The 72,089-nt window shown below is 43.1% G+C and overlaps 1 protein-coding gene across 1 annotated transcript; it reads right to left on the reverse strand.

Annotated features, from left to right (window-relative positions):
- Positions 1-31,701: 31,701 nt before the first annotated feature.
- Positions 31,702-57,717, reverse strand: CYP19A1 (cytochrome P450 family 19 subfamily A member 1). Its single transcript, XM_024568160.2, has 9 exons — positions 57,535-57,717; positions 54,973-55,123; positions 46,272-46,426; positions 41,599-41,775; positions 38,680-38,794; positions 35,646-35,760; positions 35,058-35,220; positions 33,250-33,491; positions 31,702-32,008 (listed from the first exon to the last, which is right to left on the reverse strand). Exons 1-9 carry the CDS (start codon positions 57,677-57,679, stop codon positions 31,754-31,756), a joined length of 1,518 nt encoding a protein of 505 aa, XP_024423928.2. The 5' UTR covers positions 57,680-57,717; the 3' UTR covers positions 31,702-31,753.
- Positions 57,718-72,089: the final 14,372 nt, after the last annotated feature.

Raw genomic sequence — 72,089 nt, forward strand, 5'->3', positions numbered from 1 at the left:
ACAAGGAAGGGCTTTACCTTTCCCCCTACTTATGTGTGTCTGTATGTATAACTGTGTGATAGCATGGATTCTTATTTTATGCAGTGGAATATAATGTATTATTATCATTGGTGCTCCAATTGTCCCAGGTTTGGCCAGGGAAAGTTCCTTCAAGCTGATCCTAGGTCTTTGGTATATTCTCAACTACAGATTGAGTATCTCCTCAGTTTCTGGTGCACCAAGATGTTCCAGGTTCATCTTGTGCATGTCATACCCCAGTCCTGGAATATAAGACTTTTCTCCAGGGAGCCCTTGTTTGGGTTAAAGGAAATTGGCATTTAGAAACCAAGCTCTAAGTGCTAGATGTGCTTATTGCTGTAGGGTGGTTGTTTCGGGGAGCCCCCGGTGGACAAGGATAAAAATGTATTTATTTATCTATTTATCTACATGCTAAAGGCTCACACTAATACCTCCAATTCTAATCTATAACCTCAGAGAACATCCTATTCTTCCCCCTTTTCCATATTTGTAACTCTTTTCTCTGACAGTAAGAAGCCTTCTTAATATGCTTACTCATTTGCTCAAGCCTCGGGTATATAGAAAATAGTTTCAGAATTGCTAACTCATGCCACTAAGAAAAGCAAGCCTACTAAATAGAGCCCAGCATTTGTTTGTAGTTATTTTTAAGGTAAAATTTCTACAGAATGAAATGCACAAATATAAGTGTGCAATTTGCTATATTTTGGCAAATGTACACGCATACACATGCCCTTATTGAAGCATAGAAAGTTCCGTCACCCCAGAAAGTTCTTTCATGTCCCTTCTTAGTCAATCCTCCCAGAACCAACTGCGTTTCCATTTTTCTTGACTATGCAGAGTGTGGGTGTTTTGTTTTTGCAGAAATTCATATGAATAAATTTATACAATGTCTACTTTTTTTTTGGCTGGCTTCTTTCACTCAGCATACTGTCTGTGATATTCATTCATCATGTATCAGCAGTTTGTTCCTATTTATTGCTGAAATAGTATTCCATCTTATAAGTATACCACAGTTCATTTATCCATTTCCCTGGGGTTGAAAATTTGGGTTGTGTTCTGTTTTTGACCATTATGGACAAAGCTGCTATGGACATTCTCGTACAAGTCTTTTTGTGGATATATACTTTCATTTCTAGGGTAAACATCTAGGCTCAGAAGTGCCATAGGTACAAGTTCAACTGTGTAAGAAACTAATCTTTCCAAAATTGTATGATTTTACATACCTGCCAGCAAATTATGAGAGTTCCAGTTGCTTCTCATTCTCATCAACGTTTGATGTTCTCAGTATTTTTAATTTTAGCCATCCTAGGAGTTTTAGCTTGTATTTCTTGGATTGCCAATAACTTTGAGCGCTCTTCCCCCACTTTTTAAGCACAGGCATGTCCAAGGCTTGAGTTTTGGCTCGTTCTCCATTCTCACTGGGGAGTTGGATGGAGTTCGTGAAGTGGGCGTAGTTGTATGGTTCTTAAGGTTTTTGCAATTAAGCTCGAAGAAATGGATCAAAAAGTTCAAGGATGCTCTTTACATTTCTAATTCAGATTTACATATGCTTTTGTTAATGAGACAAAAATTTTGTAATTAATCACGTGCGTATAATTTAGTTGTGTGTGTTCTGTTTTGTAAAGCTGATTTCAATTATGGATATTTATAAAGAAAATGAGTATCTGGCATTGTTTACATGCTAACACTTCTAGAGTTTTTATGGAAATTATACAAGTGGGAAGATGAATTCTCATAAAATTTTCTTAGCAGCTCTTTTATTTTTAGAAAGTAATACAAACTGTTCAAGGCTAACATCAACATATTGCTAGACTGATAATTGTGCTGGTGTTTTCATAATACTTTCCTTTGTAAGCCCACCACATCCCCATATGGTATTATCTGCATTTTACAGGTGGAGAAATGGGGGCCTCAGAGAGGTTAAGGGGCTTGCCTAAAGCCTTGCAGTTGGTCGCAGATCAGGAATTGAAACTAATGGGTCTGTGTTATGGCCCATGCTGATTCCATCAGGAGTTGCCAGGGCCTCCTGATGAGCCCAGTGTGTTCCTTGGCCCTAAAAACAATCTGTTTGTTTGCTTCATTTAAATAGCACCATGGAGCAGCCCAGGGGACAGATCCAGCCAGGATGGGGAATGTCTATGTTTAGTTGGGGGCAAGAGTGGTAGACCCCAGAACTATCAGGAAGGGGCCGATGTCTTTGCCAGCTTCCCATAGAGTGGGACATGTCTTCAGCTGAGCATCAGTGGGAGCAGCCATGTGAACTAAGCCTCGCTGGCCCTCCTGGCAGAAACAGTTGTGGGATAGGGGGCTGAAGGAGGTCCTTTGGCATCTCTGTAGGATGGCCAGAGTTTGCGATGGGAGGTCCAAGTGGGCTCAGCCCACCCTCTGCTCCTGGAGGCAGCATTGACAGTGTCCTTACCTTCTCCTTCCTGGTGCTCTGGTCAGGGAATTCCAGTTCCATTCAAGGCTGCCTCCATCTATATTACTATGCCCCTTACCTGGGTGTACATTCCAGTGCCAACACTCTTTTCCAACTTTTTTATTCCTCGTTCTTAATTAAGAGGGGTTAGGGGCATGGCAGCTCAGGAAAAACCCTATAGCCACAATCTGCAAGTTGTTTGCCCAAGGAAAGCCTCAACCTAAATAGTATCAATGTCCAAAATACACTGGTCCAGTGTAGGTGTTTCTCATACTAAGGAACAACTTTGACTGGAGTTACAGCATCAGGATACAAAATAATTTGTAGGGAAAAAAGGCTAGAAAGTATTTCAAAGAGATGTGGTTACATGCTGGATCTTATGTCATTTTTAAATTATAGACTTTCATAACGTAAAAACATTTATAGTTAAATCTGAAGATAGCAATTTGGGTGTCCATTAAAATACTGTGTCTTTTGATGATGCAAATTAGTCTAAACTTATAGGCATGAGGACTAAGAGTATTATGGTAAAATACATAAGAAATTGTTGTCAGCTCTGGCTGGTGTGGCTCAGTGGATTGAGCACTGGCCTGTGAACCACAGAGTCCCCAGTTTGATTCCCAGTCAGGGCACATGCCTGGGTTGCAGGCCAGGTCCCCAGTATGGGGTGTGCAAGAGGAAACCACACATTGATGTTTCTCTCCCTTCTCTTTCTCCCTTTCCCTCTCTCTAAAAATAAATAAATAAAATCTTTAAAAAAAAGAAAAAAGAAATTGTTGTCAAATGAGAATTTGGCTACAAATTAAATGAGAACACTTTAAAAACTAAATATGTTAGCAATGAAATCTTATTTTCCTGAATACAGCTATATCCCTGAAAAACATAGTAACTGAAAACATATTGCCAGACATATGAAATCTATGGAAAATTGGAAGACGGAAGTCTGATTTGATGACTTTTTTTTCATGTGTCTGAATAGTGTCAAGTCTGAATAGTGTAATAGAGCTGATAGATAATCTTTCTAATATCTCTGGTATATGGGGAAGGGAGTCCCAGGCAGCGGGAGTTAATGTCCTTAGAGATCAGATAGAAATAAGGGCCAGTGCATGGGATTTGAACCTGAGATGTCTAGAAGACAGGGTGGCACAGAGTCCTGGCATTTTGATGTGAACAGAGATGGAATAGAACTGTCATGGACAGCAGGGGAACCTGGGGCTTAGGGGGCAGAGAAGGAAGCCAGGAGTCAGAGGCGGGGACAGGAAGCAGAGAGGATGCCCAAGGCTCCTTTCTGTCCATTCCTTGTTTCCTTTCTCCTGTGGAGCCAGTTGTTTAAACAGGGAAGTTTGCACAACTTGATGGGTTCTCCCTGCAAGGGCTACATCTGACAGAAACTGCTCCATTATTTGGAGCCTATTTCTTGCCATAGACCATGACTTTGCACAACTGCAAACTCTGACTTAAAAGGGAAGAGCTTTAAAATTAGAGCCCTCTCAGAGAGTTTGTCCTCTCCTGGGCAGTGTCTGGGTCAGATTCATCTCTGTGACCACAGAGGGGCTGTTGAGGAATGTATCATCCAAAATGAATAGATCCAACCTACCTAGCAGGATTATAACAAACCCACTTGGGGTTGTTTGTTTTCTTCTTCTCTCCATGACAACCTGCTGACGACTCAGGAGGATGGATTTGTCAGAGGGTGAGGACCCTGGCAGGCAGAGCCAGTGGCTGTTAGAGTGGACAATTCTTGTCCCATTTAGAACACCCCTACCCTACCCACAGCCCTTACTCCAATCACGTGGCACTCACAGGGCAACAACAGAGGGCCTATCTCTGCCCTGTACCCCAGCCACAGGAGGTCTGGTCTAGAGTAGAGATAGAGTATCTGTCGTGGGATAAACACTTTAAAGGGCAAAGGCTTTGCTGAAGCCAGGGGAGACTTGCCCAGCAGCAGGTGTCTTCTCAAATGTGGCCCTAGCCATTGGGTTTGGGTAAGATCTAGCAGATCTCATTGGTAGTCAGAGATCTAATAGGGTTTACACATTTTAACCTTCCTTGTCTCTAGTTTCTTAACCAGGACTGATACTCAGGGAGGGGGGGGGTCAAATCCTGTTCAAATAAGAAAATTGGTGGTAGAGAGGGAATTTTTCACTGCCTTAGAGGAATGTATATTAGCTAAGTTTAGGGATTAAACAGCTGAGGCGAGACTGAGTCTGGAATAGGAGGTCTGTCCAGAAGGTATCCAGCCATGCAATATGCAAAATAGAGGATTTATTGAAGAAGGTACAAGAAGCCAAAGGGGGTAGGTTCGAAGGAGGGAGGTGGGGATGGGGGTCGGGTGGGCATGGTGGGGGAAAAATGGAGAAAACCGTACTTGAACAACAATAAAAAAATTATTTAAAAAAAGATACAAGATATAAGAAACATTATACATAGGACAATGACACCTCCGTCCCCTTCAAAGTAGACAAGTTGGGACCTCACACAGTTCTCCCAATCGCCATCAGCTGCCCTGTCATATTTTCCTGAACCTCTTCAATGGTCTGACATCTCTTCCCTTTCAAAGGTGATGTTAGTTTTGGGAAGAGCCAGAAGTCGCAGAGCACCAAATCTTGGCAGTAGGGGGACTGATTAACCTGGGTGATTTGATGTTTTGCCAAAAAACTCTGCACAAGACGTGATACAAGAGTAGGCACATTGTCATGATGAATCTGCCAGTCACCAGTTGCCCATAGCTGTGGCCTTCTAAATCATCTGAACAGTTTCTGCAGAGGAATGTTCAAGCTTAACACAAAATTGGTTGTAGATCGTTGCTCCACCCTCTCAGTCATTTTGAATGTGATGGTCACACAGTACACATGCTCACTCAGCAGTATCTACCGCCCCCACTGACTAGTACAGTGAAGTTGTCATTGTTCATGTATGTGCATTCCAGTCCACTCTCCTTGGCTGCCAGGTTACATCGATATCACACAAACCATTCTTGCTATATTAACAGTGGCTGGACTTTTTCCGGACAGAACTAGTCATATAATGAGAGTTGTTGTCCTTATCTGGCCTCTGAAGGCACAGGATTAGAGAGTGTTGGTAGAGGCAGTGACAAAGGCTAAGAGAGATCTAAGGAAAATATGTGGAATATGGTTAACCTCCCCTGGGGGAAAGGGATTGAAAGTTGGCAGCAGAGGTGTATACGCTTATGAACGACGTGAATACTATTCACACGTGCTGGTTTTCTGTAAATAAAAGAATAGTGCTGCAGCAGTTAAGTTTCAGTGTGAAAGCGCTGGGCCAGGATAGCTTTTCTTCAGTAGTGGCCAACAATGCAGGGAAGTAATTTGGCAACATGTTTCAAGAGCCTGCAGACATGCAAGCCCCTTACTCTGGCTCGGCTTTTAGGAATCTATCATATGGAAAAGATCACTGCAGAGGGTTTGTTTCTCATAAGGAAAATTGAAAACATCTTCCTAAATATCAAACAACAGGGAAATTTAAAAAATCAGGTTAGACACCAAATGTTAACATTGGTAATCACTGGGTATAGTGCGGGACCACAACTCCTAATTTAAAAACTTTGGGGTCTAAAAAAACCCCAAAAAACCCCTTTGAGGTCTGATGCTGTTATGGACTGAAAGTCTGTGTTCCTCAAAAGTGTATGTCAAAGCCCATGTGGGGCTGGGGCCTTTGGGAGGTAACAGGTTTCTACGAGGCCAGGAGGGCAGGGTCACCACGATGGGATTAGTGCCTTTCTAAGGGGAGGAAGAGACAGGAGAGCTCGCTCTCTCCACCATATCGAGACACAATGAGAAGTCTGCCACCTGCAAGCCAGGGAAAGGGCCCTCACCAAGAACCGAATCTGCCAGCACCCTGACCTGGGACTTTCCAGGCTCCAGAACTGTGAGAAAATATTGTCTAAGGCACTCAGCTCTGTTCCAATCAATTCAGGTCAAGTTTTGTCACCGCATTTTTGGTTTTCAGAGCTCTTGCATTTCCCAGTTCTGTGTGGAGAGTGCACGCTGGCAAGGCTCCCTTCCCAAGTTGGGGCCTCTGAGCTCTGCTGGCTCCTGCCCCGTGAGCCCGCAGCCTGTGCCACAGGCCTTGCCTTTTAGGGTTGGGGGAACAGTGTTGGTGAAGGAGCAGAAAGCTTCATATTATCGCACACTTAGAGTTTTCTCTTATGGAGGCAGTTCTCCTAGCTGAGCATCCCTGAGGGAAGGCCTGGGGGAGCATCCTAACCTCCCAACAAATTCCTCATTTAACACTTTAGTTAACAGTTAGCACCACTTGGGAATTTTTCCAATATCATTTGTCTTTTTATCAGATCACTTCCTGAAATCGCGAGGTCTTTGGTTTCTGCCCCTTTTCGCATGCTCGTCGGCACTGGCACACTGCTGCAATCTCTCTCTATTGTCCTCCATTCTCCAGGTCCCGTGTGCTGAACTGCTCCCCCGTGGAGAGTGCTCATCGCGCTTACGCCCAGTTTAGTCTCATTTTCGCAATTGTTTTGAACGTACCACCCCCGAGCTTCGCCCTACTGCTCTCTCATTTTAATCTCTTTATTGGTAGAATTATTTCCAAAAGAGAGTTCACTTGCTTTCTCTATGGGAAGTTAACTTAGTTGAGTATACTCTTTAAGGTCATTAAGGCCCAGGCTCCTATAAGTTAGATGTCAGCTTGCTGAAAACTGAAAGGAGATGAATGATTTTTGCCCAGTTGAGACATAAACGTTTCTGTTTGGTAGACAAGGTAACCCCAAGGGTGACAGTTTATTGCAGGGTAGGGCATTTACCAATTTTTGTATCTAATTTTGCAATCTCATTCCCATTTCCTTTGATCACTGACTCTGTATAGTATCATTTTTTGTGTCATTCTTTAACCAGATTTTTCATCCTGCCTTTCCTCATTCATGAGTTATGTAAATCTTTCAAAACAGACTTCTTATATATTTATGTGAAAATTACATTTTTGGCATCTTGAAAATTATACTTTGACACCCCCAAATGTGACTGAGATTGAATTTCTCACCACTCTGGAGAGTTGTCAAAACTGGATTTATTTGAGTTAGAAAAGTTTAATGAAATGGAATTCTTGCTCCTGAGTGCAATGGTTTAAAGGTCAGCTTTAAGAGTAGGAAGTCACAGGGTTAGGGAGCAGTCCCCAATATCACTTGAGGATAATGTTTACAGCTTAAGAAACATGGGTCTAAAAATGGGCATGATAGTGTTCCACTGTGCAGTGAATATTACCTATTCATTCATTTATTCAATCATTTTTTCACCCAGCACACATTTATTGAGCATTTACTATTTGCTAGGCACTGTTCTAGAATTTAAACAGGGCTGGTAATACAGAAGTGATTTAGGCAAAGCTCTGTGAGAGTAATGGGCGAGAGAGACACACATGGAGTCAGCGATGAGAGACAGAGTGTTATGGGAGCAATGCACAGTGGGTAAGAGCATAGGGTGTTGTGGAAGTGTCCAGAGTGGCTCCTGACACCCTTGAGAGTTGCCTAGAATGACTCTTAAAGTGTGACTAGGACTTAGCTAGATATGAAGATGAGAAACAGTCATTCTGGGCAGAGGAGCACAGAAAAAGGAAGAAAACAGCATGGTATGTGTGTAGAAGTCCTTGTCCCCAGGGCATCATATGTAAGGCAGGGAGTGGCACGTGCTCCATAAACCAGCTTTTATTTATGTGATGGTTAATTTTATGTGTCCACTTGACTGTGTCACAGGACGCCCAGATATCTGGTTAAACATTATATCTGGGCATGTCTATGAGGGTCTTTTTAGAAGAGATCAGCACTTGAATTGGTGGACCAGGTAAAGCAGATTGCCCTCCGCCTTGTCGGTGGGCATCATCCAACCTGTTGGGGCCCAAATAGGACAAAAAGGTCAAGGAAGGTTGGATTTTCTCTCTGTGTCTGGTTGCTTGAGCTAAGACACAGGCCTTCTCCTGCCATTGGACTGGGACTTACACCATCTGTGCCCCTGGTTCTTAGGCCTTTGGCCTTAGTGTGGAATTTCCATCCAGCTTGCAAATGGCAGATCATGGGACTTCTGGGCCTCCATAATTGTGTGAATGAATTCCTAATAATAAATTTCATCCTATTGGTTTTCTTTCTCTGGAGAACCCTTTCATACAATTTTATGTTAAAAATTTTAATTGATTTCCTTTACCCCATTCTGTGCTCATCATTTTTCCCCTGCTATCTGAAGAACCTTTTTTCCCTGCCCAAATGGAAAAGACAAAAGTTAGCTCTTTCTTTGAAGGGACAGAACCCATTACAGAGTCAGCAAAAGAGCATAAGCACATTCCTGTATCTCACTTTCAAAGATCTCAGTATAAGAAGAAGAATTTTCAAGCATCGTGTGGGCACATTTTCCAACCCCTCAGACTGGACACAACTTCCACAGCTTTGGGGAGGACAGCTGCAATAGAAACACCAGGGAGAGGACTTCTGTCTGTTCCAGCTCAACTTCTCTGTTCCAGGAGTCCTGAGGGAGCCAGTTTCAGTGAGCAAGTATCATCTGAGTGAGGCCAGTGAGGATAGCAGTTGGCTAAGGGACTTGTTGTCTCAGCTCCCAGCTAATTCACATGTGCATTTTCTATGGCCCAGAATACCTGTAGGCCCACTTTATAATAGATGGCAGGACTGTGAATTCCTAGGGGTGAGGTGGTGTAGAAATTAAAACTTTACTTGGGCAAGTTGGGAGAAGAAAGAGCTAGCAGAGATCAATCCTCAAAGTGGAATGAAGAAGATTTGCTTCTTTGATTATACCTAGCATCAGTGTCTAATCCATAGGAAGGGTGCCGACTGTTTCATGTAAATCCAAGAAGAGGTGGCAAGAGATGGAGGGAAGCTGTGCCTCCGAGGATGGGAGTTTGACAGTCTGGAGAGTACGGATCATCTGGGTGTCGAAGGTGGCCATGCCAAGTTAAACCCTCAAGTTCTGTATCAGGTAGAAATTGAGTAAGTATTAGTTATGTATTGGCGTATAACAAATTTAGTGTCTTAAAATAACATCATTTTTTTTCACAGTTTATGTAGGTCAGAAACTCAGGAGCATCTTATCTGATGGTTCTGACTTGAGGTTTCTGTTAACATTACAGTCAAGATGTTGTCTGGGGCTTCAGTCATCTGAAGGCTTGCTGAACTAGGAAATCTGCTTCCAAGAGTTGATTCACAGGGCAAGTTGATGCTGGCTTCTGGTGGGGGCTGTGCAGTTCTTTGACACATGGAGTTTTCATGGGGCTTTGTGAATGCCCTTGTAACATAGCAGTTGATTTCTCCCAGAGTAAGTGACCCAAGAGAAGCAGGACAGAATCCACCATGTCTTTTATGACCTAGCCTCAAATGTCTCATACCATCATTTCCTCAATAACCTGTTGGTTACATAGGCATGACTAATTAAATCATTGCCCATTGTTGAAGGAACTCCATCATCACCCCCTCTCTACTCCCCAGAACTTGGGGTGGGACTGAAAGTTCTAACCCTTTGATCACGTGGTTGGTTCTCCTGGCCAACAGCCCCCAACCTTGGGTGCTTTCTCAAAGTCAGCTCATTAACATAAACTCAGGTGTGATTGAAAGGAGTTTGTTATAAATATCAAGCCACTTTTACTGTGTTTATCCCTTAGGAAATTCCAAGGGTTTTTAGGAGCTGTGCTAGAATCAGGGTTGAAGAGCAAATTTATATTTCATATTACAAATCACATTATCACATCATGGTATTCTGCTTTACCCACCTTCACACATCATCTACAGCTCCACCAAAATCTCTATTTTACCCGTCTTCCTCAAAGAATCCACCTCATTTCTGGAGGTTCCTCACTAGGGCACTCTTGGCATTTCCCAGCCATGCATGTCCATCCTATGTGTATGAAAAGGGTGGGAAAGAAAGTGCTTGTTATTACTGAATAAGGTTCAGATTAATGCTTTAGAAACACAGATTGTAATGGAGGAGGGCTGGGACCGGTGCCCAGGGGCACTGCACCCACTGTCATGGCTGAGCTCAGGGAGGCCCAGCCTGCCAAGGACACTTGAATGAAACAGAGATGGCTCTGGTCTTTGCCTGTAGTCTTCAACCTCTTTTCTCCTCAGAGAGCCTTGGCCTCTGTAAAATCTCTTTCCTGTGACTTAGTTGTTAGTGAGGACACCATGTGCTTGTTTTGCTCCAGGACTCAGAATTCTGTCTGTCAGAGCCTTCCTTTTCCTCTGGCTCCTGAGCCTTGCTGGGCTGAATGAGCTGCTTCCCCAGCAAGTCCTCCCGATGACAGCCAGACCTTCTAGTAGCTTTCCATACACTCTCCGGCTGTCTGAAGCACCCACCCAGTGCCTAACGTGCCATTCTTTCCTTATGTGATTGGTTTCTTAATATGAAATCACAGTTGGGTTCTCTAATAGTCATCATTGCACTAATACCCACAGTTAACAATCATGTTAACAGCCCCTAAAAATGGAACTTGTGGAAACAGCTGTTATTAGCCCATACTTGCTCACAGTCTTGGAAACCACAGCCATATTCCCACAGCAGTAATAGGAGCTGCCATTTATAGAGAGCTTCTGATGTGTTAGACACTCGTGTTTTATATTCTTTAAGTTCTCAAGTTAACTATCTGAGGTAGGAGCTACTATTTACAGATGGAGAAAGTGAGGGCCAGACAGGTTAAGTACATACTGAGCATCACGAAGTTGGTAAGTGGCTAGGTGGAGACTGCCTGACTACACAGCCAATGTTCCCCTCCTGTTGCCGGGCCGCCATGCCACATAAGGTTCCACTGCTGCGGTCTGTGACCAGAGTCCTCTTCTGGGCAGGTGGGGGAATGCCCCAGACACATTATATCCAGCACAGCTGTCTGTGAGGGCTGGAGTCCAGTTAAGATCAGTCCAGAGAAAATTAATGTTAAGACTCCTCCTCACAGGACCCAGAACAGCAGTCCTGACCCTACCACCTTTTCACACTGCTGTTTTTCTTCTCCCTTGGCCATTGGGAGAATGAAAAACCAGGAAGAAGCAATGACCAGGGCTTACTTGTGGGTGAAAGTTGGCCTTTCTGCCACCCTTGGAGTATTGCTGAAGTTTTTCAACCCCTGGTGTAGGTAAAAACTATGTTGTTTGGTTTTTAGGGTAGAGGAGAGGGGGAAGGCAGTTTAGTTCTTGTGATTTCTTAAAGGGGTAGGAGTGGTCTTGGTCTCAGCCTTGGAAACAGCTGCCATCTCTCTTGTTTTCTTGTCTGGCTTTGCAGCCAGCCTGCCGCTAAGGCTGTTTCTTGGGCTCTTGAGTATAAGGCCTGTCAAATAAGATATGGGCCAACTGGAAGGCATTATTCCAAGAAAAAGTTGTGCGTACTTTATAATTCAATATATGTAGTAATCTGTCCTTACTAGAGGGAAGAAGGAAGGTTTGTCAAATTTCCTCAAGAAGTGAATTGCAGCACAGAGTACTGTTGACCTGCGTTCAGTTCTCTCTTGAAAATTCTAGGCTGTCAAAGCAGATCGCTTTTCCAGCACAGCTGCATTATTCCACAACAGCAGGACAACAATAACTCCCGCCACACTGCCTATGTTGCTTGGGGAATTTTTTGTGTGTGCATAATTTTTATTCTATTTTTCCATCTGGTGACTTTTGTTTTCTTCTAAATGGCGCTGTTGAAATGCTTTCCACAGACGCAATCTTGAAAATAAACACACTGAATGGATAAGAACAAAGGAGGATCCATTCTCGATGCTGATCACTGCTGAGAGGTTCCCTCAGCTGCAGGGAGAGGGGGCTGAGTGGATGAGTGGATCGTTCATATGAAACGCCACCCAAGGGTGCTGCTGGATTGGAATCCAATCAGAACCATATTTGTGGTGTCCTCACCAGCTGGGCACTCGTGATCAACCAGGGGGCCTGGACCACTTAGGAGGCTCATCTCCAGTTGGCCTTTGTCAGAAGTCTGTTTCATGCCTCCAGCACTTCCCAATAGTGGCTGGATTGTCACGGCATCCCTCAGGGACATCCCTGTTAACCTCCTTTCTCATAGCTCCTGACCCCACTCTGGGATCACTACCTTAGTCTGGGCTCCCCCAGAAGCAGATTTGAGCACAGATAATTGATCTGGGAGGGGCCCAGGTCACCAGCAGGAAAGTGATGCAGGGAAGGAAAGCACTCAACAAAGGATGTGTTATTACACCAGCCATCACAGCTGGCAAACAGAGCCGGGTTCTGCCAGGAGCTCTGGAAAGCAGTGTCAGACATACACCTCAGAATGCTTCAACCGAGGGTGAGAGAGTGAGAGAGCCGGGACGTTCACACCTATTCCAGGAGCACATGTTGAGAGCTGCTCCCTGGGGGTGTTAAGTCCAGCACTTCTGAAACTTCCTTGCATGTGAGTGAGGGGCTTTGCACAGTTCTGGAAACAAGTCCCACGCACAAGCAAACAGATTGGCAGTCCGAGGTGGGCCAGAGTGCACTGGAAGGTCTTACGGATATGTCTGGGGCATTGACAGCGTCTGCTCTCATCACACGCTGGTTTAAGGAAAGTAGCTCCTTTGGGGTTGGAGTCCGTGATAGAGCCACCTCTGGAGGGTTTTCTCCCTTTTAGGGTAGTTTTTGTCTTTTTTTTTTTTTTTTTCTACCATCAAGTTACCTGGGTGTACATTCTTCATGATCGCAGAGAATGGATTCCTTGCCTTTACAGATGAAACTGCCAAGTATTTTGCTCAGAGGCTAGTATAGGACCCTGGCCCTAGCTGCTGCTCTGGGGGCAGCAGGTGTTTGCTGGCAGCAGGATTTCATTTGTCACTGGTGGTGACTCCAGCCCTTGTTCCCTTCCCAGGAGTGTGCAGTCCAACAGAGAAGGGGCAGATTAGGAGACCTAATCTGGTATCAGTTATACCACCTTTAACAGCAATAATAGAAAACTTCAGTTCAAGCTGGTTTAAACCATACAGAAAATGTATTTCCTTTCACCGAACAGGAAGTTGGAGGTAGAGTACTCCAGATTAATTCAGTGGTTCGGTTCTCTCTGTCTCTCAACTTCACCAACTTGTGTGCTGACCTTGTTTGGGGGAATCTCCCTTCCTTACAAGGTGGCTGCTGCAGGTCTGGGGCTCATGCATGTACATATACAGCATTGTAGGACGCCGCCACCACGTGGCCCACAGACACACCACAGGCAGAGGCTCTGTGAAGATGTTCTGGCCAACAGCCAGCTGAGGTCCCAGCCAACAACCGATCCCAAAAGCCAGAGGGAGAATACCTCCAGATGATTCCAGCTCCCCCACCTATTGAGTTTTCCCAGCTGATGCCCCAGACATAATGGAGCAGAGACAAGCCATCCTCATGTTGCCCTGTCTCAATTACTGACCCAAAAAATCCAAGAGCATAATATTGTTTTACGTCACTAAGTTTTGGGGTGGTTTTCAATGAAGCAATAGGAACTGGAGCATTGCTCCTGGTGGCATTTGCCTCCATCCCGAGGGAAATATTGAGGGGAAGTAGAGAAGCTTGCAACGCTCATTAGCTGCTGCTCTCCACGTCGTAGAGAAGGGCCTGGAACCCACGGGAACAGAGGGAAAGCTAGCACAGTGCCATGACACTTGGCTTAGGCTTTGTTCCATGGATGATAGGTACTATTATTTTGGAGGCATTAAGAGAGGGCTTTCCAAGAAAGATTATTAGGATTGGGGCCCACACTGGAATAGTTCTTAATGGGTAGCCTCAGAGGCTTCTGAAGACTCCCAGATCCCTCAAAATGTGTCCAGAATCTAACCACTTCTCATCATGTCCAGTGGCCCCTCTGTTTCAGCCTACCATCACATCTTGCCCAAGTTACTGCATTTGGTGCCTAAAGATCTCCCTGCTTCTCCCACATCCCACAACATTCATTGTTCATGAAGTGGCCAGAGTGGTTCCTTTTAAGTATAAATCAGGTCATGTAATTGGTTTGCTCAGAACCTTCCCCATTTCCCTCCTAAAGGCCCAATTTGCCCTGGACCTCCCGCCACTTTCCAACCTAGTCTCTGACGTACTTGTTCTCATCCCACTGGTTAGACACAGTGGCCTCCTGTTGCTCCTCAGAGATGTCAATTGTCCTCTCACCTGCAGGGCCTTTGCAGTGCTGTTCCCTCCATCCAGAATGTCCTTCCCCCATATAGCTGCCTGGCCTACTACCTTACCTAACTCCAGGCGTTACACAAATGCCCCCTGACTGAGGCCTTCCCTGAGCACCCTAAGCAAATTTTCACGCACCCTTAGCTCTCCAAATCCTCTTTCTCATCTTTTGATTTTCCTTTACAGAACTTATCCTTGTCTAACATACTGTACATGTTACTTATTATGTTAGTATCTAGCTGCCCCCCTCCACTAGAATTTCAATTCAATGAGAGCAAGGATTTTTGCTTGTTTTATCAGCCCAGAGCAGTGCCAGACATACCATAGGCTGTCAATAAATATATGATGAGTGGTTAAAATATCTGACCCCTCCTTAGCATCAGTCCCACATGCTCAACTTCGGGTGGACAGCGCCACCTGAAGGTCCTGCCAGCACCTCAGACCCACCATTATAGATCTACATCCTCACACCCTAGGATCTGGGATCAGGCTCTGTTGGGGGGCTCTGTGTAGAGTGGTGTTGAGTGTCTTAGCCCAGGTTTAACTCCCAACTTCCCAACCACAGAGGACAGAGAACATTTCCCACCTCCTGAGATTGTCAGGAAGAGTGGAAATGCTATGCCCTAGGAACTATGACTAACAGAGAGTGAATGTTCAATAAATGCCAGCTATTATAATTCCTATCCCTTGCTACTTCGTCTCTTTTAAAAAATTCTTTTTTCCCCCAAAGGAAAAATCCTGTGTTCATATAGTTAAGAATTTTAATGTATTTACTTCTTGATTTTAGATTGGGTTGTATTTTGCCTAGTGACTAGTGTTACAATGTGTCTCTTGTGTTAGGGAAAACAATAGTAAGAAATAGTGATCCACTGATCAAAAACCCAAGATCCACAAGCATTTCCTCACTGCATCCTCCACCAGGAGCTGCAGTCTCCTGACAGTAACTTTGAAAAAAAGCTGCATTTTAGCCTATGCAAAGGGCAGAGATGGTGCTAAGAATTGAATATATATCACCTTATTCTACAGCCATACCACCCTGAACATGCCCGATGTTGTCTGAATATATATCACCTTATGTAATTTTCACAACCCTTTCCCAACCAGAGTGGTACTGTGGTATTACCCACATTTTAAAAAGGAAGAAATGAAACTTGGGAAATTTAAATAACTTCTCTAGGTGCAGATCTAAGAAATGGACAGAGAAAAGACTAACCCCACTCCGTCAGAATCCAACGGTTAGACCTTTTTTTTTTAGGTCCCCAAGACCCTAAGCAGCCTGAGAGGGTGCCCATAGCCCTTGCTTTGCCAGAATCCCTCCCTGTTCACCCTTAATTGCTTTCAGGTTGGCCACAGTTTCTTCCAAAGGTCCAACCAGGCTTTTGCTGCCCTCCCCAACCCTGGTCAGGGGGCAGAACACAGGGCCAACCCCGGGGCCCCGGACATGCCTGCTCCATGAGGATCACCTGGCACCCTAGGGCAGATTTTAGTAGATCAAAGAGTGGACTTTCCTTAGAAACCCCTGGGCTGGGGCACGATTCGGAACCTCTCTTCCTCCCACGGCTCCCAGCCTTCTCTACACAGCCCCAGAGCCGGGTATAAAGGCGGCCTCCACAGAGACTCCGCACCGCGTGGCCCTGGGCTGCTGCTTGGAGCTGGGCGCGCGCTCCAGCAGCACCTGGGGCACCAGCCTGGGGGCTGGACCAGCTCTGGCTCTGGCTGGTGGGCCAGGTGTGGCGGTGCAGCCCTCAAGTTCTTGCTTGCCCCCTTTGTTGAGAGGCAAAAGGCTCCAGGCAGTGTAGCTGGGAACGCCCCGTGGATCTTGCAGGTAGGCCAAAGGACCCAGGTAAATGAATATCGAAGTGGAGGGGTTGTAGGAACAATGGCGCCCTTGGGCTCCTCAGCCCAGATGACTCCCTCCGCCTCCCAGGGGGCTCCCTCGCATCCTAGCCTTCCCAGTTCAGCCTCTTTCACTGGTTAGTTGTCAGAAGCTGTTCACTTGGCCCTCAGTTGTCTCACAGGAGTAATTGCTCCGGCTCTATGACTCTGATTGAGTTCGCTTGTGGGAGGAGTGGTTCCGGGGCTCCTGTGCGGCTCTTGGACCTCCTCAGTCTCTGCCCCTGTCACCGTCAGCCCCTGTTTGGTGCCAGGGTGGGTGCCGCGTGGCTCACTGCTCTCCCTGGGACCCGCTGTGTCCACACCCCAGGATCTGCTTGTGTTGTTGTTTTCACTTTTTACTGAAATCTAAGATACTTACAGAAAAATGCACAGCTCAATGCATTTTCACAAAGTGAACATATGTGTAAGCATATGTGCAAGAAAGCAGCAGATCAAGAAAAAGAACATGACAGAAACCAACTTGTGTTCTTCCAGTTACTGCCCCCAAGGGTGACCTGACTTCGAACACTGCAGTTTCCCTGTGTTTAATCTTTACATGATCTTTACATGTGATGTTCTTTCTTTTTTGTCTGGCTTCTTTTATTCAACATCTGTTTGTGAGATTCACCGATATAGTTGTATGTAGTTGTAGTTTGTTCATTCTCGTAGCTGTTAGAAAACACAATTTATTGGTGATTCTACAACGGATAGCCATCTTGGCAGTTCACAGTTTATGAGGCCAGCGCACACCGGTCCATATTTTGTGGGGTCTGCTTAGTTTCTAAAAGAAACCTTGTGAGTTGTTTGGCCAAGACATTTTCTTAACAGAAGGGTCAGCCTGCTTCTTTTTTGCCACAATCAGCAAGTTTTCTTGTGTTCCTTTTCTTCCTTCAAGTCAAGCATGCCCGCCAGTCTGCGTCCTGAGCAAGGCCAATGGTAGCCTTGTATTTTTAATATCAGTCGAGACTGGCTCCTTATAGACCTCCCAGTTCTTGGGAGGAGGGGATGGAGAGGTGGAGGGTGCTGTGAGCATCAGTGCCTGTGACAATCGCAGGGGGACCTGGAGACCACTTTGTGACCAGATGACCCTGGGAACTTCCCCCTTTGGGGCACTGGGGTCGGGACTTTTGCTCCCCACTCTTCTTTATCTCTCCAAGGGAAACCTCTTGCTAGTTGTCTCCTCCCCCCACCCCCTGCCCTTGCCCCTGAAATGGCGGCAGGCAACTTCTTTCCTAACCAATGGTTTTTAACACACATCTCCACCACCTTCCCTCCTTTTCCTTCTCTGCCCACACTGAAGGTGATCCTGGGCAGTGTCTGTATTTTTACTCACTTTTCTCTTTCTTCCCACAGAGCCTCCATTTCTGTCTCTTCTTCAGCAGTGTTTTGACTGTTGCTGTTTCTGCTTCATCCCTCTTCCCCTCAGGCCCCCTTAGTGTGGGGGCTGGCACTCTCCTGTTCCCAAAGTGCTCCAGTCTCTGACCAAGCAAGCCCACACCTCTGGACAGAGCCGGTCAGGGCAAAGACTTACATAGTAACTTAGTAAAGTATGAATAGAAATATAATGTGAGAACCAACAAAAAACAGAAATGCAAATCTGCTGGCCGCAGGAGAAGAAACTGCAGCCACGACTGGCCTTCAGATTTGGTGCTGAGCTTTCTTGTAACAAGGACAATAAAAGAAATCAAAGAGATTTACTATTATTAAGATAATAGTTAAAAGATAAAATAGATGAAACATAAAAGATAATCATTGTGACATTTTTGAAGAAGTGTCTTATTCATTATTCTATCCCCTAAACACCTGGCTTAGGGCCTTAGGCAGAGTTGATGCTCAATAAATATTTATTGAAGTTAAAGTAAACTCACTATTTGCTGCTGGCTAATACACATCGAGCGCTTACTATGTGGCAAGCAAATCCTAATCTGTGTCACTCAGCAACCCTGTCAGGTGGGCAGTATGTTTCCCTTCATTTTCATGTGTGGAAACCAAGTGTACAGAACACACTTGGTTCCTCTCTTCCCCTTGTGTCGCAGCTCCTCTGTGGCTTAGTGATGATTTAAACTCAAGTGCCTTGTCTGGAGCCAGCCAGACACTCAGGAAACTGAAATGATAGAGCAAATAAGCATTTATGAGTATTTTCAATTTACTAGACAGTAAAATCAATCATACTGGCTTTTTACTGCTGGGCCCTGGCCGGCAGCCCAGTTTGGGGAGAGGCAGGCTGCCCTCCCCTCTGCTAGGAGCTTCCAGACGCCAACCTGACAAACCTTTCCCATGTCTGCCCTCTATTGGCCGATGTGAGTGTAGCAGGGCTTTCTCCCAGGTTATTGCAAGAGCAGCTGCCATGAAGGTGAGGTGGGGGCACACTGCTTGGCCCTTCTGCTGATTTAGGGGGCTGGTATATTACCCAAACCTCAAATTGGGACCTGTGCTCTGACAAATAGGAATGTCTTAGGATTGTTTGAAATTGGTTGCTGTTTTGGCAAATCTACTTTGTGTAGTTACTTGACATAGGGTAGAAGAGCTCAAGGGCAGTTTTAAATGCAAAGGAACAACAGTGAGGAGACCTTGGGTCTAGTCTCAGCAGGGCCACCTACCAGAGTGGCAGTTATCCTCTTTGGCCCTTTTCTTCATTTGAAAAACAAGGCATTAGACTATAGGACTCTAAAGCTCAGGGATGTCAAACTCATTTTCACCAGGGCCCACATCAGCCTCGCAGTTGCCTTCAAAGGGCTGAAATAATTTTAGGGCTGTATAAATGTAACTACTCCTTAACTGTTAAGGAGTACTCAACTGAAATTACATTTGGCCCTTCGAAGGCAACCATGAGGCTGATGTGGCCCCTGGTGAAAATGAGTTTGACACGCCTGGTATAGATTAATGGCCCTTCAGTCCTAAACCTCCTCCTGTAAGTCTTTTAAAGATTCTCCATCCCTCCCCCCCCATCAGGTCTCCCTCTTGAACCTCACCTTCTCATTCCAAACCTCCTTCCCAACCCCCATCCCTGACCTGCTGACCTGCATCCGCCTGTGGCCAGATAACTTGCTCCGTACCAGGTGCTGCCTGTTTCTCTTGACCCCAAGGCAGGCCTTTCTATGATGTCTTCATGCCCAAACTAATCAAGGATGGGAATCTTATGTTTCAGAAGGTAAACTGGGGCTGTACTTCTTGTATTTGAGCCAGTTTGCCTCCCATCACTGGCAAGACCAAACTCAGGATATCGAATGAGAGAAGAAGCAGTAAACAACAGCTTATATGGGATTTGCGGGGGGGGGGGGGGGGGGGGGCGGGCATTAAAGATGGAATTTGGTATAATAACAAATCTTTGCCCAATGTGATAATTTACCAGGAATTCTGTGAGTCTTAGGACAGCTATGTAAGGAAGGCATTTCTACCACCCACAGTTGTGTGTGGGAATTGATGCCCAGAGAGCTGTGAAGTCCATAGTCACATAGCCAACATGTGGCTGAGCTGGGATCTAGGGCCTGGTCATCTACACCAGACCCATGGCTTTCCCCGTCAGAAGTGTGCCAGGCCTGCACATTCCAGATACTGGTAGTTAGTCCCAGAGGAAGGTGGTCTCAGATAAGATGGGCTCATTCACTCCTTCTTCCTGATGAGAGCACCTGGTCAGGGTACCTCCTCTCCTTCTGGAGCCATTCCGCACTTGGATTTATTACATATGCCTAGATGTCCCTTGCTCAGGCCTCCTGGGCAGATCCTGGTCTAAGCTGGGCCTGTGTGGTCCTGCACTGACTGGCCTGTACCTGTATGTGCCATAGTTGGAGTCAGCCTCAGATGAATCTCATCCTCCCTGAACCTCCATTTCCTTCTCTATTACATGGGGGTAGTAATACCCACCACAGAAGCAGAGTGAGAAAATAAGGTGTGAGGGAAGAGCTTTTTAAAATATGCAGAACCATCACGTGTTAGAACTTGGTGGGAGGGAGGTAGAGGGACTTACCCTGTCAGCCCCCTCCTGTCTACTGTCCTGTACTTATCAGTTGGGTCCCTCATCTTCTCCAGCAGCTGCTGGGGAAACCAGACACCATACCCTAAATACAGTACTTCAGGGGATCCAGAAGCAATGAGGAGGGCCAGCACCCCATGGGACGGATTGGGTTGGACCTGGTGCAGAGCTGATAAGGCTCCAGCTGTGGCAGAATGAGCTAATGCCAGGTGCATAATCCAAGGGAAGCAGAGATAGCCAGAGGTGTCAAGAAATGGGGGTATGGTAGCTGCTTTCCATTTGAGCAAATGGCTGAGGTCCTGGGGAAAGCTGGTGTCAAGGAAATCGGAGGGGCACGTAAAGTTGTGATCTAGTGGTGGAGACCTGAGGAGCCCAGAAATCCCTGAGAGAAATGTTGTGGGGCTGGAGTTCCTGTGCCAGCTGGGCTGGGAGCTAGATCCAGCCAGACATAGCTACTGCTGTTAACACGACCTCACATTCGACCGTGGTGTCAGCTGGGGAACTAAGAGTTCGAAAGAATTTTTGTTATTTACTTCGGAGCACACACAGTATACACATTTATTCAGCCCCAGACAGAGGATTCTGTGGTGAAGAACAAATTATTTTTCTTAATTTTCAACACATCATGAACTGACACTTAAGAAAAGTCAATAAAATTAAAATACTAGAAAATAAAATAAAAAAAAAATGCCCAAATGAGTTTCCACTCTCTTTAGTGAGACAAGCCCTCTGATCGTGTGTTGGAAATGCGTGGTCATGCTAGATTGCCTTACAATTTCTAAATGCTGACTCTGCGTATCTGCGACACGGCCATGGTCGTCCCACACCTGCTCCCCTGAGGCAAACGCCCAACTACTGGGTCTGGCACAAATAATGCCCCTTTCTTATTACAAGATCTTTTATACAAAATCATAAGCATGTAATTCTCTAACATAGCAATATCATACTCAAACACACCATGTGACATTTTAGGTGAAATGTTGAAATTAAAAGTATAAACCATTACCCCCATGTTGTTACCCTACCAACCACACTCAAGCAGGCCTTACTTCTACCAGACCCTGTGCATAGGCTGACCGCCTGCTGTTGAAGAAAAGTCTGACTTTTGTGTTTGTTTTGCTTGAACTGTCTAGACCAGATACCAGCATTCAGAGAATTCCCTGCTTGACTCCTTTTCGTAGAAGGCCACGTCTCTAAGCAGAGTCAGCAGGATGAATTCAATATGGATTAAAAGTGGGTTTTTAACCACCTCATACCCATTAGGATGGCTACTATGAAATAAAACTAGAAAATAACAAGTGTTGTCCTGCCTGGTGTGGCTCAGTTGGTTGAACATTGTCCCGCAAAGAGAAAGGTTCCCGGTCCGATTCCCCGTCGGGGCACATGCCCAGGTCGCAGGTTCGGTCCCGGGTTAGGGCCGTGTATGAAAGGCAACCAATCAATGTTTCTCTCTCACATCAGTGTTTCTCTCCCTCACTTTCTCTCTCCTCTCCCCTCTCTAAAAATAAATAAATAAAATATTTTTTAAAAGACAGTAAGTTTTATAGAGGATGTGGAGAAATTGGAACCCCTGTGCACTGTTGGTGGAAATATAGAATGGTGCAGTTACTATAGGAAATGTTATGGCTGTTTCTGACAAAATTAAAAATAGAACTACCCTATGATCTAGCTGTTCCTCTTCTGGGTGTATATCCAAAAAATTGGAAGTAGGAACTTGAAGAGATATGCCTACACCCATGTTCATAGCAGCATTATTCACAATAGCCAAAAGGTGGAAGCAACCCAAGTGCCCATCTACAGGTGAATGGATAAACTAAATGTGACGTATACACACAGTAATAAGTGGCATATTACTCAGCTTTAAGAAGGAAGGAACATGCGACAATGTGGAGGAAGATTGAAAACATTACACTAAATGAAATAAGCCACTCACAAAAGGATAAATACTGTTTGATTTGATTCCACTTAATGAGGTACTTAGTGTAGTCAATATCACAGAGACAGAGGTAGAATGATGGCTTCCAGGGCTGTGGGGTGGAGAAAATGGGAAGTTATTGTTTAATGGGTAGAAAGTTTCAGTTTTGCAAGATGAAAAAAGTTCTGGAGGTGGATGTTGCTGATGGTTGCACAACAACGTGAATGTACTTCATTCACTGAACTGTACACTTAAAGATGATTAAGATGGCAAATTTTATGTCATGTGTATTTTCCAACAATACACATTTTTTTAAAAGGGAAAAAGGGGGGAAAAATGGGTTTTCTACTCATGTCTCCCTATCAGAGCATCTCATGACTGACTGTTATTACCACAAGCTTAATGCCAGTCCCTTCAAAATGCAAGGATGACTTGAAAACTTAATATGTCAATTCATTTCCTTCAATTTCCCCTAGTAATGAATAGAACTACAGTTCATGGGGAAGAGAAAAGCATCTTGAATATGGGCCATGTAGGCAAGGCTGGCCCACACCCAAACTTTGGTGGAATGAAGTGTTGAAGCAGTCAGCTGCATTCATTAATGGGCAAAACGCCTCTTGCCATTTCTGCCTTGCTTTGCACAGCCAGGCTGAGACTCTGTCTTGCTTTATTTGTGCTTCAGGAAGGGAAGGCCAAGGTTAGGCCAAAGCAGAAGGCAGGGAGGCCGCTGCCCTAGGAGGCAACCTCCAGAGCTGAACTAACATTTAGACCCCATCCCTGGGTGGTAGTACCATTGCAGAGGCAGCCAGCAGCCCTTTGTGCCAGGAAGAGTGTAGCCCAAGCTCCTGGAGAGTTTAGTACTCATGCCTCACTAAGAATCAGGAAACTGAGCCTCTTCCTTGTCTTGCTGTCCATGGGCTGTGTGTCTTCAGGCAGAGTTCTTGACCTCTAAGCCTTCATGGTTTGTAGATGGTGGATTGTGTCCTCTCCAACAATAACATTCCATATATCTGTGAAAACAGTAAAAATCCTGTAAAGAATTTCTCCCAAAACCCTGAAATATGATTAATTCCTAACAATAAAATATGTAGTTGTTTTCATCCTCATGAACTTATGCCACTTTTATTTCCATAGTCTGTAATTGCAAGATCTTTTGAAAAAGGCAGTTGGCTAACTTTTCTTCTTTCTTTCTTTCTTTCTTTCTTTCTTTCTTTCTTTCTTTCTTTCTTTCTTTCTTTCTTTCTTTCTTTCTTTCTCTCTTTCTCTCTCTCTCTCTCTCTCTCTCTCTCTCTCTCTCTCTCTCTCTCTCTCTCTCTCTCTCTCTCTCTTCTCTTCCTTTCTTTGTGATTAAGAGAAAGAAGTTTCTTTGATTGCCTTTACAGCCACTTTTAAATTATCTATATTTGGATCATAAGTAACTAGAAGCTCTGAGAAGGTATCAGCGTTAAGTGTACATCTTCCTGAGACTGAGTAAAGATCAGGTTGCTCCATAATAATTGTTTCTTAGTCTGCTGTTGTTAAATGCTTCTAACCCACGTGGTTTTATTGGGAAATATGCTCATAAAGACTGAGTGTTATAATTATAATTAAAACATTATTATGTTATTGACCTTAACTGAAGTAAGAGCAGCAAGACAGGTGCTCCGTGCTCACTTTTGCTCAGCCTTACCATGTAGTAGAAACAATAGTGCACACGGAGCCAGTGTCCACTAGGTGCTTCCCCTACCCTTCTATTTGCTTAGCTATGGGCAAGCCATTAAACCTCTCCAGGCCTCAGTTTCCACACTAAGCAGAGTGGGGGTAGGGCAAGGGCTGAGCCATACAGTCCTATAGGTCCTTTAGCTCCGAGGGTCTTTGAGGATCTGATTCATTTGGGGATGTCAATTGTGAAGCCTGATACCAATAGTAATTTTGAATGAGGAGGGGAGCTGGTTACTGATTGAAGGTGTAGGGAATCAAGTCTTAGGAGCAAAAGGTTAAAAGGGCAGAGTTTCTATGGCCTCAGGAAGAGAATACTAAGTGCTGGCCTCACTTAGTAAACATGTAAGAGTAAAATAAGCATTTGAGGTCAGAAGATCTAGGTTCAAGTTTTTCTTATTGGATCCCCCACAGTCTACTCCCACGCCCCAGGAGCCATTCCCCACACAGCAGCCAGAGTGATTATTTCAAAACAGAAATTAAGACATGTTATCCTCCTGCTTAAACCCTTTGGTGACTTCCTATTGCACTTCCATTGCTCATTAGTGTGCTGGTAAATGTTTAACAGGCTTTCTCGGGAGGAGGACATCTGGGAGGAGGGAAAGAGCCTTGATTTGTAGCATCTGTCAATGTCCATGGTGTAAATATTTCCACTAAGTCCAATCTCAAGGCACCAACTTGATGTTTTAACAGTTCATAAAATTCATGAAAACTCAACAGTTGACTTTAGTGAGCTGAAATGAGCCAGACCCAGCACACCTCTGCTTAAAATCTAGCTTCATACTGTGGCCCTTGTGGCCCAGCATGTTCTGCTTGGTCAGCTCAATCTGCCATAACAAAATACTATAGACTGAGTGGCTTCAACAGTAGAAATTAATTTTATCAAAGTTCTGGAGGCTGGAAGTCCTGGGTCAAGGTCCGGCCAGTTCAGTTCTTGGTGAGGACTGTCTTGTTGGCTTGCAGAGGGCTGCCTTCTCGCTGTGTCCTCCCGTGGTGGAAAGAGGTCTCTGGTGTCTCTTCTTATAAGAACACTAATGTTACTGTGTTAGGGTCACAACCTTATAGCCTCATTTAATTATAATGTCTTCTGTAAAGGTCCTATCTCTCAATATAGTCATATTGGGAGTTAGAACTCCAGCATATGGATTTGGGGGGCATACAGTCTAGTCCATAGCATCTGCCTACCTCATCAACCTCTGATCATGTCATTGCCGCTACTCTGCCTGTGAGCCCTCAAATACACCAACTCTGATCCCACCTAAAGGCCTTCTTACTTGCTGTTTGTTACCCCTCTCTAGAACTTTTTTCTCCAGATCTTGACTGGTTACTGTTTGTGAATCTGGTCTTAACTTTAATATCTCAGAGAAGCCTCACCTGACCACCTAACACTAAAATAGAGCCCCTCCCCCATCACATCTCACCACTCAGTTTATTTCCTTCATAGCCCTTACCACTACCTGAAATGATCTTGCTCATTATCTTTTAACTTATTTATTTTCTGTTTCATCACATAAGCTGCAAGGTAACAGGCACTTAGAACAGAGCCTGGCATATAGCATGTGCTCAATAAATGTTTGTTGAATAAATAAATGAATAAATAAATGAACAGGGCAAGAACAAATAAATCATTTGTGCTGCAAGATGGAGGTTATTTAAGCATTAAGGAAAACCCTAATTCAGTTTTGACGATTTATATAATTGGTGTCAGAAATTTTTTTAAAGTTGACATAGTTTTATTTTCATGCGGAGACAAGTGTAGATAGACCTCTTCAGACAAAACTTAGGACCAGTCTTTTCTTCACAATGAACTACTTGAAAGACCACTGAGTCAGGAAGAGGGAAGAGGAGGAAGAAAAAAGAAAGAGGCAATTGGCTCATTCATTTTTCTAAGGGCCATGGGAAGAGAAGAGGACCAAAGGAAGAATGGAGAAGGGAATAGAACCCTGAGTCCCCATGCTGACCCTTACACGCACGAGACTGTCTAGTACTCAGGGTCCATCTAATCTAAAGATCCTGTGGGTGTATGTTATACCCACTCTTACCAATGGATAAAACTAGGCTCTGGAATGTTAAGCAACTTGCCCCCATACACACAGTTGCTAACTTGCAGAGCCAGGATTTAAACCTTCACTGACTATGTACCTCTTGTGAAGGCAGCAGGCTGGTGGGAGGGTCTCTGTCAGGGAAAACTCCCTGAGCAAAGAAACCACGCAAGTATTGATGACAGATGCCTAGTAGGTATTTGTTGTAGGAACTTCCTTTCTTACATTCACTGGGGTGCATGAAGGAACACATTTTATAGTTTGACTCCTTGAAAGTAAAGAGTTTGATGGAGCATCATAAGAGTGGGGACAGTGCAGTTAATTGATCCCTATATCAGGAAGAAAGACCAGGATTCCTGGAAAGGTTTGTAGTGGTTTCTTTAAGCAGGACAAGATTCTGTTTGGTAGCTTCTGTGTGTATTACAACTGCCATGTTGGAATCACATAGTGTTGGTATTCCTAGTCTTGGGAGAATGGCTGCCTGGTTTGGGTGTTAGGGTGGGGCTGTTGGTGCAATAGAACTGAGTGCAAGAGAGGATGGGGTTAATTTCCAGGGGCTTCCCCTCAGAGGCCCCAGGGAAGTTGCCGCTACCTGCCTAACAGGGTTGAAGACTCCACAGGGCAGGGGCGGAGTGTGGTGGGAGGGGTCTTGGGTATATAATAGGATGGAAAACCACCTAGTTTTATCAGTGCTACTTGAACTTTAACATGCAAACCAAGCACTTGGGGATCTATCTGTTGCAGTAGAGATTGAAACTCAGCGGGTGTGGGTGGGGCCTGAGAGCTGCCATCCTAATGAGGTTCCAGGTGCTGCTGCTGCTCTGTGACCCACACTGTTGCAGATTCTGCTCACTTTGGACCGCCTACCTCAGCATCAGTGTGACCTGGGAGCTGGTTAGAAATGCAGAATCTCAGACTCCACCCGGACCTATTGAATCAGGATTAGCAGTGTCACATAAGCCCAGGTAACTCAGATGTACATCCAAGTTTAGAAAACACTGCCCTGAAAAATGAGAACTGCCAGTCATACTCTGGGGTGGGGGTATGTAGTGTGCTGAATGATGCCCCCCCACGCCCAAAGATTTGTCCATATCTAAGTCCCTGGAAACCGTGAATGTGACTTGATTTGGAAAAAGGGTTTTTGCGGATGAAATTAAGGATCTTGAGATCAGCCTGTATTACCTGGATGGGCCCCAATCAAATGATAAATGTTCTTGTGAGAGAAAGACAGAGGCCAATATGAGACAGACAGGAGGAAGCAGCATGATCACAGAGGCAGAGATTAGAGAGATGTGACCACAAGCCAAGGATACCAAGAAGAAGCTGGAGAGGAAGGATTCTCCTCTACAGGCTCCAACAGGGGGCAGCCATGCTGTTGCCTTGATTTCAGACTCTGGTCTTCAGAAAAATGAGAGAATCCATTTCTCATACTTGAAGCCTCCCAGTTTGTTATGGCAGTTTGAGGAAACTGGTTCACGGAGGAAGTGCCACGCCTCATCTAAGTAAGAGCCTATGGTGTTAAGGGAGGGGGTTGGTACTTCAGCTTCACCAGCTCAGAATAAAAGGGCTCATGAAACCACTGAACCACTGACCTTTGCTCTGAGCAATTCAGAAAGGGACTGGGGATTGGGAGAGAATAAGTAAGGAGACAACAGAGGTCTAGAAAGACTATGGGAAATATGAAAAATATAGCTGGTAGATCTTCAGAGGAAGAAGAAAGAGAAGGACAAAAAGAAAACACACACCAGATTTGTGGGGAGAGAACAGCAGGTCTGGGGTCAGGAGACTTGGGCAGGGTTCCCTGAGCATTGGATCTGAGCCAAACTCAGGGGCATTGTGTAAGGAAGGGGCTACCAAAAAGACTCGTGTAGAAGGACTTGCAAAAGATCTAGAGAAGTAGCAATACAGGCTACTGAAAGAGATTAGAATGAGACCTAAGAAGGAGAACCAGGAATAATTGCATTGAAATAGGATGAAAGGTGCTTCTTTTGATTTATTTGGAAATTAACTAAACTTGCAAATATGCATGGTGTTACTTTTCCTGGTCATTGGTGTAATCATGTGTAATCATTAAGCACAAAATACCATGTATTTGTGATCCTATGGACATGACTGATTATTAAGCTGAGAGGTTGAAAGCTGACTTCTTTGACATGTGGTTCCATAGGACCAACTTTGTGGCCTCCATTAGAAAATGTTCAAACCCTCACTACTTGATTGTAGAGGGGTATCAACCCATGGACTTGTAGAGTCTCAGGTTGCAGGCAGAGTCCTAAGGTACATCTAGTCCAACCCCTGATGAGTCTGAGCACCCTCTCCAGTAACAGTGACGGAACGATTATCCAGCTCCCACTGCCTGGCTGTTTTTCTTGTTCTAAATGCATAGCCAGTTTATTCATTGCCTTAGGCTTATTTAGCAGCACTTAGTAGACTGCAAAGACCACATTTGAGAATGTATACATGTGACACCAATTATTCTTGTGAATTTAATAGAACTTGCTTCTCTTAGTGGCTCAAAGATTCTTCCATTATTCATCCACCAAAAATTTATTGAGTTCATATTGTGTGTCAGACACTGAGATGAATAAAAAACATGGATGGCTAGAGAAAACATACCGATCAATTGACTTTGACTCCTTAATAAAGTCAAATCAAATAACTGGTTTGACCCACCCTGGGCTGATGATTAAAGAGACAGCCCAAAGTCCCCAGTCCTTGTTTTTGAACTTATTTTCATGCTGGAATGGCCAGTCAGAGCTGGAATAGGAGCAAAAATTCACCAGTTTTCTTAATACCTGATTTTCTACCCCCACCCCCAATTTTAATACCTATACCAATTAAAATATATAGTCATTTATCATTATACTATATTTGATGTTACAAAGGATCAGATACCACTTTTAGTTAGATCATAGACTTTGTGATAAGATAGGGGGTTCAAATTTCTAGCTAAGTGGGTAGGGCAAGTTACCCTTGAAGAATCAGTTTTATCACCTGCAAAATGGGGAGTACTCTCTACTCTGCAAGATTGCTATGAGGTTTAAATGAGATAACATGGTCCATGGTGAGTACTTGGTGAGTGAACAGCTGTCAGCTGTTGGCACCCTAATGATTTACAACAATTCCTTCCTCTTCACACTTGCCTCAAGGACCACACACACAGTTGGGTCAGCCACTCCTGCATTATCTTGGGCAGGGATTTCTGCTAAGTGGGAGTTCACGTCTGTTTTTTTGGTAGTTGCTAGAGGTATGTGAGTAGTAAAAGCAGCAAGCCACATTTTGGGAAGTTGGCAAGCATGTCAGAGACAAAGTGTTGGGGGCCAGGGAAAGTGTTAATTTCAGCAGGGAATGGAGATACTATTAAGCTCTTAGTGATCCAGTTGGTTTGAGTATGAAACCAAGGCCACTCAGGGAAAAAAAAAAAAAGGGTTATTTACTTCAGCAAATCCATTGGCTTGCTCACAAGTTCAAATAGGGCATGAAGTGACTATCTGTGAGCGAACTGTGTTCCATAAACTTACTCACACCCCTGCAGCAGTAAGTTAGGGCATATGCAGACGTATTTGTGTGTGGGGCTGACAGTCTGCCAGTTGATGCACACTGGATGCCCAGATCATCTGTTCAGTGACCAAACTACACGTCTGACCTGCAAGTGAGATTGTCTGGTACACTTAATTTATTGTTAGGGCTTAGAAACAAAGGGGGGAATGGTGTTATGTGTATGAAGCAAAATAATAACAGAACAAAAGCATTGGAAATGACTTAGAGCGCCTCTGGTGGAATCCATATTTATGCATGGGTCTACTGAGATGATCCAGACTGGGCAGAGGACACAGCCTGTTTTTGTGTTGGCATTTTCTAGTTACAATTACGTCAACCTTCCATTTTACTTTGACTGTGTTGACATAGGCCTTGGGCACATAGAAACATATAAAAGGTAGTAGATGTTCCAAGGGAATTGGGTAGGTGAAGTACATTGACCTTGTCTGATTTTCTCTACTATGCAGCTCCAGCCAGAACAATGTATGCAGTGTGTTAATAATAATTGAGTGAATTAATGTGGATACAATAAATCTAAAATCCTGGCCTTGCTTCAGAGGTCTGAATTATTTAGATGATTGTCTATAGACCTGACTACAGAAATATCCAGGCACACAGGCATATTCGCATGTACGTTTGGGCCTAGAGATGATTCAAGTAATTTTAAGTTCAAATATTTCCTTCTTTACTAATGCCCATCTTCGAATTCTTAGAATACCTGCCTCTTCCCTACTTGGTTTCTAGGGTCAGTTGAGTGTCTGTGAGAAAGAGTGTCTGTTCAGTACTGATCTTGAGAGTAAATATGGGAAGGATTACAAAAGAAAGAAAAGAGCTCCTTTTCTCAAGGAGCGTACACTTTCATTTTATGCTCAGCTGTTGTCCTATTGCCAAATGGTAGGGTGAAAAGAATACTCAATGGCAAACACTTACATTTTGAAAATGAGTTTAATTTTTTAGCTTTTAAATGACATTCAGTTGAAACAATCATAACACAAATGGTACTTAAAAATTTAATCTATTTATTCCCTCTACCAAGCTAATTGACAATATATATATTTTATCCATGGCTACATGATGATTCAACAAACTACAAATCTGAGGTAGGATAAATAATGATTGCAGGGGTTCTACACTGATCACGTTCTCTACTAATCTGTTGCCCTTGGCTTTGGGGTCATAGAAAGAGAGGGGGAAAATGTCAAGGGAGAAAGATAATGCAGTGGGAGTAGCACTCCTTCGAAGTTTGAATCTACTGGGCTGCAGAATTAGATAAAGATTTAGAGGACTTCTCTTCCCCCAAATCACTGGAGCTGCTGTAAGAGTTACTGGATGCCATTATTTAAAATTATCTCTTGGGTTAGCCATACTATTAGAACTAAGCAACAGTGCAAACATGAAAAAACATTTGAATTTTAAATGCACTGTGTGGCTTTCAATTCCTACAACAGATATATGGCCCTAATTATATATTTTACTTGAGTAATTATTAAGTTACCTTGTATTACCTGAATCTACACCTATTATAGCAGAGGTAAGTGGCTGAGGCATGAATTGAGAGACTGAGAAAGGATATGACTTTCTCCAATTTAACTTTTGCTACAGACAGGTCACATGTGGATAAACAAGAGTCAATTGAATATAATTAATAGGAAAAGTAAAATGCTAAATTTGTATTTCTCCAAAGACTATGAATAATATAGTCCCCAATCCCACTGAACACCGAACCAAACACTTTTATTCACACTAACAGGTGTGTTTGACTCTAGGCACCCAGGCGTTGGCCTGGTCTTTGTAATCGACGGGAGGGCTTCTGCCCCAGACATTCAGCTACTCTTGGGACAGGGCAGTGGAGATCCCATGGGCAACCAGATATAAGTTTTGCCGAGGGCCTATGTTTTCCAACATGTTTTGTGGAATTGGGCCTTTAAGGCTGCAGTTTTTCACTGACCATTTTCCCTGCAAACTCTTGGCCTCTGTGTCTTCTCTTGCTCTTGATTCTGTGGTTTGGACAAAATCAGATGACCGATGTCTCCTGGTTTGCTGACAGCCCATAAGAGGTATGCCTGTAAAATGTCATACACAACCTAATGTTCACTGTGAGGATGATGCTAACTGGCAAAGATGAATGGTTTTCTAGTGACCTACTGATTAGAAGTGCTCCAGAGTAGGTCCTGACCAATCTTCAGCATTCGTGGCACTTGTCTGAATTTCTTGGGACAAAAGTCATATTCAGGAAGTCGCACGTCTCATCTGGGTGCACGGCCAAGTTTTTTTTCATATGCATCTTTTCAATAGACACTCCTTGACCTTGCAATGTCTGCACGTGGAATCGTCTCAGAATTGTCACCAGGATGACTTTCATCATCACCATGGCGACATATTTTCCTGCACAGCTACGGGGCCCAAAACCAAATGGCTGAAAATACCTGTAAGGAACCTATGAAAATGATCAGACAGTTAGCTAGAATATTAAAGGCTAGAATCATCAGTCTCTGTCTGATTTACTCTGAAAATACTGGTCAGTCAGCGTACTCTGGTTTGGGGTCTCAGCCATACTGCTACTTTACTGAGATGAGTGGCTATAACTCACGTAAGCCATCCAGGTTGATTCATCCCCTGTGATTCACACAGAGCCTTGGACAGTCCCCAGTTTTGCTTTTCATATAAATGTGCTGGGTAAAGCAATGCAGACCATTTTATCACAGCCACTGTTCCTCAGCTAGCTCTTTGTGATGGCCACAGCTTTACTACTGTTCTGCAAATCACCAAAGCAAAGACTGTTCATGTCATATAACATAATGACAAAGGACAAATTTAGGGAAAGATATAGATTCCTGATCTATCAGTACCTAAATATTTTTAGTTATGCAAAAAATTAATGGGTACCATATCTGTTGTCTTGCCCACATCTGGACTTACATAGTGCTTGTCACATAGTAGATTCCTAGTAAGTTTTTGCTGACAAATTGTCAACATGGCATGGGTTGCTTATACAGAAACAGAAAGAATGGGGGAACTGGATTAATTACCATTTTTCTATACCGTATGCCAATGGAAAAAGAAGACACTAAAGGAACTCTCTGGAGAATGCAGGTTAAAAACATCATTGCCTAAAATTTGACATGAGGGAAGCAGAATCTACAGTATACTTCACTGATAAATAAAGAAAAAGCTGAAGCTCTTCTAATTACCAAGTCCTATTTTGAATGGGAATTAGTGCTTGTGGGGCCATTTCGTGAACCAAAGGAAGACTGGAAAAACCAAATCTTTTGATCTCCTTTGATGTCCATCTGAAGCAAAAGTGGACTTTGCTTAGATACTGCTATAGCTGAATTTACATGTTTACAAAGTGGTGACTGTGAATGGAAAAGTAGGTTGGTTGGGCTAAACAAAATTCACATCATTTTAGTCAAATTCAGGTCCTGACTTTTTCATATTCTGACCTATCCTGTGGCCACCATGTAGATACTTCCTAGAGGTGGAGACCCAGCATCCTTGGCTTGAGGACAAATGTGGTACCCATGGCCCAAACTAGGGAAAATGTGTGTTTCTGGTGAGGTTACAGAAGGGAAGAAATAAATAGAATGAAATGTGCATGGTGCAAACACAGAACCAGAGAGGATTTAACAGCTGACGTCTTAAAGAGGGGCATACTTGGTTTTAAGGAAGGGCACTTACATTCTTAGCGAAGTTTTCAAGAGTAAATTCATTAGGTTTGGGAAAAAATTCTAGTCTATGCATTCTTCCAATATTCAAGATAATGTTAGTCCCCTTTTTCACTGGGTAGCCGTCGATGATATCATCCTGTAAGGCTTTGCGCATGACCAAGTTCACAACAGGCTGGTACCGCATGCTCTCGTTAATAAAGTTTTCCACCACTTTTAATTTTTGTATATCATCAATCCTTACGTCTCTTTCTCCTGTGGGAGTAGATAAAAAGGCCAAACAGGTGATGAGAGTTTCAACATGTGGTGGGCATTACAACTCCTGTAGTTTCCACAGAACAGTTTGTCCTTGGTTGGAAAAAAATTTATATTTGTAATTCTAATGCAAAGCAGCAACCTGGGCAAAGTATGTTATATTTGGCCTACAGAGCATTTTATAAAAATTTAGATTTGAAGCCAATTATCATAGAAGCTGGGGGATTTCATAGAAAAGCCTGGATTTTTATACAAGTTTAGAAAACCTGTAAACATGGGACTCACATCACCATATGGCAACAACCGGCTGAAGCTGAGTGGTTGGCGAGCCTTTGCAGGGGCGACCCCTCTCTAGTCTCGTGTAGACCTCCTAATCTGCTTCAGACAGTGATCTGCCTGGCCTCTGAGGTCTTAGAGTGTTGTCCCCTACTCTAAAATCTGGGGGGCATTCACTCCTTCTCCAGTCAAAATGAGACAGGGACAGTACCTCAGTATCAATAACATTTTCTCCTCTGGGTACTCGTACGGCTCATCTGCCCAGGACACACCCTGTTGTGATAGAGTAGCAAGAACCACCTCTGCCTCCTACCACAACAACATGGGTGCCTCAGAGCAGCCCCAGGTGTGCTGGGGATTGAAGGACACCCCCACTGTCTCAGACTGGCCTGACATTAGTCAGAGAAGCTCTGATTACTCCCAGACTTGGTAAATCTTCAGAGCATCCTCCAATGGGCTACCACCTTTGCAGAATCAAAATCAGACCAGGGTCCTGAGGCAGCCCTGTCTCCTGTACAACTATGCCATTCAGGAAGGGTCTCATTTGGTCAGAGAACTCTAACAGCTCTGCCCCTCACATACTGTTCTTTGTATACTGAAGGGTCTAATGGGGGGTGTTTGTCTGGGGTAAGGAAGGAAAATGACGGAGAAGGTAAGCAAAGGCTTTCCCTAGGAAGGAGTTACCATGGGTGTGTATCTAGAGGCAGCATGGACACATGTGCAAATGGTTTTGTTGCTTTTTCATCTTTGGAGAGGTCTTTTGCAGTGTCAGGGGGTTGTGATGAGGCACACATACTTTTCGCTTCTGAAGGAGATTGTATCAATGGGTATGGTCTTTAGAGTAATTTCCCCCTCTTGGAGCCCAGGTGCTATTCTGGCCCCTTGCTATCTCACTTGCCAAGCAGTTTCCTACCTACAGTGATGCATCCGTAGATGCCTTCTCTCACATATTTAACTTACTGTCAACTATTTCAAGCAGCACTAAAATGGTTTTTAAAAGATAGTGTTTTTTCACAACCAAATAACTTGTTTCACAGCAACTGTGCAAGGTCAGGAGAGAAAAGTCTATATCAATGAGCATGTATTATTTTTATAATCAAATAAAACACAGAAAAAAACTCTATTTTTAACCTCTCTGCAATATGAAAGTATGACAAAATGCCTTGCTTTGTTCTTCTCTGGGTGGATTGTAGTAAAGATTTTGTTTGACATCAGATTCTTAGGACATAAGAAGCTGATATTCTGAAGGAATTGTTTTCTACCTCTATTAATTATTTGATAAATTCTTACCAACAACAGTCTGAATTTCCTTCATCATTGCCTCTTCAATGTTAGGGTGCTTTGCAATGAGAAATAGCATGAAGAACACGGAGACAGACATGGTGTCTGGTGCTGCGATCATCATTTCCAATATGCACTGGTTCACATTCTCTCTTGTCAGGTCCCCACGTTTCTGAATAATTGAAAGGGGAGAAAATTTGGAAAAGTGAGTCAAAATTTCACAAAAGTAGGGGAGGTGATGCTAAAGGGTCAAGAACTTCACAAAAATTACATGTTTCTGTGATTGTGAACATTTTTCATAATCTTCAGCAGAAAGCTGAACTATTAAAAACAAATTATCTATGTCCTTAGTCTTTGGACTCTACTGTTTTCATATTTTGTATTTTGCAGACACAGAGTCACTTCAGTCTTAAAGTTTTGTCTTAACCAGAATGCCTAATGAATGGGCCATTTGAGTTGGATATTATAGAAGACCTGGAGCAGATACTGAAAAGCAGAACTATGCAACCCGATCACAAGAGGAAATCTTTACACACCGACACCCAAACAATCACACACATTTGTTGTGTGGGAAGTATGGTTAGATCAGGTCAGTACCTCGGCAAAAATCAACTCAGTGGCAAAATCCAAACTGTCTTCCAGTTTGTCTGCTGTGGAAACCCTGTGTCTTTTTTCATCTATCAGAATATCCATGGCATCTTTCAAATCCTTGCTGGAAAAAAGAAATGAAAATACAATCTATCGGGACTCAGTTAAGACATGTAGAAAAATGGATTCATTTGCCCTTTGCTTAAATAAAAATAATCTGCTTTAATTGAAACCATTAGTGCTTATGAATAACTGAATTTATACTTAATTCTTCCCAAATACCCTTACATTACACATACGTTACACTTCCTGTTAAGGAACCAGAGTTTCTGGATATGGACAGCAAAATCAAGGCTGTAATCTCCAGTTAAGGGTTAAAAACTGGTACCAAAAGCTAAGTCCAATTATGTTTTCTTATTTTTTATTTGGCCAGCACAATGTACAAATGAGAAAAACAAAACCCAAACCAGTGGATGTCTTTAGTGGGGACATGCACTTTCCAGTTTGCCACGGGCACCTCCGTTTTCTGTTGTCTGTATCCTCCCAGCACACTTTTCTTTGCCTGGCCCTCAAGACTACTGGGTTTGAGATTTCTGTTCCACGCAGTGAACTCAACTGACTTTATTAATCTTGGCATTTATTCTCACACCATGCAGTGTCCGCCACATAATAAGCACTAAGTAAATATTTGTTGAATGAATGAATGGCTGTATTAATTTGTATAGGCATTTTGGCAGTGTGGAGGAGTGAAGAGCTCCTTGGACAAAGGGTCAGGTTCCAGTCTGAGTTGTTCTCTTTCTGTATAACTTACTTTAAGTCTCTGAGCCTTATGTACCTTTTAAAGTAAGGGGATCAGACTAGATGAATGATGAGTCCACCTTGAGATCTAAATTCTGTTATTCTTGGCTTTGTCTTTAAGTGTATGTGTTTGTGGGTAAGCGTGTTGTTCCCCAGTCTCGGGAACAACATTCTGTATTACATTAAGTGTAACACAGACACCTACTTACAGTATTCTGTGACCGAGAAGCTTTACACTTGCTAAAATAAAAAGTAGAAAACAACATTGCTGTATTAAAAAAAGCAAAAATGGAAAATTGAATAAGGATGGGAATAGATGTTTGAGAATCCTTTTCATAAGTATATTTTTTAAAGTATTAGCATGATAAAGACAAATACTGTATGATCTCACTTATATATGGAATCTTAACAAAACAAAACAAACCCGAGCTCACACATACAGAGAACAGATTGGGGGTTGCCGGGGGTAGGGGAATGGACAAATGGATGAAAGTGGTCAAAAGGTGTAAATTTTCAGTTATAAAATAATTAAGTCCTGGGGGTGTAATATCAGCATGATGATTGTAAATAATAAATAATACCGTATTGCATATTTGAAAGTTGTCAAGAGAAAAAAAGAAAAAAGAAAGTTGTTGAGACAGTCAATCCTAAAAGTTCTCACACAAGAAAAACAGTTTTGACTATAATATCTATGGTGAGAGATGTTAACTAGATTTATCTGAGATTTCCCTCTGGTGGTGATCATTTTGCAATATATACAAATACCAAATCCCTGTGTTGCACACCTGAAACTAATATAAAGGTATATGTCAATTACACCTCAGTTCAAATATTAGCATTATTACAAGGGCATAGAGGGGAAGAAATTAAAGGATTTCTCTAGGTCTTTACTGCTCTGTGACATAGGAGATATAAACTAGCGCACTAACCATTGACAAATGTTATATACAGAGAGAACGTTGCTAAGCTATTTCTACAGAAACCTAAGAGAAACTGTTATGCAGTCTCATGCAATAAGTTTCTATGGGCCTGCTGGCCAAGACCAAAGCTAAACTAATGACCAAGAACTGTGACCAAATCTGACTTCAGTGAAGTGATCAATCCCTTATCTCATTGATTCTTGAATTAATAATCTCTGGTAGAAATGAAATGAAATGTATAAAAATGAAGGCTCCAAACATCTACTTAATACTCATTAACCATATGAAAAAATATAAAGCAATATCAAGTTGGTTTCCTCTCTATAGATTAATACTATAGAATTTAAAAATACAGAAACAGGATAAAGTTGGGTCTTCAAACAAGTTTGGGAACTTTTAGAGATGGAGAATTTAAGATGGTCAAGGACATTGGGGAAAATATGAACAGAAGGAAAGGGAAAACTAGCATATTTAGTGCCCACTATGGCCCTGGCTCTGTGTTAATTGCCTTCCATATAGGATCTCATCAACCTGTATCTCTACTCTGAAGGCAGGTTCTTTTTACTTTAAATAACTTCCCAAGGCCATTTAGTTATCACGTGGTAGAGACAGACTACAAACCACATCTGTCTGCCTCTAGATCACATGGGTTTCCACTGGTGTTTAGAATGAGCAGTGTTTAATGGCTGGCTACTTACCTTAAAAAGAACATTGACTACCTAAGGCCATTGGGTATTTGTCCAGTTTTCTGCTAGACTAGTCTAAAACCAAAGCAAAGCCATTTAATGATGGTTTCTGGATCCCTCAAAGACACAATATATATAACTAAAAAACAAAATTAAAAAACCATACATTTTATTGAAGTCTATTATGTTCATTATGAAAAATTCTTTTGAGAGTACAGTCAATTCCTACAAGTTGAATTAATTTAAATTTACTCAGAAGCAATACAATTATAAAATGGATTCCATGTTTCCATTTTTCCGACATACAAGGAGAATTTTCACAGTTAATAATGACATGTTCAGCCAGCCCTTCTGTTCAACTCAGAATACACTGCGATGTTTTAGTTGCAGATACGGAGCTCTCAGACCACCCACTTGGCCCCTTTGCTGAGGAGCTGCCTTGGCCAGAGGCTTTCTTTACTTTCTGGTTCAGCCACATTCAGCCAAATTGATGTAGAAAGTGTTACATCAGTAACTTAATCAACATCTCCCTTATGGGCTCTAGTGAGCAGAGAACTTGCTGAAGAGGCCAACAACAGCAAAGACACAATGAAAAAACAATTCAATATCATGGACAAATTTTCCAAGCTTGTTACTTACACAGACTTTTCATACTTTTTGTAAAGCCAAGAAATCTTAAAGAAGATGTCTGGTTTGAGAAGGAGAGCTTGCCATGCCTCAAAATAACCCTGCATTTTAACTACGATGGCATTTTCTGAAAAAACAAACAAACAAACAGCAGAGCAGTTGAGCAAAAAGAGCACAAGAAGGATTCTCTGAGCAGAAAAGATACATACCGGTCTAGGGTTCTGAGCTAGGGGAGGTTCCACCTTCAGTTGGCATTTTAGCTGCATTATTGCCATTGGACAAAGCAACACTAATTTACTCTACTTGGCGGCTAAATTGGCTGAGCTGATCAAAGATTTGCCAGTTCCCAACTTTGTGTCAGAGACACAGCCTAGAATCTCACATGTCCCTCTTTGGCTGAACATCCGTGTCTCCCCTGTTTTTCTGGACAGTGGGGAATATGAGGGACATTGGTAATTATGGTTGCTGTGGCCTCAATTCTGGAACCTAGGAGGGCAACAAGGCATGCCGCTCTCCTGTGAGGCAGCCAACAGCCATATTTTAACTTCATTTCGTGTTGAGTGAGTAGACCCATTAAGTGAACAATTTACTTGGATTATGTACCTAATTAATACCTTTTAATTGCATTCTCACCTCATAGTACTTTATTCATATTTTTTCATAGCACTCATCACATAGCTTTCATATTTATTTTCAGTTAGAAAATAGAATTCATTTTAGTACCTTCAATGCCTTGTCTTGAGCCTCATGTATAGTTAGCTCTTCATAAGTGTTTTTTAATTAAATTGAAAATTGGAGAAGAGAAAACCGCTGCTTTTTCTGAATTATACAAAAGGGAAAGGAATAAACATTATTTTCAACTGCTAAATACCAGCCACCGTGCAAGATGCTTTGCAAAAGACTTCATTTGATCCTTACAATCTTGCTAGGGGAGTGATAGTATCACTTGGCAGATGAGGAAACTGCAGTTCATAGAAATTGAGAAGCTCACCCAACACCATACAGCCAATGTGGCAGCCCAATTCTGCCTGACCTCAGGACGATGTCTCTTCCTCATCGTTGCACTGGGTCCCTTAGACAAACAGTTTAGCAGGGACCGGGTGAGGAGAAAGGAAATAAAATAACTCTAAAGTAAAATGACTTATGCAGGTTCTCAGCATCACAGTCTGTATCCAAAAGTTAACAGAGACATTTATAATTCCCTTTACGTGAGACTTCCTAAGAATCGGGGCTAGCAGGGAACCAAGGAGAGCAGGGATATAAAATATGTATCTGCCCAACAGGCAAGCTGGGATTGGAGCCCCTGTCTGAAAGGGGATCAGGCAAGAGTGTGTGACTAAAAATCCTAAGAGTGAATGGAAGCTCCCATCCAAATGGCAAACAGAGGAGGTTTCTGTGGCTCTTATAAGGAGTAATTAAAGAGCAGGGGAGATGAGGCAAGGAGAACTGAGAAGAGATAGGGAGGGCTTAGAGCTCATCTATTTGTTCAAATGTGATGAATCAGACAGCAGGTGTTAGAGATCAGCTGGTTTGTTCTGACGTCTGGAATGCTTTCCCTCTGAACTGCACGTGGCTTGTGGCCTCACCTCATTTGGACCTACAGGCAGACGTCCTCTCTACAGAGCCCTTTCCTGACCACCCCTCCATGAGGGCTCCATCCACTCCCACTGACCCCCCTCATTTACTGTCCCCTTGTCCTGCTTTGATTTTTCTTCAAAGCACTTTTTATCACTTAATATATTATAGGCAAAATAATATTATTTGTTATATATTACAAGTGAAAATATATATGTACATATATATAGTTACACTTTTACTGTCCATACATCCACTGAAATGTAGCTCCCTGAAGGCGAGGACTTTGTCTGCCTTGTTCACTGCTCTGTCCCCAGAACCTATACAGTTCCTGCAGAAATAGGCAATCAATAAATATCTGTTAAATGTGTGAATCAACGAACGCTGCTAGAAATTAATTCAGTAAAGTTACATGAAGCTAGACAACAGCAAAACGGAATTAATCCCAATGATTGATGTTTGTGTTCAGGTGGTGGTACAATTGCATGTATGTGTTTTAATATTTGTTTCTATAGTTTAGTGAGGAAAGTAGCATCTTCAGTAAGACATCTTGCCAGGGTTGTTTACAATGTTTAATGGCAGCCGTGGCTGGTGTGGCTCAGTGGATTGAGCGCTGGCCTGTGAACCAAAGGGTCGCAGGTTTGATTCCCAGTCAGGGCACATGCCTGGGTTGCAGGTCAGGTCCCCAGCTGGGTGTGTGCGAGAGGCAACCACACATTGATGTTTCTCTCCCTCTCTTCTCCTCTCTCTAAAAATAAATAAATAAAATATTTTTAAAAATGCTTAATGGCAATCTATACAGAAAGCAACTTTTTATACTGCTTGGTACATGGTAGATACTAAATTAATGGTTGCTATCATGATTGACTCCTGCAGCAAGTAGCACTATCATCATCATACAGAGTCCAATTTCCACAATGAGAGCTTTGAGGGAGGGGTGTGTGTGTATATCTACATATATATGTATATACATGTACGTGTGTGTGTATGTATATATCATGCCCCAAAAGAATGGTTGAAGATGGTTAAGTTTATCAGTTTTTTTGGTGGGAGGATATATTAAGGACCAACCGAACTGATCACATTTATTGAGTTTTGACTGTGGGTAGAATTTTATTTCCTAGAGCAATGAAAACAGATATAAAAGAAATAGATGGTCCACTACTTTACAGAAATGTATATCTTATAAGTGAACAAGGCAGACACACTAGGAAAAAAGCCTTGGGAAATCTTAGAGATGTCAAAAGAAAAACAATGTAGAAAACAGCAAGATTTTTACTAGAGTCTACTCTCCCTCTCATCCCCTTGTTCAGTAAAGGGCATAATGTTAAGTCATAAGAATGAAGATTTCAGTACCATCCAAGGGGATCCTCAGGAAGAGCATGTTGGAGGTGTCCAGTATGATGCGCCGCATGAGGTGCAGCACGTCGAGGCTGCCTGACTCATTTCTGACTTCCTCCAGCCTGTCCAGATGCTTTACGATAGATTCAGCACAAACCGTCACCATGCGTACGAGGCTGGGGCCAGACAAAGCTGAAGGGAACACATCAAAGAGTGAGTCGTCCTGAACTCTGAGACACGTGCACACAATCGAGTGCTTTTGGCTTTTTATTTTTGAGAGCTTAATCGTCCACAATTTTTTACTCAATAACTGGGTAGCATTTTCATATTCTTCTTACACTTTTCTATAATCTCCTAATTTTCTATAAGAATGTATCACCTTTCCTGTTAAAAATGCATGAGTTTTATTGTAAACAAACTATTAAAATTAAACTTTTCTTCATGCTCTGGCAAATCATTTGTGAGATGGCAAGCAAAACATTTAGTGCTGTGGTCACAAATCAGTGTGGTTTTTTTTCATATTTACTGTATATATTTTCCTCTAAAGAAGGTTTGGATTTGTTTAGGGTGATACTTATTTTATGTTTCAACTGGTAGCAGGATACTGCTACAGAACTAGTCAAATTGGACCTTAACTATTTTATCTAAGGTGCTTCCTTTTTAATTGTAGTTTATATGTTTAAAATGCTAGTCTTATAAGTTACCAAAAGTGCCCTTCTCTTTATTGAAGTTTCTCTTCAAACTACTTCCAGATTTATTTTACTCAACCAATGTCATAACAGCTAAGCAATTCTTGGTTTGCTCATTGTCTTTCCCACTGGACTGGGACTTCTTTAAGGGCAGCGACAACCCCGTGAGCACTGTACTTCAAGTCCATAGTACTTAGTGGCCCTCAAAACATATTTGTTGAATGGAGGAATGAATGAATGGATGAGTGAATGAATGATGAATGAATGAATGAAAACAGGTAGAGTGAACCGGCTTCTGATCTCACCATTTGCTCTGCTCCTGACCATCTGAACAACTAGTGGCTTCTGATGGTAGGTGGTCCATCTTGAAAGGTTCTCTTAAAAGTCTCCCTTTTTCTCTTTGTCCTAAGTTTAAGCTTTAGAGTAATCTTTTTTATATATTTTTTTACTATTCAGACTTGCTGTTAGAGTTCTTGGAATGCAAGGAAAAATACTGCGGAAATTTGTAGGCATATTCTCTCTTTAAAAAAAAAAAAACAATAAAAAACAAAAAACCAGCTGCAGAAACCCCTGAAGGAAGACTTTGCAAATTAAGGAAGAAGGCCTGGTGAGTGGTCTTAGACTCTTAAGATTTCTACTTATGTGTAAAAAGAAAGGTTGGGTTGGTGGCATACTTCCCGACTGTAGGAAGGACTTGGCAGATATGAGAGGCCAGGATGTTGTTCCCTGGGTGACGACCACATCCACAGTGGGACAAATAATTCCTTAATTACTCAACACTTTGTCTTTAAACATTGGCTTTGAACATCACTGGTGGTTTTCTCCCTGGCTGATGGATGATTTGCCTCTATGTCCAAGAGCTTGACACCAAATTTCAAACAAATAAAATGTAATTGTTGATAGGTAGTGGTGTGATATAGATAGGACTTTAATTTTTGTAGTCTGCTTAAAAGTACTGAGTTTTATCCAGTTTTTTTAAAAATTGAGCAAGTAATTAGTAATTGAGCAAATAACCATCAATACAGACATTTTTCTTGGCATTTTCAGGAAACACAGGCTCTGTCTTGGCCCTCCCACTTCATCCCTAAGCATGGGCTTTGCCTAAGTTGAACTTAACTGTTTCTCCATAGACACACCCAGTGAGCCAATACCTTCATTAATATTATAACTCTAGATCCTAAAACTTATCCCAAACTCTCTGCTATATCAGAAAAACCAACAAGAAGTCCGACCCTAAAAGAAGATTCATCAAGAAGTGTGTGGGGCTCTCACTGATTATTAAACATGCCACAAACAGCAGTGAATTTTCAATAAACAATTAGCCCTCTATTTTTGGCATTTAATTTGGATATAATTTTTTAATGTTTTCATTAGAAAATCTGATATTCCATAGATGGGGCTAATCTGAAAAAAGTCACAAAGTTTTTTTTTATTAACTTACAAGGACTGTGGATTCTACTCTTTTAGCCTTTCTTACAGGAGTGCCCTCCCCTCCATCTGCCCTGTGTCTCCGCTCTAGCTCTTAACTGTTCTCACTGCTCACAGTCATGCTTCCTTCCTGTTAATCATTCACCCTGCTGCCAGAACAGATTTTCTAACACAAATATGTTCACGTCTTCCTGCTTAAAGCCTTGAAGGGCTTCCTGCAGCTTCTGAAATACGCTCAGCTACTTGCCTTAGCACAGGAGTCTTTGGTGGCCGGTCCCACCTTCCCCTTGGCCTCACACCTTGCATGGATATGTGCAGGCATGTATCCATTGCAAGGTCCAGGGGCCTACTTACAATTCTCTGGACAGGCCCTGCCAACCTGTCCTTTTCTGCCTTGTTTTTCCCACCCGTGGAACGTGTCCTCGTCACACTTCCTTAATTCAGGCAGATTTTACCTTCTCTGAAAACTCACTATAAGCATACACTCCTCTGAAAATCCTTCCCTGACCTCTCAGTGTGCTTTAGATGACCCAGTGGTCTGTGCTCTGTGCACTCGGCATGCCCCTCTACCAGGACACACCACTGAGGGTAGTATCTGGTGCGGTATTAAGTGGCCACTCTGCCCCCTTCCCATTATAAATTCCTTGAAGGCAGGGCCATATCTTGTTTCTCATTGTGTTCTGGGCACCTAGTTCAATGATGTGAACACAGTAGTTTGTTAGATGGATGAGTTTAGAGATTCTATTAATTCTTGCGTGTCAGAACATATTCCTAATACAACTGGACCAAATGACAAAGTAAAATGAAACTTACATTTCTATAGGATCTTACAGCAGTATTTCGTTTATTCTTCATACTAACTTTAGAATTCAAGTTCTATAGTGCTTATTACTTTTTATGGATAAGGAAACGGAAGCTCCGAGAGGCTGAGTGACTTGTCCAAGGTCATACGGCTAGTAGTGGCAGAGCTGGGAATCAAATCCACGACCTATAATCCTAAACCCTATATGCTTTTCATTAATCAATTCTGCAGTTGTGTCAGGCATGAGGGGATTTATCGGCCCCAGTATAGATCGTAGGCAGAATGAGAGTCCCCTAAAGTTGTCCAGGCCCTAACCCCTGGAACTTATTAACGTGTTACCTTACATGGAAAAGGGGACTTGGCAAGTATGGTTAAATTAAGGAGCTTGAGATGGGGAGAATATTGTGGATTATCTGGGTGGGCCCACCTAATCACAGAAGTCCTTAAAAGTGAAGAACCTTTCTCAGCTGAGGTCAGAGTCAGAAAGATATGACAGAAGAATGGCTCAGAGAGATGTGATGTAAAAAGGACCCACTGCTGCTGTCTTTGAAGACAGAGGAAGGGGCCACAGGCCAACTAATGTGAATGGCCTCTGAGGCTGGAAAATGCAAAGAAATAGATTCTCCCCCGGAGCCTCCAGAAAGAAACACAGCCCAGCCAATGTCTTGGTCTGAGCCCAGTGAGACCCATGTCAGACTCGATGTACAGGACTATAAGATAATGTGTTGTATTAAGCCACTAAGTTTGTGGCAAACTGTTATAGCAACTGTAGGAACTAATGCAACAGGGTCTCAGTAGAGTTGTGCTGAGTCTTGGTAATGAGCAACCCCGCAGAGGGGAACCAGCACCCAGCAAGAATAGGCATAGCTTTTCCCCTTCTCAGCAGCCACACAGGAGGCATCTAGGTTCACTGCAAGGCTGACTGGGGAAAGAACATCGACAGTGCACAGTCAGCCCTGAAAGCTATCTAGCCCCAGTTTCCCCCACTGGCAACATCTCCAAGGCATGATCATGTTCCTTGATATTAATGTCAAAGTCTGGTCATGTATATCCCCCAACAGCTTCATTTCCAGCAGAATATGGTAAAGGAGGAACTCACTAGATAAGGAGGCCTGGGATGTGGTCTCTGCTCACTCATCCATTACTCTCTCTGTTGGACAAAAATCACAACCTCTCTAGGACTGTAAACTTCAGCTATAAAACTCAGAAGCTGGATAAGGTGACATATACAGTCCTTCCCAGTTCTAAAATTCTCTAATTTTATTCACAAATTGCTTTCTGTTAAAACATCTGGGATGCCAGTCTGTGGTTCAGCAAACACGCTGTTTGCTATGTTTAAATTAAACATATGGCAGATACACTCAATTCTTTTTTTTTAATGATCCTAAGTTTAAAGCTCCATGTCTTCTTTACATTCATGAAATTGCTTTGTGAATTAACAAGAGGAAGAGAATTTGCAGTGATTAAAAACGTAGGTTCTAGAGTTGTCTCTTGGGCTAACATTTACTAATGTTGTAATCACAGGCAAGTTACTTACCCTCTTTGTGCCTCAGCTTTCTCATCTGTAAGGTACAGGTGATTAGAGTATTTTACCACCTGGGGCTGCTATGGAATTAAAATATCAAGTGTTTAGAACATGCCTACTCTATAGTAAATGTATAATGCTCGTATCTTATTTCAAAACCGTGAAGCAGCAGAATTTAAGAATGATTTCCAAATAAAGGGCACATTCATAGACAAGAGCAGAATGTAGCCTGGCACCTGGTTACCTTTTGTAAAGAAAGGTCGAACTACTTTCCAGACGTCTGTGTTATTGTTAAATATGATGCCGTTCTCATGCATGCCGATGCACTGCAACCCAAGTTTGCTGCCGAATCGGGAGATGTAGTGATTGTGCTTCATTATGTGAAACATACTTGAGGACCTGCAGAGAAAGCAAGCCTTGGCGTTAATGTTTAAGGGTCAGGAAAACTCCTGGTGATGGTTTTGACTGCCATGTAGCTCTCTTAGCAAATGCATGTTGACCTAACTGCCATGCGTGATTTCTAGTGTTCATATTGAAAAAGCACTTCTGTTAGCATAAGTCGTCACATTTCTATTTACTGACTCCCTGTTTGAGCATTAGGAAGATAGAGCACACACACACACACCGTTTCTTCTTTTCCTTTCTTGTAACTCCCAAATCATCAAAATACTACCCAAGTCACCAAAATATTGGGGTCAGAGCTGCAAAGCTGTTAGGAAGCTGAATTCTGCACACCACCAGAGTTCTAACAGCCTCCGGCCCCTCAGGGGACTGTCCAGCCCAACTCCAGCCACTGCTGCCCCTGCAGGAGGGAGCCTCAGAATGAAGAGTTGCCAGAATTCTTGAAGTCTTCTTCAGTTTGGAACCAGTAATAAGCCTAGAGTCTCTAATCAGATCTGGCCCTCCAGTGAGGTATCACTCTGGGCTTGAAGGACATTTCCTGGGCACTCCTGCCCCAGGCTTGGCTAGCTGGGCTGGTCCTGGCAGGCTGTGTATGGTGGTGACAGTAGCTCTCTCGGGGCTGTGCATTCTGTCATGATTCATCAAGGTCTCTAGGGTCACAGAATTCTCACAGGACATAGAACATGGGGAGACATTAGATAGCTCTTGATATAGTAACACAGGGACCTTACCAATAACCTAGGCTTCCTCGAACTTCTCAGCTTCTCCTCCACTATTCCACCTACATCCCCACTACCAGGCTCAGCTTTTAAGGCCTGAGAAGATCCTTCAGAAAAGTGGGAAGGAAAAAGCAGCTTGTTCCATCTCTGTCCTCCCCACCCATTTCCTTCTCTAGGAGCTGCTTCCCATCCCCACTGCTAGTGTAATTTGGGCATGATGAGGCACCAACAGCTTTAAAATGTTATAAAATTCTAGGAGAAGGTAGAAGACAGTATGGGGGGATAGATGGTGATGCAAGGAGACTTGACTTGGGGTGGTGAACACACAATACAATACACAGATCACGTGTTATAGAATCGTACACTGGAAATTACATAATTTTATTAATCAACATCATCCCCAATAAATTCAAAAAAAGGAAAAAATTAAAAAATAATAAAATAAAATTATAAAATTCTAGCTGAAGAAGTCATAGGGACCTACACCTGTAAAGAGAATATTATCTTTTTTTTCATGAAAGAAAAAATTAATAACTTTATTAAAATTAAAATTATCTGTTCTATGTTCCATATTAAGAGAATAAAAATACAAACCACCAATGGGGGAAAATATTTTCAAAAAATATATATGATAAAGTACTTGCTGCTAAAATATTATCTTAGAACAGCAATATGGAATTCTTCTGTAGAGAGAGACTCATGAAAAAATGTTTTATTAAGACTGCTTAGTCCTGGCTGGTGTTCCTCAGTGTATTGAGCGCCAGCCTACAAACCAGAAGGTCGTTGGTTCAATTCCCAGTAAGGGCACATGCCTGGGTTGTGGGCCAGGTCTCCAGTTGGGGGCGTGTGAGAGGCAATCGATGGATGTTTCTCTCACACATTGGTGTTTCTCTCCCTCTCTTTTTCCCTCCCTTCCCCTCTCTCTAAAAATAAATAAAATCTTTTTTAAAAAAGACTTCCTAGTTGTTAACCTATGGCACTGGAAAGATAACTGTAATTTCAGCCTTTTTCCTTTTGAATTCAAAATTTCAGAAGAATTGATGTTATCTTCATTTTTGTCAATATTTTTTAAAATTTTGGTGAACTTAATATATTTATTCAAGTTTTTCTGTGTTCACTGTCACTTTGGTTCCTTGTCTGCTGAAACATTGTTTCTCAGCTGCAAATGCTCTTACTGTGGGGGTTTTCTGAACACATAACCCTCAAAGGTGGTGCGTGGCAGCTGTAGTACATGCACTCAATTCTCGTGTAGCCCAGGTCTTACCCTGGGCTGGAGTGGCGATCTTAATACCTGCTTCTCCCTTTCAAAGTTGATACTTGGTTCCTAAAAGGATGACTTGCTTTCGTTTCATTTTGTTAATGCCTGAGAAAAACACGTTCTCATAGAAGACATTGGGTCAAAAGCTCTCTGCTGGCTGAATGGATTAGGCTGTGGGCTAATGTTAGCCAAACCCTCACATTTGTGATGGATTCCATAGTCCTATTGAAACTTTAAAAGAAAGCCCCTGAAGTAATGGCAGTACCAAGAAATGAAAATAGAATTATTATATGAATTCTGTATTAAGTAAAATATTCTCTTGATTTGATTCCAGATAATATTCATCAAATGATCCTGAGTTTTCAACAAGTTTCCCTCTTCCTAGAAACAAAACAAACAAACACAAAATCCAGATGCTTCTATTTCTATTTCAGGGAATTAATTGGTCTGACAAACAGCTAAAATTCTGCCCTGTATAGAAAAATCATGCCATAGAGAAGGCTGAAATTCTTACTAATAGATTTTAGAACTCTTAGCTTTTCTTACCGTTCCTTACCTTATTCCATAATTAAAGCAGGAAATAAGTAATTTGTATACTTATTACTCACACATTTGTGTATAAAAATGTTTAGTGCTCAGAAGACAATCAGGACCCTAGTTTCCTGCTTTGACCCCCAGGGCCTCTGTATACTGCCTTAACCACATGGGCCTGTCCACGTGTTTTGAGGACAATTTAAAAAGAGAACAAGAAGCCCCAAACTGAAACCCCACTGAATGGTAATGAAGACCTAACTTTTAAAATCAATGTGTCCTTTAGGGGGCACCAGCATCTCAGTTGTTTTGAGTCAGAAGCTCCGCCTTGGGAAGGACAAAGCTGCCAAGACTGAAGTGATGCAGCCTGGGTGGTGCGACTGGCCAACAGACAAGCGATTTCAGCAGGGCCTTTCATCCAAAGCAGGCTGGCCTCATTAAACCAGAGTAAAATGGGAAAGTGAAGAAGAGACGGCTGGTGAGGAACAAGGAACTCAAGCCCAGAGCTCTGTCATGAGGAGGGGAGGGAAGTCCCCCAAGCTCAGAAGGGATAGTGGGTAGCATTAGTTGTCTGCTAACTGGTGTTCTTGTTCTCCTTTAAACATAACTAAAGGAAAATAAAAAGAAAAGGTAAAAAATAAAAGAATAAATATAACTAAAGTCAAAAGATACCCCCAAAGATAGAAAACCTATTATTTATTCAAAATGGATAGGAGCCAGGAGGTGAGTTCTTAAGTGGTAAGGAGGAAGCCACCCCCTGCACTGCGCCCTGCCCCCCCCCCCCGCCGCCCTGTTCTGGGTTTAAAGGACTTACTTAGCTGTGGCCAGTTTCAAGAGTGATGAGTACTAGAAATATGGAGAAGCAGTTAATGGAATAATTGTTCCCCAACATTTAGAAATACTTGCCTTTTTGGACTTGTTCTTTGCCTGAGGTTTATGTTCCATCAATCCTATCACCTTTTTACTGTCGTTACCCTTCTAATATCCTCACTTAGGATCACTGGGGTCATCGAAAGGGAAAAAACATCTTTTTAAAAGTGAGGTCTGAGTGTAACCACCCCAGCCAAGTGATCAAATTTAGTATCATTAATAACAGGACAGCCTTTCCTTATCTCTCAATGTGAAGCAGTACGAAGTGCCTGTACTACTAAGGAAGTATTATTACAGATATGTTTAACCTGAATAATTAAGCCTCAGACCGAATTTCAGTTTAGAAGAAATACAGGGAACAGAGAAGTATGTTAAATGACACCATAATGAAATAACATGAGAAATTCAGAATGTGGAGCATCCTGCAAGACAACTGACCTGGTCTCTTCATAAGGTCAATGTTGTGGAGGGGGGTGAGGAGGGAGTGGGAGGACTGCTCTTTTAACTCTCCTGTTTGTTTTAACATTTTCTCAATAGGAAGTTTGAAAAAATATGTTATTGTCTATCATTAAAATCAATCCCCTCCATGCATCCCTCGACCCTCTCCCTACTTTGTCATAGTTGCTTAGTTACCTCAACCCTGACCAAATCCAATTCTTAGCTTACTCTGTGCTTATTCCTGGCAGCTGAATGGTGTGGGGAACACAACCCCCGCCCCCCGCCCCTCACCTCCACCCCCTCAGACACCCACTGGCTGCCAGGTCTCAGTTAAATTTAAGTGGGCCCTTAGTGCAGCTGGCAATTCGATTGCATTTCTCCAGTCCACTCACTCACTCACTCTTCTAGATGATTATTATTATATCCTGCCTCCTCTCTCTTCAAATGTTCCACTTCCTCCCTGCTCAGTCTCAGCTAAAGACTCTATTTCCACTTTTACTAAGAAAACAGAAGCCACTAAAATCTCTGCTAGCTCCACCCACCAGGATCTGTGCCCATATAGTCAATCTTCCTTTTTTGTTTCTCTGAAATTCCTATTTTATGGAAAACTGCTTGGAAAAGTTAATTAAACCTGCTGCCTCCAATCCTTCTTTCCCTCCATTCTCTAATCCAGTCAGACTTTTGCCTCCACTCCCTCTCCCCACCATGGTCTTGTCAAGGTCACCCATGACCTCCCTATTGCTATAAATGCAACATTCCAATCTCTGTATTTACATGATTGACAATTCCCTCTCCCTGATGTGTATTTGTTATCTGGCTTTGAGACCACCATACTCTCCTGGTTCACCTTTCTCTAGCTAGCCTCCTTTGCTAGTCTCTGACTATGGTGGGGGGGTCTTGGGGACCTCAAGAAGAAATATATCTGCCAAGAAGGACTCCTTGTGGTTAACTGGGCCCAAATTCATAATCAGAATCTAGCAGCGATTGTTTATGTGTTAACTGTATGTCAGGGAAAAGCCACAGACAGAGCTGCCAAGCCTCCTGCACTGTGGTGTCCTTGCTCACTGAGCCTTCTGGTTTGCCTGGGACTGTGCCAGTTTTAGCAGTAAAAGTCTCATATCCTGGGAAACCCATAGTCCCAGGCAAACAGATGGTTGGTTACCCCCCTGATACACTATACATTTGACTTATTTTTGGTATATCAACAATATGACAATGTATTGCTCTATGACTGTAGGGAGTTTTGGCTGATTTGTTCACGATCCCCAGTGTACATAGAAGTTCTCAATAAGTATTTATTTAATGCGTAAGTGGAAAGTCAATAATGATTGTAAGTTAGAATCATCCAGTACTTAGTATATGGTAAATTCTCAACGTGTTTAAAGAATAAATAAAAAAGAAAACTGTACTTGAACAACAATTTAAAAAAAAAAAAAGAAAAAAAATAAATTCCCTATAAATTTATACATATTAAAACATGTACTACTATAACCCTAATTGGTAAGTTAATTGCTAACATATATGCAAATCCAACCCTAATTAGCATGTCAATTGCTAATTCTGCTTTATGGATGCTAACCACATTCTTTTTTTTGTATTCATGATGAAAAATGATATATACATGCTGCACAGTATCATGCACAACTTTTGTAGACCTCATTAATTTAGCATGTACCTGCTCTGGGAATTGTGCATACTTTATCTAATAATGATTAGATGAACCTTCCCCCAAAGCCCAGAGATGCTCAGGCCACATCCCAGCAGTGCTAGTGCCTGCCCTTCTCCACCCACGCCCCAACCCCACCTCCTTCTCTGAAGTTCTGCATCCCTCACCACTTCAGGACTAAATTGGTTAGAAAAGTTGGGCCATAATCTCCACACAGGTATAATGATTACAGATCTCAAACTTTGCAAAAGAACCCTGGCAAGTGTAGCTCAGTGGATTGAGTGCCAACCTGGGAACTGAAAGGTCACGGGTTTGACTCCCAGTCAGGGCACATGCCTGGGTTGCAGGCCAGGTCCCCATTTGGGGGCGCATGAGAGGCAACTAATCAATGTATCTCTCATACATTGATGTTTCTCTCCCTCTCTTTCTCCCTCCCTTCTCTTCCCTTCTCTCTAAAAAATAAATAAATAAAACCTTAAAAAAAAACAAAAGAGAAAAAGATCTGGCAAACTATTCAAAGAAAAATAAAAAGCTTTCTGAGGCCCAATGGGGTCTTTTTAAGAGGTACAGGTAGTTCTGGAAGGGACCTGAAGAACAGGCAGGGAAAGGAGATAGGGACAAACATGTCCTATTCCTGCAGGGGGGCTCAGCCCTTAACAAAACCGAGTGGCTCAGAGGCAATTAAAAAGAACACAAAGACTCCAACCAGTGAAAAGCCTATGAGGACAAGATAGTGAAAGAACTGGGAGAGCGGGGGAAGGGCAGGATGGGTTGTGTCCACTTCTCCAGCGTGAATCAGCGCCTGACTTGGCCCGGTTGCTAAGGTGACTTTCCTAAGTAAGAGAGTAGGGTGGTCAGATGCCACCCACCCCTCACTGTAGAGGGTCCTACTTCAGGGGCTGGCTTTGGGCTTCCAGGGAATTTATGTGGTGGTTTAAGCACCTAGAATCTAAGATTGATTTCTATTCTGGCCCCCTGGTCCTTCCTCACATATATCATTCTTCACTTCAGGTCTCGTCTTAACAATACCACCACCTTAGCTACACCCAAGAGTAACATGGTGAGACAAAACCCCACTCCAACTCCATTTAGCTGTTTCCTTTAGCCCAGGGAAAGGCCTCTCTGTTCTGGACGCTTCTTACCTTCTCTCCTCTCTCAAGCACCTCAGCACATCAGAATCCCCTGGAGAGCTCTGCACTTCCCCTGTCCACTGGGGAAAATAGGTGACAAGGAGGGCAGACACTGCCTCGAGGGCTGGAAGGCCACTTGCTGTGCTGGGGGATTTGAGAGCAAGAGCGAATGTTCCAATCCCTCAAGCCCAAATGTCATCAGTCCCAGGACATTTTGGAGATGGCAGTCAGTTGCAAAAGTGAGTAATGTATTGATTTTTAAAATAAGAATATAACAATTCACTTACATTTGGCTGACCAGAGTTCAGTAGCCCAAGAGAAGTGAAATCCAAGAGTAATCGTGGTCCAGCCGTGACAGCATGGTTCTCAAACTTGAGTGTGCCTCAAAAATCACCTGGAGAGCTTGTGAAAACACATCAGTGGGCCCCACTCCCAGACTTCCTTATTTAGTGGGGCAGGGTGGGACCCAACAGTGTGCATTTCTAATAAGTTACCAGTTATGTTGATGAACTGGTAGAGTGGCCACATTTTGAGAACCATTGCATTAGAGTAGTTTCACAATAAACCTAATGAAATGACGTTTCCACCTGAAGCTGTTTATACTTAGTTTATAAACATGGTCTGCCTCAAAAGTGCAACAACATCAAACTTAAGAAACAGAAAAAACCCAGGCAAAACCTGAGGTGTTAGATTGGTCCAAAATAACATTACAGGATAGTTCAAAATATTTGGAAGGATAACACATTTTCTCCCTCACTTCCTTCTTTTACATATTCGGTTCAAAGAATTGGGCTTTGAGGATACCATGGTATTTTATGAAATGATGAATGTAATCTTGGCCTGAAAAAAATTAAGGTAGTTCCCAGAAATACTTTACTTTACTTCTGGGCAATAGTCAACCAGTAAAACATCCTAGTCAGCCTTAGTTTGTGAGTGAAGCCCCATTAGAAATTATAAATATAAAAATGCACTAATGAGACAGTGTTGGCAGATAGTTTTGCTAAAAATCTACTAAAGATAGCTGAAATTCTAGTCAAATAGGCTCTCTGAAATTCTCTGTTTTCTATAATTACTAAATAAGAAAACTAGAATTTCATGAAGCTAGTTCTATATAATCAATGCCTCTTTGGTTAATCCTCCAGTGAATTCATCCTGCTAAAATTATGATTTCTTTTAATAGACAGTCTTGTTCCTGCTTTATTTAGGATCACTCAGCCAGGACACTGGCATGCAGGCATGAATAGGGTAGAATCACGTGGATGGCTTCTTTTCCTACTGTCTACCCTTCAAGAGGTGCCCAGCAGCCTGGTGCTAGAGACATGTTAGCAAACTGGTACAGTCAGATTTTTGTTTCAGGCATGTTTTATTTATTTATTTATTTATTTATTTATTTATTTATTTATTTATTTATTTAGAAAGGGGAAGGGAGGGAGAAAAACATCAATGTGAGAAACACTGATCAGTTGCCTCTTGTATGAAGGGAACAGACCCTCAACCCAAGCATGTGCCCTGACTGGGAATTGAACTGGCAACCTTTTGCTTGGTGGGATGGCACCACTTGTAGGTAGGGATAAGACCAAAGTCTTAGGAATGCAGAAAAGATAATGTCACTCTCTAAAGTGTGTTTTTTTTCAAAACCAAATCATCTGGATTCTGTACATTCTTCAGAGAAATTTTGAAGAATACTTACCCAGCTTTCCCAGAGTTCTTTATCCATGACTCTCTTTCTTCCGGCAAAGCCCATTTTCCACTTGTTTACCGTGTTAGGTTGCTACCTAGGAATGCTCCCCATTCACTGAAGGAGTACAAACATAGCCTTACGAACAAAGATGCCAAGATGTCAAAATAGGTTTGTTTGCTTGTTTATTTTTGAATAGGAAAAACCCCAGCCTTTTCTTTGAAGATTGAGCTCTGACTGTTAACATACTTACTTGCTGATAATAAGTGTTTCCTCCCCAGAAATCCAGACTCTCATGAATTCTCCGTACATCTTGTTGTAGTAGTTGCAGGCACTGCCAATCCCCATCCACAAGAACCTGAAGTGGGAAATGAGGGGCCCGATTCCCATACAATAGCCAGGACCTAGGAAAATCATCAAATCACAATCAGCATTCTGGTGACGCCAAAAAGAGCAACTGCTTTCTCTTGCTGCTGTTCTTGTTCTTTTATACCTAAGTGTTCTTTCACATCTTCTGATGTATATCTGTGAATAACTTTAAAAATTTTTTTAAATAAACCAGTAAGCTTAACTAGGAACTCTTTACACCTCCATGAAGGAAATCTAATTCATTGTCCAGACCATACTAGTTCCATTCAATCTGTCATTTCAGTCTGAATGAACAAGGGTATGTGTCCAATATTTTCTTGCCATGTTAAATGGTGTAAATGAGTTTCAAATAAAAATTGATCAGTCTGTTTAGTTACACACATAGAAACTAGGAAAAGCAAACAAGTTGACAAATCTGTTTGGCTGCCTACTTTTGTTTAAAATCCCCCAGTTGACCTAATGGGTGGGTTAGATTTAAGTTGTAGTTTTATTGTAATCTTTTTAACTGAGAGAACCACGAGTCTGCAAAGATGATGTCCAAAGAACATCCTCCCTGCCCCCACCAAAAGGCCTTAGTTTAAGAAAAGAATCTTAAGCTAAATCTCATGAGGCAAAATAAAGCTAAGTTTAGCCCGGAGTTTCAGTCCAGTGCTGTGGTTTTGCTCAGACACTTTTGTCCTTGCTCACGCAGACACACGCAGTATTTTAAAGACACAACTCTAGTGAACAACTAGGGAGTCTGATCTTGTTTATATCAGAGACCAAATTTGGTAGCTTGCTTTTACCAGTGGTGGTGAAAAGTTAGACAAAAGCTTTTTGGAATGGTTTTAGGAGTTTATTTGTAAAGTAGTAGCTTTTCTAAATCTTTCTCCTTTAAGTCCATTCTGTCAGTGAAATAGTTATAAAGCCTGCACAGCTGTGTGAGGCAGTGCTCTCACTGTATGGGCAAGAGTTGAGTAGTGATAATGTAGATAGTCTAAGCTTTTTCTTAATCAGATGAATTAGATGTTTAGCTCCAAATTCAGCAAAGTTCAATTTAACTATGTAATAGCTGCATTAATGTGGACAAGACTGTTAGCTTTTTTTCTTTAATGTGAAGGACTTTGTTAATATCTATAGAAGGAAAACATTTTCAAAGTGTTCTTAATCTTACGATTGTTCTAGTAACACTATAAGTAGATGACTGACTTTATAGAAAGTCATTTCATTAAGTTCATAAAAAGACTTAAATACGTAGATCTGATTGAATGGATACCTGTTTTCATGCTAGTCCCCCTAGACTGACATCCTCACTCAAGGGTCCAAGGGAGTTCTACCACCACCTTCAGCTGGGGGCCCTTGTTTAAAATACACCCACCTCATCTCCACTATTCATGGACCCTGACCTGGGGGCCCACTGGGGAAGAAGAAATCCAGTAAGAAAGGATTTCAAGTTAAAGACCATGGAAGAATCTCCCCTCAGACCCCATCAAGGACTAGAGAACAAAATTAACTAAACGTTCTGATAAATTGGACAATGAAGTAACATAAAATACCAGGCTGAATCAGGTAGAGAGACAGGCAGTCCTCTGAAAATTCTTAGAGTCCAGACACAGGGCACTCTGCACCAGCCCCACACTCCCACTCTAAATCGCGCTGTGATGGGGTCCCCTGCACTTGGAAGTACGTAATGACTATGCTCCCGAAATACAGCCTTACTGTATATCTTACGGGACTGGGGACAGATGCCTGCCATGAGGAATTTTCACTGAACACTAAAGTACTAGTCTGGTATTTCTGATTCATTCTGAATTAATCTGATAGTGGTGGAGTGGTGGGGGTTTCTATTGAATTTATCTGGGTAATTATACTCTACTTTTGATTGACCCACAGATCTTGTTGAAGATTCTCTCAGGGCGTGATGTTCTAAGGGAATTGTAGTGACCTCCCCATTCTTTTTCCACTGCCCAGGTTTCACCCAGTCACCCACCTCCAAGTATAAAAGAAAATGAAGAGTGGGATAAAGAGAAGGCAGGGAGAAGGCATGCATGAGGCAAAGTGGGGAGAGGAGAGAAAGGAGTAGAGAGGGCATTCCAGAGACTTTTTCACCTTCAGAGCAAAATTGGAATGAATTTGAATCCAACAACCAAATAAAAAACACCAGGAATTTTACCTTGCTCTTTCCCATCTCAAATTTACCTTAAAAGGTTTGTGCCAAGTCTACTTTACCAAAGCTAAGCACAGAGTAGAAGGGATTATCTAAGATATTTTTTAAATACTCTCATTTAAAATGTGCAGATTATTGGTATAAAAATTTTCACCCGAGTCTTCATTTGCTATTGTTGCCGTGGGCTTCAGCCATCTCCCCAGGTTTACTCTGTGTCTGTTTACAAAATTTGCTTTTCCTTCATGAACCAAAAGCCCACGTAAACAATCTCCTCAGATACAAAACTCAATGACGACTCACCTGGGATTGAGGAGGTGTCCTCATAATTCCAAACCAAAAGAAGGAGCCCAGTGAGCAGCAGGATTGGCATGGCAGCAATAGGCACAGCTTCGGGCACCATGCTGGTGATGTTGTAGTGCATTGGGTTCAGCATTTCCAAAACCATACCGTGATCCTCAGGCTGAAGGGAAGCAGCTTAAAGTCCTGTGGAAGTCAAAGAGGCTGGAAAATCAGAGGATCCTCTAAAAGGTGCATGCAGGACTCCTGTTGCTTCAGAGGATGCTATATTGTAGAGAGCTGTCCTTCTTTTATGATGTGATTGGATACTCAGAGAAGACAAATTTGGCTCATGTGAACAAGTCAAAACAAACTTGATGGGCAACATTTCTGACCTTCATAGAGTCTCAGGTTCATTTAGACACTTGGTCTGATAGAACCTTATCATTTTGCCCTTGAGTGGGTAGTAACTAAATTTCCAATTGAAGCCAAATTTATTACCAAAATACAAGAAACTGAAGCTTATTCCAGAGGTGGAATCATCTTGTGACTTCATTAGAAGATTTTGTTTAGGAAATCTTTTTCCTTTGCAGCCAAATCAGTTTTTAAAAAGCAGTCCCCAACACCCTTCCTTATTCAAAATTACTTTTCCCAAAGAAAAGTAATGCTTCTTGGTCATAGTGAGGCATTCTCAGACCCCCCCCCCACTCCGCCCACCCCGATTAGATTGTCTGTTGAATTCATTGTGACTAACTCAGGACAAGTGAGGCTTAAGATCTCTTGCATCACAGGCTGGGTTAAGCAGTGCTCATGGGGGCCAATGTCAGGGGGATGGAGACAGTGGTAGGGGACAACTGTGCAAAGCCTTGTAGGCCCATTAAAGATGTTAGAATTTGATGAGAACCAAGACGGAGGCGTAGGTAGACACACTGCGCCTCCTCGCACAACCAGAACTGACAGAGAATCGAACAGCAAGGGGGACCAACACCAAGGAAATAGAAAATAAACATTCATCCAGACTGGTAGGAGGGGTGGAGACAGGCACCGGGGTGGAGAGGACTCGCGTGGCTGTGGCGGGACTGAGACTGGTGGAGTGTGGGACAAATGGCGCAGGCAGTCCGAGCACTAGCAGACCCTGTGGCCCCACATTTGCAGATAAACCCAGAGGCCCAGACTCAGAGTGGTGGAGAACGGGGCAGGCAGAGCAGCGGGTAGCACCCCGAGGCACCACATTCGCCCACAGATAAACCGGATGAACAGCAGGGAGCGAAGCAGACCGCGCAACCCAGGGCTCCAGCATGGGGGAAATAAAGCCTCAAACCTCTGATTGAAAACGCCCGTGGGGGTTGGGGCGGCAGCAGGAGAGACTCCCAGCCTCACAGGAGAGGTTGTTGGAGAGATCCACGGGGGCCTAGAGTGTGCACAGCCCCTCTTACTTGGGAACCAGCACCAGAGGGGCCCAGTTTGATTGTGGGTAGCGGAGTGAAAGATTGAAAGCCGGAGGAGAGTGAGGCGGGCGCCATTGCTCCCACTCGGCCCCTCCCCCACGTACTGTGTCACAGCGTAGCGACCAGCGCAACCCCGCCCCGTGAACACCTAAGTCTCCGCCCCTTAAAGTAACAGACGTGCCAAGACAAAAAAAAAAAAAAATGGCCCAAATGACAGAACACTTCAAAGCTCCAGAAAAAATACAACTAAGCGAGGAAGAGATAGCCAACCTATCGGATGCACAGTTCAAAGCACTGGTTATCAATATGCTCACAGACTTGGTTGAATCTATTCGAAAAACAGATGAAAAAATGAAGCCTATGCTAAGAGAAACAAAGGAAAATGTACAGGGAACCAATAGTGATGAGAAGGAAATTGGGACTCAAATCAATGGTGTGGACCAGAAGGAAGAAACAAACATCCAACCAGAAAAGAATGAAGAAACAAGAACTTGGAAAAATGAGGAGAGGCTTAGGAACCTCCAGGACACCTTGAAACGTTCCAACATCCGAATTATAGGGGTGCCAGAAGGAGAAGAGGAAGAACAAAAAATTGAAAACTTATTTGAACAAATAATGAAGGAGAACTTCCCTAATCTGGCAAAGGAAATAGACTTCTGGGAAGTCCAGGAAGCTCAGAGAGTCCCAAAGAAGCTGGACCCAAGGAGGAACACACCAAGGCACATCATAATTACATTACCCAAGATTAAACGCAAGGACCTACATCCAAGATTACTGTATCCAGCAAAGCTATCACTTAGAATGGAAGGGAAGATAAAGTGCTTCTCAGATAAGGTCAAGTTAAAGAAGTTCATCATCACCAAGCCCTTATTATATGAAATGTTAAAGGGAGTTACCTAAGAAAAAGAAGATCAAAAATAGGAACAGTAAAAATGACGGCAAACTCACAGTTATTAACGGCCACACATAAAACAAAAACGAGAGCAAACTAGGCAAACAACTAGAACATGAGGGTTGTCATTAAGGGAGTGAGAGGGGGAGAGGGCGGGAAAGGTACAGAGAATAAGTAGCATAGATGACAGGTGGAAAATAGACAGGGGGAGGGTAAAAATAGTGTAGGAAATGTAGAAGCCAAAGAACTTATAAGTATGACCCATGGACATGAACTATAGGGGGGGGAATGTGGGAGGGAGGGGGGTGGGCAGGATGGAGTGGAGTGGAGGGGGGGAAATGGGACAACTGTAATAGCATAATCAATAAATATATATAAAAAAAAGAAAAAAAAAGATGTTAGAATTTTCCCTAAGACAAATGAGAAGCCACTGAAGGGCTTTAAGCAAGGGGTCCACAAACAAATAACCCATGCCAACTGTTTCCTTTTCCTTTCTAATCATTTCTTCTTAGCTCCTGGCTTTTACTTCAACTACACTCATGATGCCAGTCTCTCAGAGGTTACATAGGACTTCCCTGCTGCCTAAGCCACACCTTTTTACCTTCATCTTTGTTCTTCTTGACCTTACCCTGTGGCATTGGACCAATTTGACCATTCTTCCCTCTTGAATCTTCTTGTCCATGGTTGCTGTGGTAGGCTTTGCCGTTTCTCCCACCGCTCCTTCTTATTCCTCTGTACCTGTTCTGAGTGCCCTGCAATCCCCAGACTAAGGGCTTTGCCGCCGTGCGTCTTACTTCTTTTGAGAACTCATTAGTTTTCCTGACTCTAGCTCTCACTACTATTTGGGTCTCCCTCCCCCTGCCTCCCCTGTTTCCTTCTTGGGCTTGTTCTCTCTCTCTCTGTCTTTTCCCCACATACAAGCAAAAGTTTATTTAGGAAGTCACAGAGGTAGAAGAAGTGAGCTGTGGAAGAAGTGAGACAGCTGAGCTGCATGGGCTCAAGACACAAGTTAGAGGTGAATGAAGTGCCCTTGGAGCTCAGGAAAAAGCCAGAGAGAACACACTTGCGGAGTGGAGAGGGGTTAAGACATGGGCATGAGAAAGCGAGAGAGAGAGTGAGAGAGAGCGCTTTTATTTTTGTTCTCTCTCTTCAGCTCTGTATCTGAAGCCCCAAATGCATAGTGAATGTCACCACGTAGATGTCTGACCATCACTCCACACTTATGTCTAAAACCTGATGCAGCTTCCTTCTCATCTCCATCTCCACTTCAACCTTTTTACACACCAGTTTCCTAGTCATTCAACTTCAAAATCTCGTTTTTTCCTTACCCCTTACCTTTCTAACCCATATCCCTCATCCCAGCCTAAAAATGTCCAGTCACAAAGTTCTAAGGATATTCCCTAAAAAATGTCTTGTCCTTGAGTCAAGGTACTTTCCCGAACTTCCTTTACTCTTGGTACACATCTCAATTTTTACAACAGACCTTAACTCTACCCTCTGCTCTGTTTATGATCAAAGCATATTCTCAGTGGTCAGTTGAAGGCAAATCCAGACTCCCAGGTAGGATGTCTGTGGTTCAGTCAGGAATCAGAGTTTGGGTGGAGAACTAAGAAATATGGCTAGATGAGGATGAATTTGGAAACCTTATAGTCAACTGGAAGTAAGAGGGGTTTTTAGCAGGGGACTGACTTGGTAAAAACTGAGTTGAGAAACTGTCTGGCAGCGGTGTGCAGGATGAATTGAAAGGGAAGGCCTGAAAGGAAGGGGCTCAGGGAGGCTACAATAGGGAGTGAGACTCTTGCCAAAAATTACCTTGAACTCTCTAATCCAATTGTTTTCAAAAAAGCCTTTGTGAAAAATCCATTGGCGATTGTCAGTGGACCCTCCGTCCACTCTGGGAAGCCCCAGGATCTGATGCCCTCCGGGGCTACACAGGTGACACAGATAAGGTTAATAGACTGTAATGTAGTGTGGAGCATAGCCCTCCTGTCAGAGTATCGGGCACAATGCCAAACACAACATCTCTCATGGGCCCAGGCTAGTCCCCAGCCCATTTGCAGCTTTTACTTAGTGTCTGAATCAATTGCCACAATGCAAGGCACTGCACACTCGGACCTAGTCGTGTCCTGTCTGCAGTTGCCTTGGCCTAGTTATGCTTTGGTGCCAGGCCATAAGCTAACTCTGAGTGACTTTATAAGGTTAGCCTTACACAGTTTTATCTAAAGAGATGTTGTCAGGAAAATAAAATCATTTATATTTATCCTCTGGAGTTGAATGTATCTTTGTAAGTTTCTCCAAGTCCCTTACAGTATAAGTAGGGTATTAGATTTTTTATTGAATTTATTGGGTTGACATTGGTTAATAGAATTATATGGGTTTCAGGTGTACAATTCTATAATACATCACCTGTGTGTTCACCACAGGTCATTAATTCTTAAAAGCCATCTCCTTTTGTTTCCTCTCCTCAAAAGTGAGTTCCCTAAAGTTGGGGATATGTGTCTGTCTCCTTCACACCTGTGCCTCACTCCTAGAACAGCATCCAGACCTTCGTACATGGTTGCTACAAACTTGTTGCCTGAGTTTACACTCTTTCCACCTTTGTCCAGATTTTACTTCCTATTGCAACCGCCCTATTGTGTGAGTTCTTCTAATGTCTCCCTAGCTCAGCTGGTTCTGCCTGTGGGTCTCCTGGGAGAGGTCTGTATCTTCCTTCCCTGAGCCTTCACTTCTCTGACATAAATAGCCTATTTTACTCTCTGTTTGATATGGGACATTCTTGTTTTTCACTGCCAAGTCACTCTGTAATTCAGGGTCCTGGAGAGTTTCATTAAATATTTACCAAAGACCCTGACTGTGCAGGGTATTATATTTGGATATGAGAGGCATGCTCTGCTCAGGTAGCTCAGTCAGTTGGAGTATTGTCCCGTACACCAAAAGGTTGTGAGTTCGATCCCTGGTTAGGGCGCGTACAGGAGGCAACCAATCAGTGTTACTCATATCAATGTTTTTTTCTCTCTCCCTCCCTCCCTCCCTCCCTCCTTTCCTCTCTCTTTAAAAAAATCAATAAACATATCCTCAAGTGAGGATTCAAAAAAAATGAGAGGCATAAGTCCCAAGAAAAGTGAAGCTTCTACACCAAGGAAACACGGGTTATCAGAGGCTAAAAGACACTTGGAGATATTCTAATAGTATAGTTCTCTCCATTGGAAAATGAACCAACAACATGAAGTCCAGGGAAGTAAGGTCATTTTTCAACGGTCACTTAAAAGTGGGAAAGGTTTACCCATGTGCACATTCTGTGATCTGATTTCTGTGTCCTGGCACTGGGGTCATGCACTGGAGGTTCCAGTCATTCTTCCCATAAAACTTCCAAGCGCGTCACTGGAAATGTCTTGTTCTGAAGGAGGAGAGACATAATGGGACCCAAAGAGGGAAACCCAGAGAGATCAACGTTGTGTGGTTGGTGTGGACTTCTCTACAGGGCACCAACCACTAGGAGGCCTCAGTCCTAGCATACCGACCATGCAAGGAAGACTACCAACCGCACATAAAAGGCAAATCACCCTCTCAGGAAAGTGTACCAGTGGCCCAAACCCATATTTTGCATGAGCAGGCAGACCCAGAATCCTTGGGCACCAGGCAGCACTGGAGCTTTGTGCTCATCTTTGAGGTCCCATGACTTCAGTGCGTGTTCGTGGAAACTCCTTTCTTTGTAGTAACTTACTGACCAACCTCCAGAAGGCCTGGCTGCCCTTGTATCTCAGCTTTCATTTTTTGTCCCTTCGAGGGTGACTTCTTGTCCCTCCGATACCTAAATCCATTGTCTTCCCGATGGTATGTGATATCCCCTCGTAAGGGAGTGTGTTTTAAAGTGTAGTCAGCAGTGAACAGCTGAAAAGCCTTCTAGACCTTGATCATTAAAGGCCTTTCAGGCCATGAGCCAAGGGGTGGGGTGCAGGGGATTGTGGGATCAGAGATCTACCATGGGGGCCTCAGATTTTGTTGTGAAAGGGCTGCCCGACACCCATCCATTTTCTCACTGGCCGGTTGAGCCTGTCTCATGGAGGAGGCAGAAAGGGCAAGGCTGGGCATTGTTCCTGAAGCAACAGACATTTTTCTCAGAACTTTGCCACCCCTCACTTTCAGTGTGGTTTTGCAAGACCTAACCTGCTTTACAGCAAAGGAGATAAGGTAGAAGGATTTTTCAGTCCAATTTTGGCTTTTAACCTGAGGGACAAGGCAGAAATAACAATATCACTTCTGAGGATTTGAGGCTGGGGGTCCTGAGTTCATGCCTCAGCTCTGTGGCTAACCAGCCCTGTGACCTTGTCCACTTCCCAGGCCTCCCCGAGCCCTGGCTGGGGTAGTGAGTTCTCTCTACATCAGGACACTGAGGTTTGGGCTAAAGTGAAAGTTTCAGAGTCATGCACCAGTGGTGCTTGCTGTCGTTGCCCAGGCTTTAAGGTCTCTGTGGTACATGAAGCTGTATGACTTTGTGACTCGGGAGCAACAATGACAGGTCCCCAAGTGGGGCTGCTTAGGGTAGCCCTGATGCCACCAGCCACAGAGGCCACTGAACCTCTTTCTCGTGACAAGATCCAAAGTCACTCCTGAGCCTTGGTGTCCAAGATTTATCATACCGAGATCCCAAGAGGCCTTGCTTTGGCTCACTTTCCTCTTGTCAGGGCTGTAAAAAGCCAGCCCTGGAGGGAATACACCTGCCTGCCCCAGCCATGGGATGTCTTCATCAGTAACCACAGCATAAATTCCTCCAAGGTAGACTCACATCTTGTTTATCTCTGGGGCCCCCACGGAGGCTACCACAAGGACCTTGAACATCTAAGTGCTCAGTAAATGTTGGCTAAAGGACAGAGTGAGCAGGTTAAGTTTTTCAGGACTGAGGTCATCCACGAATGATGCATTCACATAATCCCAGAGAAATATTTTCTTATTTTATCTGAATTCCAGCATTCAGCAATGCAGTGGCCCCTAGCCACCACCCAAACAGTCAGATAACAGCAGCATTACTGGCCTTTTCTTGTGAATTTATCTGTTGTTTAATGAACAAGCTGTGAGGCCACAGAGATGGCCTAGAGTAAGGCCAGTCTCTGGCAAGGGAGCCACTGACTGACCCCACTTACTGGGCTTACTTAACTTCTCTGGACGCCCTTTCTTTATCTATAAAACAAGGGGATTAGGCCGTATGACCTCTTCTAGCTCTGAGTCTGACATCCAACATTCTTGCCCTTTATCATATCTTCTTCTCCAGGCCCTCCCCAGTACCTTTGCCCTTCTTCACCTTCCTCCATTGTCTCCTTCTGCACCATTGCCTTAGGCCACCCAGGGTGCCTGTGGGCCCAGGTCCCAGAGCCACACTGGGAAGTCAGGGAAGTGGGGCACCAATGGCCAGGAGCTCTTTTCATTCTCTTTAGAGCCTCGGACCCATTCTGAGAATCTAATGAAAGCTGTGGAACAGCACCCTGGAGAGATACACTCAGAAATCAATGAGCAACGCTTTGAATACAATTATGGGTTCTGGGTCCCCAGAGGTCCATCTACAGACTTCAGATGAACAGGTCTTGGGTTCAGTTCTTTTCTTCATCCTCCATCTCAGGTTCCCAAAGCCCCAGAAGATCTTTCCAGATCAAAACCACCTTCACTGACAGGTAGAGTGTGGTGCCCAGGTTATAAGTGAATGAAATTTTCTTTGGGCATTTTACATTTCACAAGGACCCTGAATACAGGTGAAGGTTTAATGATAAGGTGATAGATGTGCAGCCAATGGAACCAATGAGAAAGATTTAAGGGGAGAGCAAGGGGCATCACTGATACCCTGAGGCCCCGCCTGCCTCACAGTGACACTGTCCAAGGCCACAAGTTAGCCCAAAGTGGACATGAAGGCTCACAGGGCCTCTGGGCTTCTGCCATGGAGGGTCCCACCGCACTGGGAGCACATGCATGTGGACACCATGTGTTCACTCCAAAAATGTGCTGTCTTCAGTGTCCTAGCCACTGTTGCAGCTTTAGAAGTACAGCAATGAATAAAATGAGGTCCTTGCCCTCAAGGAGTTAATCTGAACAAGACAGAGCCACCCATGTGGCTATTAATATAAGTCAAATTACAAGTGTTCAATCAGAGGCATAAACAACTATGGAGAGAGAGGAGAAAATCCTTATCCGGGGACAGGTGGGCATGACTTAATTGAGACAGGCGAGTAAGCCAGGACAAGTGGAAGAGGGAAACTGAGGCAGTTCAACAGCAAAGCAGTTTACAGCCAGCTAGTAAATGGCAAAATCCTGTTTTCCTTAGCCAAGGACACTTAAGAGTGAGTGGTTTATACTTCTGCTCTCTAACCAGAGGGCAAATAGCTTAAATCGCCTACTCAGGGAGATAGATAGTAGAAATCCAGTTAGTGCATTTGTGCCAACCACACTCAACACAGATGAAGTTAAGGGAATACATCTCATTTTAGTGCATCAGCATAACAAAGCTGAGTATTCTATTGAGATCCTCCCCTAAAACCTCTCCTAAAACTCCTAGCTTTTAAAACCCTCGAGACACAGGACACCCATGCTTGTCTTCCCTCTCAGGCCTGCACCTTCTAAACTCTTAAGGGTCCCCAACTTTAGAGTTTAGTCCTGCAGCCAGGGGAGCAGTGGGCAGGCAGCTCATTTCCAGCTAACCCTTGATCTTGTCTTCAAGGCTCCTTTCCTCTGACTCTCCAGTGAGCTAACAGCAGCCCCTCAGTGGCTCACTTCTTTCCTATAACATTTCTGGAGAGCCAAAGCAGCCCTGCTCAAGCTTTCTCCTGTTACTTCTATCCTAAACCCTTCCTTGTTTTACTGTCCCCAGCTTTAATAAACATGCTCTCAAAATCACCTGGATTCGTACTGTGAAATCTTTTCCTGTGCAAAGTCAAGAACCCACACACTGCTGGCAGACGGGCCTGAGGCAAACCGTCGCTGGCCAGCTTCCTGGCTGGTAACGTTATGAGCAAGCCTTGAAGGAGAAGCAGTATTTTACAACGTATCAAGTTGAGGCATTGCAAGTTGAGAGAATGAGGCAAGAACTGAAGGGAGAGAAACTCAAAGAGCTTCTGCATCCCTCTCTGTGCCATTTGCCTTCCTGGGTTCACATGGACCCCCACCACTGTGTGCATTCATTGCTACAGCTCTACCTCAGTTTCTTCATTGGAAAATAGGGGAACTTAATAGTATTTCTTGACTTGATAACTGTGATTAGGAAATGAGATAAAGCACAAATGAGATATTGGGGTCTTATTGGAGTATCCAGCACATAGATGAGTTCAATAAAAGTGGTTGTAGTTATTAGTCTTCAGTCTCTAACAAGAGCACAGGTAATAACAGGCAGTCTCTGGACTGGAGTATTATCATTGGGAGCCACTGTAGACTGTGTGCTTTTGGACAGGTCACCTTATCTCTCTTGGGTACTCTGAGGGTACCAGGGAATAAGGGAGTCTCTAAAGCTCCCTTGGGGGCCTGGAGGTCAGTGATTCTCTGACCCTTTTGTCATGTGAGAGACACTGAGAGGCGCTGAGGTGGCCTGAGCAGAATTGTGGAATAGTTGACTTCTGCCTCCAGTGCCGCTCCTCACCCCTCACTTCCTTCTTCTGTTATTTCCCCCTATTTTCTATCCACCCACTTCCTTCTCCCCAGAGGAGATCCAGCTCACCAAAATAGTCTCTGGAGACAATCTTTCAACTTGTTCTCCCTCCTGGGGATATTTTCATTTTAACAGGTACTTGGAGGGCACAAAAGAAATGTTTGGCACTCTCTTAGCTCTATGAGAGCCTGTAGTCTAATAAAAGGAAAAAAACTAATAAGCATGATACTGTTGACAAGTACAAAGAAATATTAGCATTGAGATCTGGCAAAGAAGGCTTTGTGTGGAAGGTGGGGACTCATCCTGCGTTTTGAAAGGTTGGGATTTTTATGGGTAGTAGATGAGGGGCTTTGTAAATGCTTGGACGTTGGCATGAGTAAGGCGACTGAGGATAATGAGACTGAAGAAGCTGTATTTGTTGGGGGACTCAAATGTTGGAAAAATTTTAGTTTCAGATAATAATAGCTAATAAGCTTAGCAATCAATATAGGTAAAAAGCTATTATTGTTCCAGGTACTGAAGGTATGACCACCTTGACTCCAGGAGACCATAAGCAGTTCCACCTCTGTGCCTCAGGAGGACTGCAAGCAATTCAAGATGGTATCTGAGCCCTTGTACTTTCATCTGAGCCAGGGAGAGACAGATATAGATGAAGGCCACCGCCCAGGGCGCAGATGAAAGAACACTGCAGTTTTTATCTGATTAACTTTTTCCCTGAATTCCAAGCCCCTTACCTACACTTGTTATTCTCCTTATAAAAAGGGTTGGTTTATTTTTTTAAAAAGATATTTATTTTTAGAGAGAGGGAAAGAGAGGGAGAAAGAGAGAGAGAGAGAGAAACATTGATGTGTGAGATACATCGATCAGTTGCCTCTTGCACCATCCCAGCTGGGGACCTGGCCTGCAACCCAGGCATGTGCCCTGACTGGGTATAGAACTGGTGACCTTTCATTTCCCAGGCCAGCACTCAATCCACTGAGCCACACCAGCCAGGGCAAGAAAAGGGTCAGTTCAAAATGGAATTGAAGATGGTCTGTTAGGGTACAAACCCACCATCTCTTCAGATCAATGACCATCTGAGTAAAGATTCAATTAACATTGAAATTAGGAACTGACAGTAACCAGAAGGGAGGTGTGTGTGTGGGGGGGGGGTAATGAGGAGAAAAGGGGGAAGGGTTGTCGAGCAACATGTATAAAGGACACACGGACAAAGTCAAAGGCAGGTAGGATCGAGGGTGGGTGGTGAGGATGGCTGGGGTGGGAGGGGAATGGAGGCAACTGTACTTGAACAACAATAAAAAATGAAAGAAAGAAAGATTCATTCCCTGTCTCTTCTTATTGGGTCTGGTAGGTGACAGGTGGCACGAACACCAGCTTTTCTGGTTTCAGATTCATGCTGGGAAGCATTATTATGTACTGGTGGAACTGTTTGTAGGGGTGGGGATCTGAGGGAAGATATGGGAGAGGCATTGTTCTCCTAGCTGACACCCTGGCTTGTAGTTTGATCACGTATTTCTATGCTGGGAAACTAGCATACATGTACTCCCATACAAGGAAACTTAGAATTTTTGAGAAAATAGAAAATTCTACTAGCTAAACTGGCTATGTGGGTGCTAATAGTAGAGCCTTGCAAAAATATTTTAAATCTACATCTAGTTTAACTTACATTTCATTGTCAATAAGAATTGAGTTTGATCATTCATCCTGCCACCACACTTGGCTTCAAAAGACACGTTGCTGCTTCCCAAATCAAGTCTGTCTGCAGTGGGTGAAAAAACGGGCCACACAGATATTTGTGTGCAACTCTTTCTCACTCTGAGGATTTAGGAGGTCCTCTTCAGTTCTGGGATATTCTTCGCTAATCTTTCTTTAAATATTGCCTCCCTTCCATGCTCACTGTGTTTACTTCTTATACCAATTAGACAAATACTGGGTCTTATGGAGCCATCCTTCATGTTTCTTACCTGTTCTTTCATATTTCCCACACTGTCGTGCTGCGTTCTGAGATAGTTCCTCAGTTGAATCTTCCAGCTCTTCAACTGCTATTTATTTGGCCTTTCAGTTCTTCTATTTCGATTTTTATTTCAAAAATCAAAATATTAATGTCTATTATCTTTAATTATGTTGTAGATGCAATATCTGCTACTGTCTCTGAGACTATTAATTCAACATATTCTATAGTCTTGTTTTGATGATCAGCACATCTCTCTTCTCAGGTATAAACTCTTTTGTTTCTTTATAGTTTGTGACTCCCTTCCATGGTATTGGCATTAACCAAATGTTTGGTCTTAATTATGTGCTTATTTTTGTGGCTGAAATTTCCTGTCAGTCAGCTGGCTGCTTTGATTTGCTCAGCATTTGGAGGATGATGAGAAAAGGCAGGATACTTTGCTGCAGGTTATACTTCAGTCTGTTTTTAGGAGGAGTGAGGAAAGGGTGGGACATCCCACTAGTCCGAATATCTTAGCAGTTACGCTTCTGGGCTTGGGTGTGCCCTGCATCTCCAGATCCAGCCCTCTGTTCCAGTAGCTTCTTTGGGCAGAGCCCCACTTCAGCTGCTGCTTGGTAAGGGGAAAGAAGATGTACAGGAACTCCTGAAACCAGTTTCCCAGTCTGCTGGTCTTCCCTGGTTTTCTACTGCTCTTATAAATCCACTTTCTCTAGGTGCGGAGCTTTCTTGGGTTTTGCCCTGCTTTTGGAGGGATACTGTTATCTCCTGTGTGTATTTTGATTTGTTTCCTTTATCAGGTCGGTCCCATCAAGTTTTTATACTTCCAGAATTTCTGGCCTCGGTAGGAGTCCCCTTCTTGTTTTATGGTTCATTTGTACATTTTAAAAATATCTTTTCTATTAATTCAGGAGATTTGAGGCATGACAAGTGCTATATGTAGCCTGTGCTTCATCCACTATCTTGAACCAGAAGTTTACTAAGGATGTTAAAAATAAGGTTCCGTATGTTTCTGAAAGCGACTCCAAAAAAGGAGCTCTGGTGATGTTTTGGTGGTATCACTGAAACAAGTGATTAGGCTGCATAAGAGAGTCACATATTTGGTGGCCTGAATGTCTGATGTAGTCATTGCTTATCAGTCAGGCAACTGTGAGGAGAGACCCTGGACAATGAGGCAGTATTGCTGATATCAGAGGTGCTCTAGACCTTACTTAAGGAATGCTCCACGTTGGACATAGTAAACATAGGAGGCTTGGGGGGATAATAAACAGACATACTTGGAGACTCAGAAGGGCAAATATAGATTAGATGTGGAGGTTAGTGGCCCAGCTGGCGGGAAAAAGCAAGCAGAAAGGCATGCACATAAAAATGACTTCTCAGAGAACAGGTGGAATAGAGAACATGGGAGATTTGGGCCAGGCATGAGTTCCAATACAATAATCAAAATTTGTATAAGGAGGGTAACCTTCCAAAGAGGCAATGGATGAGTCTTTAATAAGTGACATTTGAAAAAGTGAAAAAGGCTTGAATGATCTGTGGCCAATTGGAACTTGGAAGTAAGACATAATCAGCCTTATTATAGTTTTTATGACATTATAGTCATATCATAACGGGGAATAGTTCCGTTTACAGCTTGGCACCGTATTGTGTGACTTGGGGCGCATTACTGCACCACTCTGACCCTTCCATTTCTTTGCCGGTAACATGGAGATAATAGAAACTTCCTCGCCTTGAGATAACTTACATGAATTATCTATATAACCATAATGTGACATTAAATGGCAGGCAATTTTGCTTGAAGTTCCCTCTAATTCTCCTGGAGTTTAGGAGCAAAGAGAAAGTGAACAGTCCTTGAAACTGAAAGTGATATCCTTGGAAGAGAGCGAAGCAGCATCTCCAGTCTCAGGGAAGCATCCCAGCCAGTGGACCAGACACATCCTCCCACACAGTGATGCACTCCACTCTTTCGCTGGTATCTGTGCTAGATACCACACCAGGTGATGCACACGGGAGGAGCACAGCCCGCAGGCCCTGGCCCTCAAGCTTGTGACCCAGTAGTGAGGGCAAGCCTTGAACTAATAGTGAGTATAAACAGGAGATGAGGTTTATCAAAGGGAGCATGCAGGGTCCTATGGGAGTATGTAACAGAAAATCTCTTCCAGATGAGGTTAGGTGACCCCTCAAGTGGACTCTTAAGAATGGTATGTATTTTCCAGGAGGAAGGGCAAAGGAGTGATTTATTCCAGTAAGCAAGAAGAGTGTGCACAAAGACTTCGATGGTTAAGAAGATAATGCTCTTACCTAAAGTGGGAAAACTCCCTCTTTCCAAATTAATGCAGGCATTATTCCAGTAATTTGGGGCAGATGTTACTTGTGCCAAGGATACCTGGAATAGCTGGGCTGCACAGGCTCACCTGGTTTCTTGACCTGGCAGGGGAACATAGTGGGGGACTGGCCCCACGTGCAGGGCACACCTGAATTGACTTCCACCATTTCTCATGAGAGCATTCGTGACATGGAACAAAAAGAGGGGCACTTACCTACATAAAACCCAGTTAAGGTAACTCAAAGGAAGATTTACTCAACAGAACATTTGAGAATAGTTTTATTTCCAGCTTGCCATCCTTGCAAGTGGGTGGGGAGGGATGCTTACTGGTGTTCCCACTC

The sequence above is a fragment of the Desmodus rotundus genome, chromosome 7 (genome assembly GCF_022682495.2).
Source record: "Desmodus rotundus isolate HL8 chromosome 7, HLdesRot8A.1, whole genome shotgun sequence".
Taxonomy (NCBI): domain Eukaryota; kingdom Metazoa; phylum Chordata; class Mammalia; order Chiroptera; family Phyllostomidae; genus Desmodus; species Desmodus rotundus.

Excerpts from the sequence above, each read along its gene's own strand:
- CYP19A1 (XM_024568160.2), bottom strand. The coding sequence starts at position 57,679 with ATGGTTTTGGAAATGCTGAACCCAATGCACTACAACATCACCAGCATG. Across the intron at positions 46,427-54,972 it reads GAAACACTTATTATCAGCAA|GTCCTCAAGTATGTTTCACA; the intron begins GTAAGTATGTTA and ends CTTTCTCTGCAG. Across the intron at positions 35,221-35,645 it reads CTGAGTTGATTTTTGCCGAG|AAACGTGGGGACCTGACAAG; the intron begins GTACTGACCTGA and ends TCAATTATTCAG.